Genomic DNA, 71,076 nt, shown 5'->3' on the forward strand with positions numbered 1-71,076 from the left:
AGGAAGATGCACCTGGGATTGAAAAAGGAACACGAACAGGAGCGACAGTGAAAGTAATCCTGACCAGTGGCCGGGTTGCAGTCCCAGAGCTCCAGAGGGATGGGAGTACGAGCAGGGAGCAGCTCTGGGCAGCATTACGAGCTTGAGGTGAGGATGGAGGGAAGTGGGTGGGCTCAGATCCTCCTCCACCGCCTGCCTCTCCCCGAGTGGGTGCGCGCAGGCTGCCTCCTGCTTTGGCTCATGGCGGTGGCACCCCGCGGGCATTACTGAGACCACGACCTCGAAAATGTCTTGCACAGTGCAAGTGAAGGGAAGTGAGTCCCCTCCACATGGAGAAATGCCTCTGTCCTTTCTTTCAGAGGAACTGCAGAAGTAAGAAGAGTTGTTTCTTACAGACATTCAGAACCCAGACACTCCCAGACTGGGTTTCTTCATTTTGAACCATCCTCTTTGAGCACAGAGAAGGAGAGGCAGCTGCAGGTTCCCACAGCATTTCACCTCCCATCCCCTCTCCCACCACTTTCCCCGTTCCTGGTGGAGATGCGGCCAGGCTGGCAGTGTGGAGCAGAGATGGAGAAGGGTAGAGGAATAAAGCAAAATGGGGAGTGAAGAAGGCAGAGGGGACAAAGGCAGGGGACGTGGAAGTGGAAATCGCCTTCCAGCACTCCTCCTGCCTCCTCACCATGGCTAGAGCGCCTGTCCCGACAGCACGATCCAAAACGTTGGACCAAACCTCTCTTTCTCCTGAGGGAAGCCTGGGAGCTGGGCACAGACCTGGGGCCAGGTCCTTCCCGGCAGGAGTAAATTGGAGCATTCCCACTGGTGCTGGGCCAGCCTCCCCCCCACCCCCAGCTCCACCTCGGAGCGAGAGAGATGCGAGAATGAGCTGGACGGCCCCAGAGGCATGAGAAAACCCAGAGATGGTTTTCTGAGGCAGGATTAGACCCAGGAAATCCAGGAGAGGTGACAGCTCTGGGCTCCATCTGTGGTAGCCCAGCTGTGAATAAACAGATTTTGCTCTGTGGGACAGAAAAGCAAGAGAGCAGCCTACAAAGACCAGGGGGATGCAGGCAAATGTGACGGACGACACGAGAGAACAAGGGTTAATTCGCTGGAGGGGGAGAGGCTGGCTGTTGGGAAGGGGGAAGACATTCGCAAAGCCACCGAGCTGTGCCGGGAAAAGTGGCCTTCAGAAGAGCCCTGGATTGGACATGGCAAATGAACAGACGTGGATTTTCAGGGAGCGAGTCGCATCCCATTCACCGGCCCCTTGGGAAGCAGGGAGGTGGTGGGATGGTGTGGGGCAAGCCCTGCCACCAACATGCAGCCACCTCCACCCAGCTCCAAGGAAACCCACCTCCATCATGGCAAACACGCACGTGTGCGGCCGAGAGCGGGGTCCCCTGCGCTGTCTGTGGGGAGCTGCTCCGCTGGAAGCCGGTTCCTCACCTCGGCCATGGGATGGGCAGCACGCCGGGCTTGCCGGCCAGCCTGCTGCTGGTCACTGGGGCTGCTCCAGCAGGAGAAAGGAACAGCAGCAGGCAGGGAACCTCTCCTTATTCTCCTACTTTTCCCTTGGCTGGCATGTAAACTTGGATTTTTCTCAGAGTGAGTAGGCAGCCTGCAAACGCGTTGCTGGGGCCAGCAGCGTGAGGTGCACCCTGTTACTGCTGGCCAGAGACCTGTTCCCTTGCTGGGACCCATCAGCAACGCTGTGCAACCTTAAGGAGTAGGAGCCAGGAAGAAAAGAAGCAGGAGAAAAAGCCTGCTACCAGCAGGGACCTTGTTCTTTGCCCATAGGAACAGTTTTTAAGCTGGGAGCTGAGCTGCGTTGACACCATGCCCAGTCCAGGGCTCAGAGCTGCAGCAGCCAAGGGTCACTTGGCAGCGGGAGATGTCTCTCCCCACTCCTGGGTCCATCTTCCCAGCACACAGCCCGAGGAGCTACGTCCCTCAGAAAGGTGGGTGCAACGCACGGACCATCAACAAGGCTTGGAGGAGCTGCTGAGGTTGCTGCGGACCGTGCGGGTGCTCGGGGGCACAGCCGCTCAGACCTGTCGTGGTAAAAAGCTTCAAGCCGATCCAAGAAAAATGTGAGATTTGCGCTCAGAGCTGCTGGAAGAGGGGTTGCAGGGCTTCCCTGGCGGGTCGCAGCCCATCCTGGCCGTGACCGAATTTCCCAGAGCTCTGGATAACAGCGTTCGGCAGTTCTGGGGGACTTTCGCAGCCCAGCGCACTCGCTACCCCCGGCTAACCTGCCCCGCGCAGAGCATTTGAACCGGCTCCTCGGATCCTTCTCTCATGACAGCATTCCCCTGTGGGCAGCTGCTGCAGACCTAAAAGGGATAATAGCCCGTGAAACCAAAGACCCCGCATCTGCAGGATTAACCAGGCTTCTATTAACAGCGCGATGCCTTGTTTTGTGAGGTGGCTGGGACAGCCACCCCTCGGATTTGGCAGAGCCCCTCGGATTTGGCGGAGTTTCACTGGTGGATACAGGTCCAGGAAGTCTGGTTTTTTCCCCTGCCTGGCAAACTGTTCTTGCTGATTTGGATTTTACGCTGTTAAACACTTTAAAAATACGTTTCTCTCTGAGAAACAACTTATTTCTTTTCCCCTCTTTTCTCTCCCCCAGACTTTCCTCGCGGGATAGCACAGCAGCCCAGTTCCAGATCATGACAGCTCCTGTTTTGGCTGGAAGCCATCCTGCCCATCTGAAAGCTGTGTTGACATGTAATTTTCCACTCCTACTACACACAAACTGGCCGCTATCCCCCCCTTATTGCTCGGAGCCACGGAGACGTGCAACGGCAAAAGATCACAAGTTAAAACCATGCGTAACCTGCCCACGCGGTTACCCAGTTACTTTCTGTGACTGCACTCTACAAAATAGCATCCACGCTCCTTTTTCATTTCCTGCTAATTTTTGCACAGAAATCAAGCTATCTCTCTGCTGTTGACTTTGCTGTGGTTATTTTAGACAGAAATAAGACTGTTGCCCAGGCCAGACTGCTCTTCTCTCCAGCGAGAAGCTCTCATGCTCCCACTCAAACACAGGTAGCAGAGGAAACTGGGACTGCCGGGGTTTGGCATTGATCAGTCATCTGCCGTTGATCTGGCCTGAAACTCCTGACTTACCTGGTCACCTGGTTTGCTACCTGTAGGACAGCAGTAATAAGGATTAAGAGGCATAACTAGTCCTGTGCAGCCTGCTGTAGGTGACCCTGCTTCAGCAGGGGGTTGGACTAGATGACCCACAGAGGTCCCTTCCAACCCCTACCATTCTGTGATTCCGTGTTCCTTAGGGGAAAAAGGCTTTGAAAGAAAAAAGCAGGTTTAGAATTTCAAACGGTGTCTGCATTTCATTTTTTAATGAAGAAGCCCAGCAAAATACGCAAGGGAGGGAATTCTGGTGTTAGTATCAGCCTCACAAATAGTGTAGCTCTTCATTCAGGAATCATTTAACAGCTGGCTACTCTCAGCCCACGGAAGTGTCTGCCATGAGGTATTGGAGCCAACGCTCATTAGGATTAAAAAAATAATAATGTTTATACAGCTAGGCTGAGAACATCCAGAGCTGCTGCGTTGAGGGTGGGGAATGATCCTAGTCTGGCACACACAGAGCCACTTGGCTTTAGCTGGAGGGTGAGGGAGGAGTTGTCCTTCACCCAGGACGGCCTCAGCATCCTCCCCCAGCGCTGCCGAATGAGCTCCGGAGCCGGTTTGGGATGGTGGCTGGCCCGGAGGGACATCGGGCCCTGGTGGTTCCTGCAGATTGATTATGGCAGGCCGTGGGGAACGTGCCTGACAGCCACCGCTGCTGCTCCATCGGCCTCAAGTGAATCCCTTCGTCTCCATCAGAAAGGGAAGCCATCAGAGAGCATCCATGTACCTCTGATATAGCTGCGTCTTCCTAAACTGAGGACAAGACCTTCCCTGGGAAGGAAAAGCTGTGAACGATCGTTGCTCAAAAATGATACCTGGGAACAACAGCAGCCTTTTCATAACCACAACTGCCAAGCTAAAACTGTGCCACTTGGCTCAAAACGATTTGTTGTACAAAATAACATTTTCTAGATGGAAAGTAAACGCTGCGAACCCCAGACCTTGCCCATTTATATGAAATCCATTAACTTCATCTGCTCGTATAGACTGAGCAGAATACTGGGGTAAGAAACTCGAGTCCCGGTTAATCGGGGAGTGACCTGCTCTCCTCTCTCGCCAGCACTGCTAGGGCAGCCTTTGCTGGTGCCGCCTGCAGTTACAGCTATTTTTACACCAATTGTCCCCTGCTATTTTCCAAGAAACACCCTCTGTTAGAGCAGGTGGTGCTGAGGGCACGGCTGGACCGCAGTGGGACCACAGAGGTATCACTAAGGGCAATGGGAGAAGGCAGCGGGGACAACCCACCCAGCTGCCACGGCAGCCCTCAGCGGGGCTAACGAACAAGGGAGGCAGCTCCCAATTGTAAGTCCCAGGACAGCACTGAGAGGGGGAAAACTGCTGCATCTGCCTGGTTTTTCTACCAGCGAAGCATGGGAGCAAAGCTGCTGTACGTCTGCCTTGGACGGGGCACCGTGTACGCCGCAGCACATCGAGAAGGCGAGCTCAGCAGGGGCTCCTCACTGATTTCTGAAGCTGTTGTGTGATGGTGGGCACGTCAGAGGTGCTGTTTCTGTGCCTGTCTTCCCGGTAGGTATGCTGCCCGGGCTCCGCTCCCTTGTAGCTCCGTTGCTGCCTACCCCTGAGAGCGGCGGGCAGAGCCGGAGGGAGCTGGAGAAGCTCTAACTGGTTTTAAAACAGAGCTTAATAGGTTTACGAACACAGATGTACAAGGTGTTTGCCTGCAGCACCAGGCCCTCGACACCAGTGCAATCGGCCTCTCCTGGTTGGATTGTCCTGAATCCCTGGATTTCCCCAACATCCTGCTGTTGTGGGGCATTTGCCGTAACTGCGAAGGTTGGGGGGGCTGTGAAGGCTGGAGGGGAATATCCCAGCACTTCTGCAGAAGTCAGGGAGCATCTGTGCCCCCCCCACTCGCCCCAGGGCACCACTGGCTTGCAAAGACTCAACCAGTCCATGTAAAAACTGAGAGCTGTCATAGAACCACAGAATCATGGAATGGTTTGGGTTGGAAGCGACCTCATATATCATCTCGTTCCACCAGCCCAGGGTGCTCAGAGCTCCATCCAACCTGGCCTTGAGCACTGCCAGGGAGGGGGCAGCCACAGCTTCTCTGGGCAACCTGGGCCAGTGCCTCACCACCCTCATGGGGAAGAATTTCTTCCTAATGTCTAATCTAAATCTGCCCTCTTTCAGTTTCCAGCCATCTCCCCTTGTCCTATCACTACACACCCTTGCAAAAAGCCCCTCTCCATCCTTCCTGTCGGCCCCTCCAGGCACTGGCAGCTGCTCTCAGGTCTCCCCACAGCCTTCTCTTCTCCAGGCTGAACAGCCCCAGCCCTCCCAGCCTTTCCTCCCAGCAGAGGTGCTCCAGCCCTTGCAAAACAGCCCCTCTCCAGCTCTCTTGTGAGAGCTCTCTCTATACACAGCTCGGTCTGAGCATCGGTTAAACCAGACCGGTGTGGTTATGTTAGCTGTGTCGGGGATTGCACCAACCCGACGCACAGGCAGAGGTGCTGTGTGGAACCACCATTCCCTCACATTGAAGCCACCAGCACTTTCGTCACACTGAACAGTCTGGGCTGCTGTTTTCCACCCTGAGTATCTGTATCACCCTGGTTTTTTTCATTTCATAGAATCAGTAAGGTTGGAAGAGACCTCTAAGATCATCAAGTCCAACCGTCACCCCAACACCCCCATGCCTGCTAAACCATGTCCTGAAGTGCCACATTTACACGTTTTTTGAACCCCTCCAGGGATGGGGACTCCACCACTGCTCTGGGCAGCCTGGTCCAGTGCCTGACCACTCTTGCAGTAAAGAACTTTTTCCTAATATCCAATCTGAACCTCCCCTGATGCAACTTGAGGCCATTGCCTCTCATCCTATCGCCGGTTACCTGGGAGAAGAGACCAAGCCCCACCCCACAACAACCTCCTTTCAGGGAGCTGTAGAGAGCGATAACGTCTCCCCTCAGCCTCCTCTTCTCCAGACTGAACAGCCCCAGCTCCCTCAGCCCCTCCTCACCAGACTTGTTCTCCAGACCCCTCCCCAGCCTCGCTGCCCTTCTCCGGACACGCTCCAGCCCCTCAGTGTCCTTCTTGTGGTGAGGGGCCCAGAACTGAACACAGCACTCGAGGTGCGGCCTCACCAGCGCATTCGTGCCAGTTCAGGAAGGCACCAGGCAAGGCAAAATCACTGTTTGCCTCCGTATTTAAAAAAATAAAACAAAAAAAATCCCGAAGTGTTTTCGCGCGGCCGCCTCTGCAAACCCGGCAGTGCCCCCGTGTGTCGGCGCGGCGGCGGAGCCGGTGCGCAGCTCCCTCGCAGCCCGCCGGGCCGGGGCTGGCGGAGGTCTCGCCGCTGGCACCGCCGCCCCCGCGACGGTCGTGAGGGACGGGCGGGACTCGGTGCGGTGCCCCGGAGCGCGGGGAAGGGAGCGCGGGAGGCGCCCAGCGAGGGCTCATGGCGGTGGGGAACGAGGCTGTGCTCCTCGGCCGCCTCAGCGGCGAGCCCGGGCGGCTTCCTCGCCTCAGCCGGTGCCGGGGAAGCGGCACCGGGGCCGCTGCACTCAGGGGCAGCACGTCAACCCCGTGCTGGCGCTGTGCGCTCTCCTCAGAAATGGCGGGGGGGGCGGTGCTATCGGAGCGGGGCGTGGCCGGGCGCCTCTGTTTGGATGGGGAGAAATGGCGGGCGGGGGGGAAGGCGGTGCGGTCGGAGCAGGGCGGGCGGGGGCGGGCCGGGCGCCGCTGTTTGGATTTAAACGTTGCAGCGGGAGGTGTGGGGGGAGGCCGATCCCGATCCGTCCGCCATGGTGGTGCCGGCGCGGCGGGTGAAGACGGAGTACATGAAGCGGTTCAAGGAGCCGCAGTGGGAGTCGTGCGGCGCCTGCTACCTGGAGCTGCTGCGCTACCGCCTCAGCCGCCGCCTCCTGGAGCAGGCGCACCGGCCGTGGCTGTGGGACGGCTGGGAGCAGGGCGGCGGCGGCGGCAGCAGCACGGCCGGGTCACCCTCACCGCCCGCGGCCGCACAGGACGAGGAGGAGGAGGCGGCGGCGGTGAGCGAGGCGGGACGGGCCAGCCCCGGTAGGTAATGGCGGCGGGGGGGGTATCTCCGGTGAGCTCGGGGCCGTGCCGCTCCTCTGAGGGGGCGTCAAAGATGGCCGCCTCCGGGCGGCGTGAGGTGCCGCTCCCCGGCCCGGCGGTGCCGGACGGAGGGCGGGCATGGCGGTTCGGGACTTCCCGCCCGGGACCCTCCAGGCCTGGCGTGCAGGGAGGCTCGGGGGCGGCGAACCCCCCCCCCCACCCCGAAGCGCTCCCTGGGCCCGGCCGCGGGCTCGTCGATGGGATCCCCCGCATCGGAGGCGGCTCTTCGAAGGGCCCCGGCTCCCCGCCTGAGTCACGGCCGCTGATGTAAAGCGTTGCCATGGGAGCGGAGCATCCCTGCCCTTACATAAGCCGGTTCGCTGGGCAGAAGCGGAGAGCCGGGCCGGCGCTTAGCGCGATGGCTTCCCCGGATCCGCGCATGGCAGCGGTCGCTCGGTTCTTCGCGCTGCCTGAGGCTGGGTCTTGGCTTCGCAGCCGAGCATGGATAACGCAGTAGATACACCAGAAGGCTGTGCTGCCATTCAGCACGACCTGGACAGGCTGGAGAGTTGGGCAGAGAGGAACCTGATGAGGTTCAACAAAGGCAAATGCAGGGTCCTGCACCTGGGGAGGAACAACCCCATGCATCAGTACAGGCTGGGGCTGACCTGCTGGAGAGCAGCTCTGTGGAGAGGGACCTGGGAGTGCTGGTGGATGACAAGTTGACTCCACCACTGCCCTGGGCAGTCTGTTCCTATGCCTAATTAATCTGTTTCAGTGTCCCTTGGGGCCTGAGCTTACCAGAATGATGTGTATTCTGATATTCAAGTCTAAACTGCATTTGTTGCCCTTAAGAACACCGCATCATACAAAAGCTGTAGCTGTGCTGTCCTGTCTCTAAGAGGCCCGGTGTTTCAGAGCGTGCTCGTGGAGTGGGGCTTGGCAGGGAGCTGCAGCCTTCCTCATGGCTGGGTGGGCCTGTGGGACCCCACCCCATGTAGGGTGCACACAGCTGCTGGCTGCAAGGATAATGCGCTCTGACACCCCAAAGCTGGGCAGTGATGGAAGCACCCTGGCTAACCAGGGTGCAAAAGTATGAGTGGGTCTGATACTGCTCTCCTCAGAGAAAGTTAGACTGGGGAGTATGTGTGGAAGGAGTCAATACGTAGCATCTCAGTGAGAAGAAGCATGAAGGAACTACAGAAGATGAGGGAATGGTTGCGTGGGATGAGGTGATGTGTCCTGATGGGCAGTCTAAAGCTTGGCTTCTAGTGAGAGAAGGGTGGAAGCTGTTGAAGCTGCGTGTGGAACTTGGCACTTCTACCTTTTCTGATGCAGTTTGAACACGTGCCAGCCTTGGGCAGTCACGGTAGGGACCGGAAAATTTCTTTCTGCTCGCTGAGCCAGTGGGTAGAGCAGGTAGTCTGCTACCACCTAGATGGGACTGGCAGTTGCCAAGGCTAGAGGCTGCTGGCCGAGGCGTGCTGCTCGGTCCCTGGCCTGCTCCCTGCTGCTCTCTCTGACTCCTATCTGGGAGGAGATCTGGCTTATAATGGGAGAAAAGTCTGTCCCTGACATTAATTTCTTTTTGCCAAGTGGCTTAGGATAAACATTTTTGTAAGTTCTGCAAGTATTTAAGAGCTTTGCTAAGTCCTTAGCAAAAGGACTGGAAACAACTCTGCTTAGGCAGCTGGATTTAGTGGAAATTTACTGTATATTAGTGTACAGGCCAATAGATATGCAAGTGACTCATTCAGTATTAGACAATTGTAAGGCTGTATTTTTCTTTTGCTTAGTGGCTGGCTAATTAAAATGTGTGGAGGAGATAACAACATGGGAACTACCACTCCACAAATCTTCCATTATTCAACTGCTTTTTTTCTGGAAGGACTTAATTACACTGAAGTGCTGTGGGGGTAGCTGAGTGTGCTCACGTCGATGATATCTTTTGTCTTCTGAATCTGACATCCACCTACACGCTGTAGCATCCTGGTTATTACCTGGCTACGGCCACTTCCCTCTGTTCTGAGGGGAACCTCATTTCTGGCGGAGTGGTATCGACAGTGCTTGTGGCCGAGTGTTTGGCCAGCACTCGTGTGGTGTCTGAGGGCAAGCCAGTGCATGATGGTGTGCGTGGCCATGGTGGTTTCTTTCCCTTGTTAAAATGAGTCTGTGTGCATTTGTAAAGCAGTTTGTAAATGCTTCTGGTGTGTGCTACTGGAGAGAGTCAGAGGAGGGCTACAAAGATGATGAGGGGACTGGAGCATCTCTCCTACGAGGAAAAGCTGAGGGAGCTGGGCTTGTTCAGCCTGGAGAAGAGAAGGCTGCCAGGGGACCTTAGAAATGTTTATAAATATCTCAAGGGTGGATGTCAAGAGGATGGGGCCAGACTCTTTTCAGTGGTGCCCAGCGACAGGACAAGGGGCAATGGGCACAAACTGAAGCAGAGGAAGTTCCAGCTGAACATGAGGAAGAACTTCACTTTGAGGGTGATGGAGCCCTGGCCCAGGCTGCCCAGAAGGGCTGTGGAGTCTCCTTCTCTGGAGATATTCAAACCCTGCCTGGACAAGGTCCTGTGCAGTCTGCTCTGGGTGACCCTGCTTCGGCAGGGGGTTGGACTGGGTGATCCACAGAGGTCCCTTCCAACCCCTGCCGTGCTGGGGTTCTGTGCAGAGAAAGCTGATGTGTGCAGCTTGCCTTCAGGGTTTAGTAGTGTTGGTCTAAGGTGCTACCAGTGTCAACACCTGAGATGCGCTGACTAAATGCTTTTGTCCTACATGCTATCTCATGCTTAAGCTGTAGCCAGGTGATACTAAGGCGTGCTTGGTGGCCACTTTGGGTTAGTTTCTTCTGGCTCTTCACTTGCAGCAACTGTTTGTGTGACTGTTCTGTAGAACGTGCCCAGGCACAGATGTGCTTTAAACATAATCCAACAAAATCTTGACCTAAATCAGCTGGTCTAGTTGTCACATCCTCAAAACTGTCAACGGCACCCAGTGCGCTGGTAAGTGGAAGACAGGAGCTCTTGGCAGCAGCACTGCTGTCAGACCTGTTGCTTGTGAAATGATGGTGTCGCACACACGTGTGAGATAAAGGCATCTTTCAGTCCTTGTTGCCCTTTCGCCTGCAGCGTTTTTGTGCAGAGGTCTGAAACGGCAGCAGTGACAAGCTGGTAGCAAAGCAGTTGCCACACAGTAGTTGGGAAGTGACTGATCTGGATTAATGCAGCTTGGCAGAAGATCCAATTTCAAACTCGTTCCCTGATCTTGTCTGCCAGGTGCGGGTGTGTTTGCTGGACAAACATGGGGAGGAGAAGCTTGTGGTGCGGGAGGAAGGCAGCAGTGTCAGTTTAGGGGTTTATAGTGCTGTGATTCAAAGCTGCTCCTTGTTTTTTTTTTTTTCTTTTGGATGGAAACAAGCTTTGCTCTCAAGCCAAGCCAGTCATTGCTTTCTGAACTCCGCTGCGGATGAAGCTTGTGCGAGTCTAATTAGCTCTGAGCTGCTGTGTTGCTGGTAGCTCAAATACTGCCTCGTACAAGGTCTGTCTTGAAGCAATGATGTTGCCATCTGCCTCAGCTGTAGTAACTACTTACTACCTGGTCAGTTTATATCCACAGCTGATGTATGCCCCCTCCAAGAGGCCTTGGAGACCTGCCCTGTTTGGAGAGGTGTTTGTACTAAAGCGGGAGGCTCCGAGTTCTGCCCATGGCAGCCTGAAGCACAAAGCGCTTCTCCTGAACCTAAGGTAGTGCTGTAAGGAGCAAACATCTCTGTGTGGAGATAATACTGTTGGCCCCTTGGCCCTGTGGGTCTGATCAGAAGGTTGTTGATGCTTCCAGTACGTCAGCAGAGCATTTGGAATGGGAGCTCAGTCTGTGCCGCAGAGCATGCAGCATGCTCCTCTGGAGCTCCTCCGGCTTGAGCCCTGAAGGGGAGTTGGCAAGCTGGGCAGTGCAGCAGGGTTAGGTGAGCTCTCCTGGGCAGGAGCTTCCAACAGCCATACTGGGTGGGCCTGGCAGCCTTGTTCTGCCTGCTAAGCACTTAATCCCCTCCTGTCCGCGGTGCTCTGCTTAGCATCCATGATGCCGTTTTAAATGTTCCTAGCTTTTTCCCCTCTCCTGTCTAATCCCTGTAATGCTGTTCCCTGGGCAGCTGGGTCTAACTCCTTCCCTGCTATCAGCTGCTGCTTTTCTACCTTCCTGTGAAAAGGGGTGCCTAACAAAATGGCTTGGCCTATTAACTATAGTTTTAAATAAAAGGCACAAATAACCATTAAAGATGTCTGCCTTGTGCCTTCACCAGCTGAGTTCAGTGTAAATGCACTGTAGGAGTGAATTAGTGGAAATACCTGCTCTACTAGCAGGTGCTGATAAGGTGCTGTAGTGTGCTTTGGCATAGAGCAATTACTGTAAGACTGTGCACAGGACTCTGTGTGCCATTTACCCATATGCTTTTATTGCTATTTTGGGACAAGCTGGCTCAATCATTTCTGCACCAGCTGGAGCTATATCCTAGTGAGCAGCATCCCCAGGCATGGCTGTTGCCTTGAAGTAGCATCTTAAAGCTGGAGTATCCAGGCAATTGCAGAGTGCCCACTCCTTTCTGTATTTATACAGTCTCTAAATGCCACCTCTGCGGCGCGTGAACTCAGTGTTGCTCCATTCTCCTTTGTAGAGAAGGAAGATGCCATTTTCCCTTGAACGGAGGATGGAACAGCTTCCTGAAATAAAAGCACTCCTGTGTTCACAATTGTCAGCAATATGTCCCCCTTTGGTTTTTTATTTTTTTCAAAACAGCGCTTCCTTCTGATAATGAGCCTAGCCAGTCCCTGAGGAGTGGGCTCTGTAGAGAGATGTGTGGATCGTGCTTTGTGAGGGGATAGCTGTGTGCTGCCTGTTGTGGCTGTGATGAATGAGCTGCCTTGTTACAGGTGAAGTGGTGTGTCCCGGAGCCCAGGACACTGCTCTTTTACCACGTTAAGGTCACTGCTCCCTGCTTTTTATCCAGCCTTGGCTATCATAACCAAAGCTGTGTGCACCCGATACTCAGATGTGTGAAATTCATCTGGCCATCTTTTGTTCTCACGCTGTCACTCCCTTGGCCTTGACTACTCTTCTTGGTTGTTTTGTGGGGACACTCAACTAAATTCTTAACAAATATGGCTCCAAATGCTTTAACGCTGCTGGCTGCTCTTACCTACATGCTCAGCTGTACTGCAGTCTCACCTGTAGCTGAACACTGCACCTGCACACCCTGGAAGCCTGGCCTGAACAGGGCCCAGCACCAGGGCCTCTGGGCTGGTTGACAGCAAGTAGAAAATGTGCTGGCAAGGCCAGCAGCTAGCAAGAGAGAGCATGAGGCTCATCTTGTGGGAATGCTGGGGCAGTGGCAAGCCTTGGTGTCTTCATCCTGCAAGTGCCAAGTGAGTGCAAGAGTAAACGGGTGCTTAACCAGTGTGCCAGGCAGGTGACTTCCATTTCATCAGAGCTGGATGGATGCAGAAGCGAAATTAAACCAGTGTCAGATTGGAGATGTACTTGCTTGACGAGCTAAATCATAACAAGTAGCAAGGATTATAGATATTTTGTCACAGGATTGGCAAGCTTTTAATTAAGACACTTGAGTAACATTTGTTGCAGTTGGTTGTGGTCAACCTCTCAATATGGAAGCAAGCCTTAAACTAGATGAGCTCCTCCTATGCCAGTGGAGGAATTCCCTCCGTACACACCAGTGTATGCTGGTAGCACTTGGAACAGGGGCAGCTTGCAGCTGGTCCCTACCACAACCAGGAATGGATGGTGTGGCAGAAAACTTGCAAGTTCAGCACATCTATGTCAGCAGAGTGTGAATATATTGTGGTGTGTGTCTGAGCATCTAATGCTCAAAGGTGGGCAGTTGAAGGGAATTGCTTACTAGTGGACAGCTATGCTGTTAGGCTAATAAAAGGCTTTAGTTGTCTTTTACATAAAAGGCATGGTTGGTATAAGTCACAGAGACTTCAGATCACAAGGTCTGCTTGTCCCCCCAGTGCTTAGGGGTCATGTTCAATGTTTAGCCTACACCTCCAACTTGCCCGTGACACTGTTGAAGATTTGCAGGATGGAGAACTAAAACAGGGTTCTGTGTATTTACTTTTTTCCAAAGTCGTATTCCATTAACGTACTGTAAGCAGTGTATTTGATTAGAATCACTACAGAAACATAGAACCATAGGTGGGAAAAGACCTTTAAGATTGAGTCCAACCATTAACATGGCACTGAAGTCCACCACTAAACCATGTCCTGAAGTGCCCCATCCACATGTTTTTTGAACCCCTCCAGGGATGGGGACTCCACCACTGCTCTGGGCAGCCTGGTCCAATGCCTGACCACTCTTGCAGTGAAGAAATTTGTCCTGATATCCAATCTGAACCTCCCCTGATGCAACTTGAGGCCGTTGCCTCTCGTCCTATTGCTGGTTACCTGGGAGAAGAGACCAACACCCGCCTCACCACAACCTCCTTTCAGGGAGCTGTAGAGAGGGATAAGGTCTCCCCTCAGCCAGCCTCCTCTTCTCCAGACTGAACAGCCCCAGCTCCCTCAGCTGCTCCTCACCAGACTTGTTCTCCAGACCCCTCCCCAGCCTCGCTGCCCTTCTCTGGACACCCTCCAGCCCCTCAATGTCCTTCTTGTGGTGAGGGGCCCAGAACTGAACACAGCACTCCAGGTGCGGCCTCACCAGTGCTGAGTACAGGGGCACGATCCCCTCCCTGCTCCTGCTGGCCACACCATTCCTGATCCAAGCCAGGATGCCGTTGGCCTTCTTGGCCACCTGGGCACACTGCTGGCTCCTGTTCAGCCGGCTGTCGACCAGCACCCCCAGGTCCTTCTCCGCCAGGCAGCTTTCCAGCCATTGCTCCCCAAGTCTGCAGCGTTGCGTGGGGTTGTTGTGACCCAGTGGCAGGACCTGGCACTTGGCCTTGTTGAACCTCACACAGTTGACCTCAGCCCATCGATCCAGCCTGTCCAGATCCCTCTGCAGAGTCTTCCTGCCCTTGAGCAGATCAACACTCCCGCCCAGCTTGGTGTCATTTGCAAACTCACTGAGGGTCACCAATAAAGATATTAGTTTAGATTAGTATTAATAGGGTAGTTTAAGACCTCTTGTCACCAGTTGGTAACACCATACAGACCTCAATGTTGGGAAGAACCTTTGGCTGTTCTTTTCCAGTCAATATCCATGGGCACTCGCTTGACTATATTTCATGATGTTGTAAACCAGACTTATTCAAAGCAACTTAGAACCTTATTGTAAGGCATGACTTTCTTATCAGCCTTTCTCTTAGATTCAAGAATTATTGCAGTGCTATGCCAGATACTGGCTTCCTTCATCTGAAGTCTGAGACCCAAACTTTGGTATGTAAGTTATATGCAGAAGATGTCAAGAACTGCTGGCTGTGAGGCACCATGAACAAAGGAAAACTGGTTCCTCCATAGCTCTGTAATGCAAGAAGATTGTATCTGATGAAGCAGTTTGTTTTCGCTGTGTTTTTATTATTTAGTATCTTACATAATGCTGATTCAGCCTTCACTGTTAATCTGCATCTGCAAATTAAAAATGATACAGGCTTTAAATTCTCCCTCGCAAACCCTGCTCTACATAAACAATGCCTGGAGCACAAACGCTGGGCCCTTGTTACGGAAGGTTTAAAAAGCGTGGGGGGGGAAATGAGCCTCAGAGAGTGTTGCCTATAGAGCGTGGTACTTTGAATGTAAAACCTGCTTCACAGAGCAGATAGCAAGGGGGATGTCTATCACCTTGTAACTCTTTGCTTCATACTCCCCTCTCCCCCGTAAACAGAAAACCATAATCAAGACATATCTATAATCAGGGAGCTTGAAAATGAATCACTCTTTTCTTTCAGTGGAAGCTCATAATATGAGGGATTTAATATTGCAGATACTCTTATCAGACTTCATCTCTGACTGGCTGGCAGCATCGACATGGCGTTCAGCAGTCCATCTGTTCGCTGTCTGAAAGATGGGGGGATGAAACAGTGAAGACAGAAGATTACTGGAAACAGTCTTTCAAACGCTGCCTGGAGCTACTGGTTATCTGTAGCCTCGCTAGTGAAAGGCGTGTTTACGTGTGCGAGAGCCAATGTGCAGAGGGATGGGCTTGGAAATACTGTAGTCACTAAGGAAAGAAGGAAGGCATTTAAGCAGGGTATACATCTGTTGCTAAGGAAGTAATGACTTCTATTTCTGAAAAAACTGCAGCTTCAGAGATGTTTGAAGAGAGGCTGTGCAAATCAGACATTAATATGTTGTCATTGGGCGCTCAAAGCATCACTTCGTTGTTGTTTTTTTCTCTTTAGAGAAAGAAAGAGAAGATCAAGAAAAGCAGCAGAAGGAAGAGCAAGAAAAAACTGTAGAACACAATTCTGTAAAGGAAGCAGACAAAACCAGCCGTACAGGACGACGTCCGAGTCGAAGCGCCTTGTCCAGTCGTAATGAGCGGAGATCAGCCAAAAGTCCTCAAAAGACAGATGCACCAAAGGAGAACAAACACCCGTTTGCTCTGTATGGGTGGGGAGAAAGACAGACGGATACTGGAAGCCAGAAAACTCACAATGTCTGTGCTTCTGCTTCAGCAAATGAAGTAAGTAAAAGCTTCTGTTTCATGAAGGGGCAGTGACTACTTAGTGCCTGGATATGTCCAATATCTAGGTAAAACTTCTCGGGGATGCCTTTATTTGAGTGCTTGGAGATTCAGCAATAAATTATATTAAAAAAAAAAAAAAATTCCAGCAATGAACCTGAAGCGGTTTGACACGCCCAGCTCTTAACTGTTCATCGTTTTTGAAACTTCCCATGTTTGACTAATACTTGCAAGTTCTGATTAAAACTTTGCTATCTTGTTTCTGGCTGTTACAGTGCTACCAGCAATACTGGCTGTTAGAAATGTATTTCTGCATTCTGAACCTCACGAAAACAAGAGAAAAGCAGCAGGCAGTTAGCCCCAGGCATCCCACAGCAGGCAGGTATATGAACACTGGGGTAGCGCTGGCGCTGTGAAGGAGTGACTTTTGCTGGGGCACTCCCCAGGGAGAGGAGCCTCGCCGAGGAGCTGTGACTGCTTTGCTGCTAAAATGTCTGTCTAGCAGGCTGCCAGCTGGGAGCTTTTTGCCGACAGCAGAGTGGCCTATGGGATGGCTGATGGATTGCAGAGTTGATGTAAATATTAGCAAAATGGCACAAATAAAATTCCTATGGTCACGGACAGCACCAGGATTCTGCTGTAGTGGGGTCTGTTTCCTGGCTTAGCAAGAACCGCTAAGGTTGGAGTGTTGCAACACACCTGTTTCTTTCTTTTCTGTAGCTTGCCTAGGCTGGTAGAACATAATCATTAACGTATCCCTGCCAGCATCTTGTCTTTATCTTACTGCCAATGTCGAGTCTGAATCTGTGACCCAAGGTGTCTGAGGATTAAGGTGGGTGGTGGTCTTGATGTATAAGCTAGAGCTGACTTCGGAGGGGCTGTTTTGGAAGGGGTTGGAAGCATAGCCTCTTCCTTCCTGGACAGCTCTGAGGGAAATGAGGAACTTGGGCCTTGCAGCTCCTGAAAGAAGCTGCCCTTCCCGATGGTGGATGCTGTTACTGGGTTGATAAGCTTCGGTCAGGGGTGGAAGTAGTCGAGTGGAGCTTTGTGTTGAAGCCCAACTGAGGCTGACGTCTGACTTGAGCAGAGATAGTTGTACTTTCTAAGACTTCTGACGTTTCTTATGCTGGAGAGAGTTACAGAATCCCTAAGATCAGGTCTTGAGTTTGGAGTGAATGGGCAGGCTGCTTCTGAAACCCTTCCGATTACATAGTGCTTTTCCCTAAGTGGGACCTGACTACCTACTGCCTGGCTAGGCTACTGTTCTTCAGTGGTTGAAAGGTGTTACCCTCCCCTAACTGAGAAGGGAGATGGAGTTTTAAATCTGGAGACGCAAGCAAGCATAAAAGTTGGCTCCTAAGATTAAATTTGGGGAAAATATGATAACTTATATAAAAATATATGTAGGTGTGCCTGCAGCATCCTGTCAAAATTAAGTTCTTCAGTCTCTAGGGATTGGTCTTACTCCTGTGGCTTAGGTTTTAAGGGATGCTTGGGCATATTGAGAGATGTTTAAGAATTTAAAATGGTAGAAATAGGAGAATTGAGGTTTTTAGAATATGTCAGAGTAAGACTGAGAAACATTAAAGGTTTCTGGAATCGTTTAATAGTGCAAAAGATCATGCAGAATAGAACTTGAGCCATTTTCAATAAAAAATTTCTGTGCTTCTGTTAGTGGTAGAAATTACAGAAGAAATTATAGTCTTGCTAGTAAACCGTGTTTCTTCAGGAGGGGGACTGGGACAGACACAAAGTGACCCTCGGCTTTCCTGGGAGGTTCCTAAGCTGTTTTCCTGCTGTAATGCTCATTCTGGTCCCTTAGATTCACGAATCTGCTCTGCGAGCGAAGAACAGGAGGCAAGTGGAGAAAAGGAAGCTTTCTCAGAGGCGAGTGCGCTCAGCAGAAGCGGAGAAAGCTTGGCGAATAAAGCCCTCCCCGCCAGATAACCCTTGGATGACAGAGTACATGAGATGCTACTCGGCGAGGGCTCGGTGAATTTGGATTCCCTTGGGCATCTTCAGAAGAAGTGACGCATATCAGGACACTGGTGCAAGGAACCAAACTACTTTATGCAAGGTTTTTATAGGGAGTTTCCAGCTGTTCACAAACATTTGTTACGGTATTTTTATCTTGGCTACCTACCTCACAGTGGGGTGCGTTGCTGGAGCCATAACATTTGAAGAGGCTTTTAGATATAGCTACCCAAACTTTTAAACAGTTCCCCTTTTGGGAATTTTTCTAATACTTCAGTTGACTTGTTTTAGGGGTGGGAGGGGGGAGACTCAGCATACAGGGAGTCAAAGCAAACACTTTTTTGATCTTGGTCGCAAATAATATCGTCCCTTATTTTAGAAGCCCAAGTCATGGGGAGGTGGTGTTGGGGAAAGACTTTAAAGGGGTGATGGAGGTGCCTTTGTATTTATAGTACTATTTGATTTAATACTTTTACCAAAATAAGTATATTAAGACAGGCAACAGGAAAGCCAGTGGGTCTGGCAAACAGCACTAATAAATGTAGATGCTTTAGGCAGGCAAATACCAAGTATTGTCTGTATATAGGAACGTTCAAAAAAACCTTGTTTGATTAGTGAATCTGCTAATGCTAACTTTTATTGCTGTTTCTAAGGTCATTAGAATAAACTACTAATTTTCAGGGCAAGAAACAGCTGCAGGATTGTTTTGCTGTCGCTGTGCCTGCTGTACCAAATAACCGATGTAGACAATCATGACCTGATAGCTGCTGCTCAATAAGCAGTTGCTTGTTCTACCAGTATCGAGCTGTACCGCTGCGTTAAGCTCGTGGTCACACTTTCTCTGTGCTTAATCGTATAAACGCATTTACTGAAGGAGAGGGCTGGCTCCTGTCTGGTGAAGTCTATTTTTAACATGTAAAAATATATTATGCTCAGAGGGGGTCAGAGTGCAATATGCATTCCATGTGGTGATGGTGTACAATACACCCTGAAAGGTTTCAAACTGGAAAATCATGTTGCTAGAACTTGTAGATGAAGCCCTGAGCAGCTTTCTGCCTCTCCAAATTGGTGCAGGACTCCTTGCTGTAGGGGTGCCAGGGCTAGGCGGAGGAGGAGAGGTGTGCCCTGTAGTAAACAAGAACATAGAATGGAGTTGGAACACTCTCACTTTGTAGGTCCTGCTTCTACGCAGTAAGGCTGTGCTTCATTGTTCGTGATATTCTGAGTGCTTTTGTTCCCTCAAGCTGCTGTAAATTCATTTTTTCAGTTTGATAACTAAGCTTTAGGCAGATTATTGCTGTAGTGGTGAGCTTCAAAGCTTTGTTCCATTGTGTTGTGTGTTAGTTACGTACGTTGGTTACCTCGGCTTAACGATTTTGAAGCTTGTGTTTTCCAGACTGGACACCTCCTCCCAGGAAGCACACTTGCACTTCTGCAGCAGAAACCTGCGCTAGTCTTAGCTTCATTCCACAGTCTCAGTGAGTAAGCAGACTCCAGAACTGCAACAGAGTTATGTGCTTAGTGGAAAGTTTAACTGCAGAGGTTATTGAAAGAAAGTAATCATGCAGAGGGACCAAGCCCTGCTGCCTCCTGGTGTAAATCACATTACATCAGTAAAGGCTGCATTACTCTCAGTTTACATCTCACTAAGATGTCCTAGCATCCATGAAATTAGCTGATTTTTTTTTTTACCTGTCTTTTAAGCATACAGCTATAAAGAACCAGACGACTCTTGTTCAGGATACCTACTAGAGATTTTACAGCTTCTACATCTGGGAATGCAAAGTATGATTAAGTATGTTTTATACACAGCAAAATTACGGTATTCCAACTTTGAAGTAAACCGCAGGCTAGAACTTCCTACAACTTTAAAACAGTGCCCAAAAATGAGGCAAACTATTCCAGAGGATGCCTTTATTCCATGTGAGATTCTCTTAATTTCCTTTTATGCTGTGTTTTCCTCCTCAAATAGCTGCTGTAAATAAGCTGAAGTTGCTTCTGATGCTGTTTCAATTCAGAACCACCCTAGCTTTGACCAGCAGCGTCCAAGCCCTAGCTGGGTAGTGTTTAACAGCCTTATTCAGTAGAAACTCGGCCTGCTCCTGTAGCCCAGAACGGTGTGTGCACCTCCAGCTCGTAACTGCAGCAGAGGGGCTGCGCCCTCAGTGCGCTTTGTGGCATTGAACAGTCTCCTGTGGGGCAGGACTCGCCGTGCCGTGCTGAGACAGCCAGCTTCTGCTGCACGCTCTTCCCACTGGGCACGGAGGAGCCAAGGTGACTGGGCGCCTGCCGTAAGGACCCGTTTTTGGCTAAGATGGATCTCCCATTAGATATTGGTCTTTCCAGTAATTACAGAAGGCGTAAACGTCTTCTGCCTCAGATACTGGGTACCAAACATAACCCATCTCATGCTCTGCAGAACACCTGAGCAAGCCTGTTGGAGAATCCTCAACAAAGAGCATCGAGGCTGCTATGTACTGAGGAAATGATCCAGTTCTTACCCTTGTCTGGTCAAGAGCTGTTCCCCACCGAGAGTCTGCTAGAAGATAGCAGTGACACTAACCAGGTCACGAGAGTCACTGTTGGGCTTTTTCAAATGGTCTGTGGCTACAAATAATCCTGGGTGCTATGTTGATACTATCTTGGTGATGTAATGCCTGAAGCGAGGGGCAAATCTGTGCAGATCAGGGGGCCTTCCTGCGTCTGGCCATTGCCTGACTAAAGAAGGCTAGCAGGGTCACTAAGGCGATGTGCAATAGTAGAGTTCTGGTCACGGCATAGAGGCAGAGTACTTGGCATGTGCCAGGCTGAAGTCTGGAAAATGGTTATTCTGGTGTTTCGAAGTTAACAAATGAAAAGCCCAGGGACTTGGAAAGCAGAACTTTTCAGGTGTAAAAGCTTTAACTCTATTCCGTAGATTCTTACAGGAGGTGGCTGGTTTGCATCAAATTGGACTGATTAAAAAAAATGGAAAACCTAGCAAATGTCACCCTGTCAGTTAAGGAAGCTCTGAAGTTTGTCTTGCAGGGACTCTGAATTCAGCCAAGCAACGAACACTTCTCACTCCTGTTTTAGAAGTAAAACTTTGTAAGAACACCGCACATACTTGGTTGTCCAAAGTCTTTGTTAAAGTAACTGTGCATTCCTTTTTGTTTCTGAAAGTACTTAGCTAAGTGAAACGAGACTCTTACAATGTGTAATGCTGCAACTTAACTATAGTGTTGTGAAGGCTGGTGTTTACAGTGTAAAGTGTTACAGTGAAAACTGCTTTAAGAGTGTCTCTGTGAAATACAGTAGCATGCCTGCTCAGTCACATCTCTGCAACTATGAATTACAGACGCTTTCACTGGGAGCCGAGACAGTCGAGGTCGTAGCTAAACTTAGAGCCAATCTGAAGAAAACTGAGGGACAGAGCTGAATTTTTGGGAAGAATTTTATCCAGGTAGCAAATGCACACTTTAATCAGATTTTTAACATGTAGGGAAGTATATCTGTTCTGTTTGGTTTTTGTTAATGGTATAATGCAGTGCCACTGAACTATAAAGGCCTCTGGCTTTATTTTTTTTACTGGGGTAGGGGCCAGAAGCTAGCGATCTGAGGGCCTTACGTGTGGTGACCTGGAGATTCCAGTTCATTGTCCAGCTCAGTTTGTGCACTCAGCAGCAAAGCCATACATGGAGCCTGATTCAACACCTTGACAGTAGCCCCTGCAAAATCAGGGGTACAAGTGAATGGGAAGCTGCCTCAGCTGTTGTTAGCACTGAATTCACTTTAAAAACTATAGGGAAATACCATCTAAGCTTGAAGCAATATGTGTTTTTTAAAGTTTTTAAACAGTGTTTGTTTTTAATGCTTCTCTATTGTCTGTATTTAATAATGTAGTGTCAACTTGTGTATGTGAATAAAATGAGTGACACCAAGTGCCGTGACTGCTTGTACCATGGCTGCTGGCATCTTGGGCTTCCCATTACCGGGAGCTGTTGTCTCTGCATGCGGCCTCGTGGCTGCTGCTTATCCCATGTCCTCCTGCCTGAAGAGGAGTGACAGGTTCCTGCAGTGACTGCCTGGGTAACAGGCTAGGTTACAGGCAGGAGTCCAGCTGAGAGCTGAGCTTGTCCCCTCTCTTCCTTCTTAACCCCTTCCCAGTCTGACTGGCTTTTTCTACCACCAACCAGGGAAAAAAAACCAGCGCTGCAAATATCACAGCTGCCTGAAGCGCTGTGCGTGCTGAAGCTCTTGGGAATCTGATTTTAGAACTTTGGAAGAGGGTAGCAGGAGAAAACAGGAAGCTGTATCACTAAGAACAAGTACAATCTTGCAAAGAGGAAAAGTGAAGCTGCTAAAGGCTGGCTCCACTGAAGCTCTGGCTACTGCTGGTTCTACAGTAAATCAAAGGGACCTGGGGTATGTACTTCCTGGATTTACAATGTATTTGAGATTTTTATAGTGTTAATTCTTTCAGCATATAGAATATAATACAAGTGAGCTGCACAAAGTAATCATGTTTTTTATAATAGCATTCATTTTTTAAGGCCTTACAGGAGCTGTGTACTTTTGGGCTGTGAGGTACCTCCCTGAATACAAAGAATGGGGGAGATGGGTCAAGCGTGAATTCAGTCTGAGTTGCCCAACAGTCTGAAGCAACATCTGCCCCCTTGCTTCAGCTTTTTCAAAGCATTAACTTCTGAAGCCACCTCCTCCAACAGACCCAGGCAGCTCCATCCAGCCCTCGGTGCAGAAGGACAGGTGGAAGGGAAGGGAGGTGGTGTTCCTCTCCAAGGAGCTGGCAGCAGCAGGGTTGCAGGGGGAAAGAGGGCCCCGCTCCCAGAAAACACAGAAGCACTTCAGGTGCTGCTGCTTTCCCAGGCACCTACTGACTACACAATGAATTCAGAAGTGGTTTTTTCAAGACCATCCAAGTTTTGTCATGTTATGGACTTCACTGAGCCAGCAAAACTTGTACAAGTAAAGAGAACTTGCTGTAAGACACCCAGAATATCAAGAAAGATTCTTTATTTGGTGCTAGATACAAGCATTAAATGAAATAGTGTAGGCCAACAGACTCATTAAAAGGCAAGACAGAGGCTTTAATAAGACATCAACATCTTTTAAAGGTCTGACCAGCTAAAGCTCCACATCCAATAAATCCTAGGATCCAGGATTATTTAATGTAAAACTCCAAGCCATCTTGCTTTGGTAAAGTAAGAATTTTACACAAAAAACAAACATAATTTAACCTATTTATCACTTACAGTTTAGTTGAGCTCATTTGGTTTGCTCCATGAACTATAACGCTGAAGCTTGACATCTCCTCCAGGGCTGCTACTGGCATGGTGTTTCTTTCCAGAGCTAAAACACCCTCAGTGGGGAAGCAGCGAGCTACATAGCTGGCACTGGTGAGAGCTCGTGCTTCCGACAGTATTTCCCTCGGGAGTTGCCATTTGAGAAAGTTTCTTTTTTGAAATGTCAGCAAGATAGATAGATATACAGCATAAAAGGTTGCAATACTACAAAACATGCACATTAACCAGGTTAATGTGTATACAGGAAGAGCAGACATTAAAAAAACACAGTAAAAACACACCAAAACTCGTTACGACAACACTATTCTGTCCTCCCAGATAGGAAGGCAGCAGCTTCAGCCAGCTGGTTATAGAAAGACCAGAAGTGTGCTTCCTGCTGCTTATCCACAGACACTGTACCAGAACGACCGCAGACCCAGGTACAGCAGAGACCAGTCTTGCATGCGGAGGGAGAAGGGCAGGAGGCAGCATAAGGAAACCCCTGCCAAGCCCCTGCAGCTCCTGTTCAAAAGCAACAGGACTAACCCAACAGCCCCCTGCTGCCTTCAGCTGCTGCTGCAGTAACGGAAAGCAGTTGTGATCCACAGCCAACACCACCTCAACCACAGTCACCATGACATGAGAGAGACCTTCAGGTTTCCTCAAGCTGTGTCCCAGCTGCTCAGCGTGCACTCCTATCAGTATGCCCAGAAACCCAGTTAGAGTGCGGTAAGGGGGTAACAGGCTCCCCAAGAGTTCACCTTTCCCCAGCGTTCCAGAACGGAGTTTCAGAACCAACACCCTCCCCAGCTCTGGCAGAAATACAACGCATCCCAGTTAATAACGTGCCATTTGGACTGGTGGAGGGGACAACTGCATCCAACACTGACTTCAGAGGACCTGCTTTTCGTAATTACTTCCGTTTCTGAGTATTGGAAGCCAAAATAAATTCAGTGAGGACTAAGACAGGTAAGTTTCTTTGGAGTTCTTTGATGTTCTTGTAAATGCACAGCTAAGCTGCCTCAAAAATACTTTACACTCTTACCAGGAAGAGAACACTCCTTGGGAACAACTGTTCTCAGCTACCTAACAAATCCAATCCCAACTATAAAAAGATACCTAGGAGAGAGAGACAACATCAAGGCCTTTGGACTCCACAGCCTTTTTAAAACTAAACCTAGCCTTTTCAAGTACAAGGCAAACTTAATTCCCTTTAATTCAGAGAGACCCAAGGTGTGTAGTTCTCAGATAAGCCTCCATTTGAACCAAAAATGCCAGGACAAAGGGAATAGTTTTAAAGACAGTTCCAATTCCATGGAATATGGTACACCTCTGTGTAGCATTCCTGGCTTCGCTCTCGTGCTCTAACTGCCCTCTAAATTACAGCATCAGTTTTCTGGTTTAGTTTTTAAACATACATTTGACAATAACCGTTAAATAGAAAAGACTCGCGTATAGAAAATAATAAGGCATGTTTGACCTTGGACTTTCAGTACTGGGCTCTGATGATATTTTGTGTTAGTCTGCACTTCCAAGGAGACTTCCCATTTCCAGTTACACAAGTAACTAAGTAAAAACGTCACTAGTGATTTCTGTCAGGGCAAGTGGAATTGTGCCCCTGAGCTGGATGAATTCAGCTCCCTCCAGAAACACCAGCTTAGCTCTGCAGCTCCTTCTCTGGCAAACCCAAAGGCACAGCGCTCTCGCCTGAGCAGCTGTCACGGCACTGGAAAAGTGATATGCAAGACTGGCGGTTCGGTCCTCCCTCCCGCACCCTCTGCAAGCCTCTTCTGTCTCCAGCTGAGGAATGAGGACAGGATTCCTCATCTCTTTATTGTGGGGAAGAGGGATGGGACAAAAGAGGGCAGGAAAGAAACTCTGAACTGTGTGTTTTAACATAAGGAAAAAAAATAAATCTCAGCACCAAGGCTGAAATTCCCCTTGAGTTTCACAGGAAGAAAGCACTACAGCAGTAGCAGGCTGGGCTCTTTCCTTCCATCACACAAGTCTCCCGGGGGCAATGCGGACAGCATTACATACAGTGCATCACATGAAGTTCAAAAGGTAGAGCCCCAGCAAAACAGACTGTAAGTTCCTACTTTTAAAGTCTAATTTTAAAATTCAAGTTCTTTACTTTATGAATGTTTGAGAAAAAGAAATTAGTATGTTAAGTCTCACACATGCAGGATACTTTGGAACCCGCCATTTGGGTTCGGTTTGTACCTCGCCAGCTACGCTTCCACAGAGACCGTATTTCCGCGGCTGATTGCGCTGTCTGTGGCAAGAGGCTGGGAGAACTCCTGCTGCGAGTATTCTCCGTAAGCCCGTGCCCCACCTTAGAGTTGCAACACCCACAGAAGATGCGCAGTTCTGTTCACATATACGTTCCACCTTCATTGTGCCAGTGCTATACAGTACATCAGGACCAAGAAAAACATCCAAGTCAGTCAACAGCCACTTTTTGAGACTTCAAAGTATTTTTTCTAAACTTTGGAAGTTTGGTAAGAGAGCTTCAGAAGTTACTTAAGAACTGTGGTAAAATAGGATATGTGAACATCAATAAAAATTACTTTTCCAACTTGACCTAAGTATGGGTCCTAACCACACGTTGAGAACCAGTCCCGTGAACAGCTTGTTAGAACATCACAAACCAAGTAGGAAAAAAATAAGACAACCAGCCCTGACAGCGCCAGTGGTTTTATAATTCGTGTCATAAATATAAACTATTGTGCAACAAACAAACATGACAAAGCCTACCTCAGTTAAATTTGTTTATATGATAAAAAAATAAAATATTAAACTGCTTGTAGTGCAACATTCGATCAGCATATGTAAGTATACCGTGCTTTGTAAATTTACCGTTACATTATTTACAGTATATAGCAATGCTTTTAAACAAGAGGTGAAAGGACAAAAACAGCTAAAGGAAAATGTTTACGTACAGGTTTGAGTCTTAATATTGTCCACCGGGTTACCAAGTTTGCTTTGCAGCTTTGTGTGCCGTGTGAACGTTCCTGCCCCACACCACACCCTTCTGTCAGCAGTGGTCTGCTCTGTTTGCAGAGGGCGGGAAGATGTTTTTAAAAACTGCATAGCCTTCACGCTTTGTCTGTTTCTTCAAACACCGTTTGCAAGGACAGCTGTAAAATACACAAGAACTCCATCAATTTTCTACCTCTGATCAATCTCTCAGCTCCTGAGATAAGATCAATAACTACTCACTCCTGCAGAGCCATACCAAAGCTGAGCTCAATTAATGCCCCTTTCCAGCAGCCTCTCAGTTGAAGGATGATTTTATGGGAGGAAAATAAGGGAGGAAAGCAGTTCAAGGATTCCTATCCGTTATTTGAAATTCTAAGCTTTAATTGGGAGCTAAGCTCCCAGAATACGGAACAAAATACGAGAATGCAGACTTGTGTGCTGCCTTACTGAACGTTCTGTAAGGCCTCTGCTGGTCTGCACAGCCCAAGCCGATACAAAATGAACACAGCAAAAATGACGCAGGAACTATGCCTGCAGTACTTGTTTAATTTGGTATCACTGTCCTCCTGTGAGAGAAATAAGGATTAATTATATCAGAATAATTAACCACACAGCAATTCCTTAATGAGCCTCGCTGAGCGAGGGAGAAAGGACTGTCCCGACAGCCACTTAGGTACTGCTAGGAGGGAAGCAGAATCCATGCATACTGAGAGGTGCCTTAAGGACAATGGTTTACAAGAAAGACCAACCACCGAGCTGTTCCCAGGAGCGGGCTGTGCGACTTTTAGGTCGCTTCCCCCTCGAAGGATATTTCTGGAAGACTTGCAGAAGACTGCACACCCGTTCCATAGGCCGCACCAGTCCTGGAAGAGCTGCGTTAGCCAACAACACTGCTTAAGCAGCAAATACTACTGCTCTTACTGACATTTCTGCTCATAGCAGACAGGAATCAGAACCCCTTTGGACCGGTTTTAGGCAGGGGGGGGGGAAAAAAGTCAGTGCAAGTTTGACATCCAGTATTACCTTTAATTTTCAAGTCTCAGTTTTTAAACTTTGTATTTCAGAAAAGCCTGTATAATAGCTTTGGGCAAGATACTGCACTACACGTTTTGTGCGTTCTCATTTCTAGTAACAGTTGTCCATGAGACAACAGAAATGATTCACCTTCTTTACAGCGCATTAGGTAACTATTAGGGCTATAATGTGTTTCAAGAACACAGAATTTTAAAATGTTTTCCACAGCATTACTCTGAGTAAGCAAAGATCTATAAATACTTCAGTAAGAGCACTAGTCTTGCTTTAGTGGGCAGACGTTAGAAGAAAAATCAAAAGTATATTAAAAAAACCCATTCAATTTTGCATTATTTCACTACACTCTATACTACTTTACAGGCTAACTGCGAAAAAGCCAAGCACTCGATACAGCACATTTACAAAATACGGTAATTTACCCCACACCCTGAGACTTTTCTAACCTTACCTTCCGTATCTGAAGTGAGTATTTGGGATTTTGTGTTTTGTTTCTTTAACACCCACATTCTTGAGCACTTTGTGCTTGTGCTCTACGTGGTGACCTCAGCTGTCTCAAGGCAGCATCTCCATACTGAATACCTGAGCCCATTCTTTCTGGATCCAGTTCTCCTGATGAGAAACAAAATGGTCACAAGAAGATGGATCAGTTGCAAATAATACATTCCAATTTAACTGACGACACTAGATAAAAATGCATAATGATATTCTGCTCTAGTTATGGAGAGATCTATTGCAATTCTGTTTACTTTTAGGCAATTCCAAACCTGTATCATCTTATCCTGTAATTCCAACCGTGTCCTTAGTCATCATGACAAAGCAGTTTGTCTCCAAGTCGGGCTGCCACGAGAAATGTACTGGCACTAGCTACTTCTAACAAAGGAAGCGTCCAAAACATTTTCTGCAAACACTTTTAAAAACCACCTGCTTTCAGAGACTGATATTCAGAGAAAGCACAGCAGACACCAAGCCAAGCAAAAATGGATCAATCTGACAGTAGGATTCCCTAAAGCACTGCCCCCAGGGGAAATGATCTCAAGCTTTCCTACTTCTGGGATCCGTTTCTGCCTGCTCCGTGCCCTGTGCCTTCAGAAGTGTTCTTAAGGCTGCATGGTGAACTGGCCAAGATTAGAAACATTTAGTTTAAAAAAAAAAAAAAAAAGAGAATCTCCCTGAATAATTCAGATCACTTATTCAGGTTCCTCACACACATGAGCCCATCGTAAGTTAGCAGGTGACACCACGTTGAGGGCACCAGCTGCTAGCTTGAGGGTAGGGCTGCCATTCGGAAGAGACCTTGGCTGAACTAGAGGAACAGGCCAGCAGAAACCTCATGACATTCAGCAACTACACGCTCCGAGCCGTGCACCTGTGGTGGTGCAAGCCCACGCACTGGTACAGGCTGAGGACTAACTAGGTAGACAGCAGCAATTGGTTTGCACTGGGACACCCTGCCCAGAGCAGATGCGGACTCTCTATTCCTGGAGCATCTCAAAATGTGCCTCAACAATCCCCGGGCAATTTGTTCTCACTTTGAACCTCAACTTGCTTTAAACAGGCGGCTGGGCTCTATAGGTTCATTCCACTCTCAGTTTTTCCCTGATTCACTGCATATGTGCTGGCACAAAGAAAACAGAAGCAGCTCACAGAAAACAAGGCTTAGTTCTGTTGTGGTAATGCCTCTAAATCAGTCATGGAACTACAGCATCATGAGAAACTAGATATACTTTGGGGCTGGGTTTTATTTTGTTTGCTTAAAATGAAAGCTGCTGTTTGGCATTGATTTGACGTAGTAATCAGGAAATTCCTATGAAAATACCTATGAAACATTCTTTTCATAAAATTGTGTTTGGCATTCAAAATGTGTAATTAGAGTCTGAGACAGACTTTTCTCTATGGCCAACACCTACAACTTTGAAGATGTCAAACTAGAAGAAAAGACAGAAAAACCGGAATGCAAATTAGCTGTAATGACACCTAACACTTTGGAGCCTGCCTCTGATAGAAACCCGCCTGCTTGCACTGAGAAGCTTCTCGTGTATTTCTAGTCTACAAAAGCAAATACGGTTTCAACCAAAAGGCAGGAAGGCTACTTCAGAGAAACACAGTTGCTAGGAAACACCCCTGAAATTTTCAGTATTACTGTTCAAATTATCTTGACCATATTTCCTGCTACATACAAGAAGCAGAATTAAAAGTTATGTCTGCCCTGATACCAGGTTTTTAGTCTGCATTGCTAAAAACATCTCAGGTCAGGCTTGATGTTTGTAGGGATACAGCAAGGCACAGACTGCACAGCCTACACTCAGAGCTGACTATTAATGTAAACACTGTGCAAACCCATCCATAAATCACAGCACCACCCCTTCTGGATACACAGATCTGACCGAGATATCCATTCTTATCAACGGATATAGGAAGCAGCTGTAAACCACATGGGTTATTTTACCACAATGAGATTTTGGTTTATTGGGTTAATTCGACTACAGAACTTTGAATGGCGATATTTCCATGTGTACTTTCATTTTTCAGGGGGGAAAAAAACAAAACCCCAAACAAACCCAAACCATTAAGAGAATATAAAACTTGATTTACCTGATTCAATTTTATTGAGTATTTTTCTTGCACACTGTACAAAGGCCTCTTCAACATTTTCCCCTGTTAGTGCACTTGTTTCCAAGAACATCAGCTCTGCATTGGACACCCAAAAAACAATCTCAAAACAAGTCTGGAATATCCAATACAGTAATTCAAAGCATGAAAACTTGGAAGAATAAAAACTTTCTTAAACTTAAGGAGAAATAGTATGGTCCAGAAAAGTTAGTTTTTGACAGCAAAACTCCTAAAACCAGAAAAAACATCCTCTGAAATTTATATATTAACCCTATAAAGCTGGAATCCAAAGATAATAACCTCGGCTGTATGTGCAAAATAGTGCATGAAACAAAAGAACTTCATATAGTTTCCCACTAATAGAAAGTTGTATGCAAAAAGACAGCCATGGGCCACAGCTGACAGAAAAGGCTATTTGTAATTGATTTATAAAAGCAAAACAGGATTTCACTGATGGCAGGACTGCAGCACAGAAGCTCAGACTGAGACTGGCTTTAGCTGCCACAGAAACGTGTCCTCAAGGACTGGAAATTATGAATACTACAGACCAGGTAACAGTCCTTTGGATCCACACCATGCACTGAACTCTTTCTCCCATGAGTAAAACTCCTTGCTTCCAACTGCAGCACACCCCATCCAACCTTGTCAATAACCTATAGAATCTATAAGGTGCTGAAAACTAGGAAATGGTGCTCTCCATTTTCTCCTCTGCCCTTTGGAGGCAAGGTAATACCTGAAGTTGTATTACATTCCCTAGGGAATGTATCTCCACATTGAAGATATTCTTTAAATAGGAGCTGTGACTGGAAGCATCACTGGTAATGAGACTTCAATAGTACATCTAGTTCTCGCTGCAGGCACTGTCCTCTCTTTATGCCTCATGTACTGACAGAACCCTCTTTTCTGTAGATATTTGACAAGGTACAGCGGGCAAAGTACTCCCTAACTGCATACACACACAAAAATTTAAAGTATTAAGCATCTTTGAATGCTACATGAAGATTCTGTACTACTTACCATTTTCTTGTGCAAACCTGGATGCTTCTAAAAACGTCACTTCACGATCTGCATCAAGATCTTTTTTGTTTCCACACAGTATTATCACAATATTTTGACTTGCTAACATTCTTGCATCCGTCAGCCAATTAGTAAGTGCATTGTAGGTTTCCCGGCTATGTAGAAAATGACATGCTTTATTAAAACTCGCTCATTTCTAGTGAACAAATCACTGAACTAAAACTCAGAAGGCAAATCTACATTTATGGCAAACCACAAACTGGTGCTAGTCAGACAAGCCACCTACACATCTCAATATGCCAGCTATGAACTGGGAAGAGTGTCAAGTCCCTTCACGAAAGTATTTACAGGCTTAAAGTTTTTCAAAAGCAAAATTAAATCAACCGCAACATATAAATAAATATACACAATTATAAAATACCCTGTTCATGTGAAAAGCTAAAATTTTAAGCACTAATCAAGTTTCAGCCTTTTGCACATGAAATTCTGGGATAACAGAATGAGCTTAAGGTGGAGTTCAAGTGATAGATAAATTTCAGGTGGGACTACAGGAATTTACTCCACCTGTGGCGAATTGTGTGCCTGAACTTCCACATTTGTGTTCAGAGCTGTAATACTGCCGGCAGTTACTCTGCACACACCATTAGTCATAGCAGTGGTGGTGAGAGATAAAGCCTTCGAAGCACCAAGACTGGGTGAGTCCAGCCGAGCTTAAGCACAAAACACAGATTTCAAAGACAGCTCAGAAGAGAACAGTCCACTCGCAGGACAGAAAGCAACAGAAGTAGCGAATCATCATTAACCAACCCACAACTTCTCCGACAAGTATCAGTCAATGGCGGCCAAGAAAAAATGTGGAAATGGGTAATGGGAAGGTATTCTATTGGCTGCCTGTAAATATTAAAATATTAAAAGATGCAGAGATGAACAGCATTTTGGGCTACGGTTAAGGAATGTGTCGGTACAACCAGCTTCTTGAGAGGATGACCTGCTACTACACCAGCATACTAATAAGTAGTTTCCACAAATAGGGGTGTACTACCTTGGTTAAAAGTGGGTAAAGTCTGCTCTGAATTTCTGTTGCAAGGCTTCCCTAGCCAGTGATTGCACGTAGACCACCACAATTAGCACAACTACCGATGGGCCAATTCCCATGTATTTGTCTAATCATTTGAGACCATTTACATTTATGACATTCACAATATCTCATGTAAGCAAGTTCTAGAACTTAGATATGCACTAAAACAGAAGCACTTTTTATGCTTTTTTTTTTTCCTGCCCGCTCTCCTTCAGAGAATTAGCTACTTGGGGGGGGAGTGGTTAGGCATTAATTGCATCTGGTAGTCTGTAAGCAAAAGACTTGCTAGCCTTCTTACCTGGTTATATCATAGACAAGCAAAGCACCTGCAGCTCCTCTATAGTAACTCCTTGTTACAGACCTGAAATAGAATTACAGATGCACATTTCTGTAATACCTTCGTCGTTTCAAATCTGGGTTAATATAATGCGATCTATATTACGAAACAATTCTCATTTATGTATTTAAAATAAAATGTGGGGTTTAGACAACATTACCAGCTGTGCAGCAGCCGACTATTTACAGCTAGACTTTTGATGAAGCACTTTCACTAAACGTAGCTGTACAGGGATTCTCAAAGTCCACTATGGCCTGTGGGCTGCTGAAGCTACACATATCTTCATACTATATGGCCTGATATAGAACTGGGAGCTGATGGTGATTATCTGTGGCACGAAAACAGCATAATTAACTTATGTTTGAACTCTCAGCAGTGAGGAGAGAATGACCAAAGTAGCTGTAACTGAACAATTTAAGACTCCTTAAGTCGCAGAAGGAGGAGGCAAGGCAAGCAAAGCAAAGCATCCTTCACAAGGGAGAGGAAGAAGAAAAAAAACCCCTAAGTATGCAGAGGCGTGATCAGCCTTAAAAACAAAAGAATTAGATAAACTATAAAAAGCAACAGGAGAAAAAGCACCTGCAAGTCTGTGAACACTTTGACCTTGAACAAGCAGAATTTGTACAAGCCCCTGGAAGTTCAGAGCCTCCAAGCTCCTCAGAATACTTGGCCAACACATTGAAGAGATCTCATTAATGGAGACTCCTACATAGTGCTGCTCAGTTTTACCTAGTCACGGGTGTATCCAAAGAACTGCTTTATTAGAGGACATTTACCTGGTTTGCTGCCCATTACTCAGACTTCTACCACTGTACTCACCTTTATTAACCACTAGCCCCACGCCCCACCCAAACCAAAGAAACCTCCCACATCCCCCCAAAATCTAAAAAACTGATGTCCTATTTGATGGTGAATGTACTCAGGAATACATTAGATCTTTACTGAGTCTGATCTACGCCTCAGATGTACAATACTACTTCTTTGCATTAAAAGTACATTGATGGTTCTAAGCTGACACATACACTGCTTTTTCTTTAACAAAGTCTGAGATGTCTTAAGTTTTTAGAAGTGTATTTAACCAACTGAACTTGACAACTGACTTTTTTTCCCCCTAATAAAATAATTTTAAACTAGGAAATTGTTCTCATGCAGATATTGAACAGCTTACAACTTCCTGGCATTTATTCCTTCCAACCAATAGAAGGTCTTCTAGACACAGAGTTTAAGTACACACAGCTAGTTAAAAAACTATTCTGAGTTTGTTTGGTGAACAAACTTTTAGTCACATATTCTACTCACGTACCTTAATTATCACAGGAAATACCCAATGAAAGAAAGGGCAGAACCTCGGGTCCTGCCAGACAGCATTGCTTAACTGACATCAGCGGATCTACGTCGCTGTGTTCAAGTTGGAGGATCTGGCCTAGTTTACATGAACGCAAACAACTCCACTGACCAAGAAACTATGCCTATTTGTAAGCAGGGATAAATAACACCCAACACTCACAGCAACAATTTAATAACAAACACTTAATAATGTGATTGAAAAGGGTACCTGAATCTCTCTTGTCCTGCTGTATCCCATATCTGCAATTTTACATATTTACCACCAACATTTATGATCTTTGAACCAAATTCCACTCCTATAGTATGATTTGAGTCATCTTTGACTACAAAAAACAAAACAAAAACAAAACAGACTTATTTGGAGCATATTTAGAGTGAATAGTTAGTTTTTGCATAATCCAATTCAGGTATAATCAAAGCTCCTCAGCGTTCAAATTAGAAACTACTTCCTGAACCATCAAATTCAGAGCCATTCACAAGGCTACTGCCACCACGCAGAAATAAACATTTTTACAATTTTTTAATACCTTATTCAATTCAAAATGACTACTAGAAAGGCCTGTCTTAATGAAATCATTCCCAGTTCACATTAATAAACAGCAAGATAACTTGTGTACACTTTTTTCCCCAATTATGTTTTCTAATACTTTAATGTGATTTAAAATTAATATTCATGGACAAGCAGAACACAAAAAGACACAGTCTTGCCCATGAATAAGCAAGAGCTACTTCTTTAAAGCACGAAGTTAAGATACCTGCTCTATGTACACTGTTGATATCACAGATTCTCAGCAATATACAACTGCCCTTTCCTGCAGCAAGGTCACGGTTCAAGTTCAATCACAGAATCATGCCATGCTCCTTAATGATTACACATTATTATCCTAGAGCTATTCCTCAGGAGATAAGGTGAATTACCATTTGGTTGAGAAAGGTAACAGCCACCTTAGATTTACAAAAGTTTCTAGATGCGTATTGTTTAATCATGATGCTAAATGCACTACTCAACAGAAATTTTCTACCATCTATTTATCTCTAAATAACATTTACAATGGAGTTTCTACCAGTATTTACCATAGAACACAAGGGTGTGTAGTGACAGGACAAGGGGGAATGGCTGTAAACTAAAAGAGGGCAGATTTAGATTAGATATTAGGAAGAAATTCTTCACCATGAGGGTGGTGAAACACTGGCCCAGGTTGCCCAGAGAAGCTGTGGCTGCCCCCTCCCTGGCAGGGTTCAAGGCCAGGTTGGATGGAGCTCTGAGCAACCTGGTCTGGTGGAAGATGTCCCTGCTCACGGCAGGGGGGGTGGAACCAGATGATCTTTAAGGTCCCTTCCAACCCAAACCATTCTATGATTCTATGATAACACAGTCCTTAAAGAACATGGAATTTATTTAGAAAAGAGACTAGATGTTGGGAGATTCGAGTTCTGTCCAACAGGCTTTCTAAATCTACTCAAGCAATTCAACTTCTTTTTCACCTGCTCAGTATTTTTTCTACCAGAGTCAAGTCTCTAGGGAAGCTTATAGCTGCAAGATGTAATTCTTACGAAAAGTCTGTATTTTCATCAATATCCTGTTGTACTTATTTGAGAGTAATAGACAATACTGCTCAATATCAGGCTTTTGATTAGAGGCAAATAGTAAGCAATAAAGATTTTACAGCATGGTTCTGAACATAATTCCCAGTTAAAATCCTCATCTACACAAATAAGACAATTATGGGAACTTCAGTACAAAGAATATATATTCCTGCAGGCACAGCCTTCATCTGTGGTACAAAGCAATGGAGAACTCTGACTGTGCTCACACTACTTACATTTCTTTTCAATAAATTGGTGTAGTAAACAGGATTTTCCAGTCCCAGCATTTCCTATGACCAAGAACTTAAACAGGAAATCTGAAGATTGAAAGACAAAAAAAAAATTGCTACATTTTAGTACGCATTCACATTCTTGTCATGAGACCAAGTACAAAGCCAGCTACTCCCCAGCAGCTGTTATTTCAAAGAAAAGGGAATAGATGACAAAATTAGCAAAATAACAATAAATCTGAAGAATAACCCGGTGTATTCAATAGTGATGTTATAAAGTAAGAGCTAAGAACACTATTTGTTTATGGAGATACAAGAATGACATGAAGAGATGCAAACGGCTCAATCTGAACTCAGTTAAGGTAGGCTGAACTACAGGTATACAGCTGGCTCGTACTTCAGTAACCTGTTTTAAGGGTAAGCAAGCTATTAGCTATAGTCAGTACAAATGCCCTATAGAATGATGCCATTCCTTAAAATATGTTTTTGTACTTTTAAAGAATGTCTATATTCAATTTTATTCGCTTTAATTTGAACTTCTCCATATTAACTGCTTAATACTCATACTTCATTTTAATACTTGTAAAGCTAGAACAACGACAGTAATTTTCCTACAGAATTTACAGGCAAGCAGTAATTTATATATTGGGATGCCTGCTTTCACATTTCCTTCACGCAGCAAATTAACATACAGGTACTTACGTCACTTTACCTATTTATGAGCCATTTACATCAGTCAGTGTTTGTTACTAATGTATGTATTCAAGATTCATGGTCCATTCATATCATTTTGACAGTTACAAATAATGCTTTAGTGCTACCTCCCTAGAAAAACAGAAGGCTACGAGCCACGGGAATGTCCACCATCCTTTGCCTTCACCCATCTTCCAAATTTCATTCATATTTAAAACAAGGTGGTGTTTTACCAAGGATTGTTGCTTTATTACATTTTACCTTTGCATGATTTTTCCTGTTTCAAATGTTGTAACAGGCTCAGTATTGATTCTGTATTCTACCCTTCTCAGGGAGAGATGACTGTTTCTTGCTCACAAATATGACCACTTACACACTCCAGACATTCTGTTCCAAACTCTTCTCATTCTTCACGCCCCCACCCAGCTGCTCATGCTTTCTGGACAATAAAAATAGTTACAAAAAAGATTTTGCTTCAGGTTGTGAAAATTCTGTGTGTTATCTCCTGACACGAAGGGCCCTTCATGTCAACTGCAAAACACACTGAAGCTGAGAATGCTTCATTCTATCCCATCTTCACTGTTAGTATGAAATGTAGATATAATAAATAGCCCCAAAGTGTGAGGTTAAGAAAAAAATCCACCTCTGAAAGAAAGCCAAGGTTCTCTTTTTGTGGACCAAATATCACTAGTTAGCTGCCTTGTGCACCTTTTTGTATATTTAAACTACTGTGGGTGTGTGTAATCTCACTGGTTTTCCCACTTTCAGAGAGTTCTCAAAATGCGAGATGTTCTGAGACATCCTCACAATTACAATAATCTGTTTCTCCTCTCTGCAGTTTTTCCAAAAATAAATGTGAAATCCAGTTAAAACTGGTTCTCCTGTGTATCTGGTGAATGTTTTTTGCCAGATCTTCATGTTGAAAACAACTACAAAATTCATGTCTACCTCCCTTTTTTCCATGGAAGACTCATCTTATGGACAGTAGTATAACAGCTACTGTCAAACTAAACCAGGAAAAGAATAAAACCCAAACTCTATTCCTACACTAATTTGCCCTGCAATTGCAAGCACTGGTTGTTAAATGTGGTTCACAAAGCCATACTTGTGCAACCCACAAAACCATGCTGAACAGCAAATGTGGAATTCTCCGCAGACAGGCTGTAGGGCAGTGAGAAACTCCAACAACGGTGTCGCTGTCGGGGGCTGATCTGGAACAGCCTCATAACAGCAGTGTATTTTTCCTCAGGTGTTTTAAGCTGAGGTGCTTTCTATTCCGCTCTGAAAGCAAGAGTGATATTTGGAGATTTTGTATTCATGGCTTTAAATCGATAACATATTCCAGCAGCACTTTACAATAGACTCCCAATTCCTATTGAGATTCTATTGTCGCAGACAACCTTAAAAGGAAATCTTTCCTACAAACGAAGCGCTTAAATGCCGATTCAATCCCTGCTTACTTAGTAGACAAAAAATGTGTTTCCCTCTGGCAAAACAGCAAAAAGGTTTTTTAAGGTGAAACTCGGAACTGCAGTTACAATTCACTTGTTTACAGTATGGAAGTAAGAGACATTGTTTTATTCTACCACAGAATGGAAATATCAAAATCTCACCGTAAAAAAAAAATCAAAATCTTTCTGCACCACAGAGGGCAGCAATGTTTCCAAACACATGGACTCGTAGAGTCTTTTAAGTTACATTCACAAAGGTAACTGTGCTTCTGTCAGTTGAAACTCCCATTTTATGCAAATTGTTCAAAATAGCAAAAGACTTTTAGACTTAACAGTTTACCCACAAGCACTGGAAAAAACATTTCAGAAAATATGGAATACTTTGCACATTTAACCAACCCCAAGGAAGCACAAGAGAAGGGATTTACCAATACCAAAAGTCAAAAACTTATTAAATATGAATATTTGTAAGTTCACAGCCTAGCATATCAATATAAGGGAATATTATATATTCCTGGTAAGGGAATACCAGGTAAGAACAGGGAGAACATTTCTGATTTTGTTATTCTGGAACTTCTGTCTTACAATGTCATTCTGTATAATAACAGGTACCACAGCAATAACATTTTTATAACTTTTTTTATTGCTTGATTTAAGACATGAAATATCTTCTTTTTGAACTGTACAGATGTATCTAAAAATTTTGCACAGTTCAGCAACACAGAAACTGAATGAGATTGGACAGAGCTTCTTCTAGCCCAACTGTAACAACACTGTGTACACTTGGGAAAAACTTTTATACTTTATTTCTTTGTAATTTCACCAAATGCAACTCACATTCTAGTGCTTGTGCTACTGCTTAACTGCTCTAGTTTTCCTCTTCGGTCTCCTCTTCCCATGAGTTAAGCCACTTCATGTCATACCCTCCTCCTCCCCCCCCTATTTACAAAGCAGCTCTGAGCTCCAACATTCCAGTTAGCTGCCAAGGCCGTCACCCTAGAGAAGTTTTTCTTTTGAATTCTGTTGTTCCTCTTTCATGGAAAAGATGAAAAGCAGCATCATTCAGACATCGCAAATGCTTGCTACCATGCTGGCTACTGAAAAGGTCTAGAAAAGTTGAAGTACTTTGCCTGTAAACAAGACCATAATTATACAGAAAGATTTAGGAAGAAAACCGAACCCTGTGCCAAGAGGGAGAAGAGTTACAGGACACGCACTAGAAAAAACAGATGAAAGATGGCATAGTATGGCTGTTTAAGGAAGTAAGGCAACACAAAGAATCAGCTTACTCCGCTCGGTGAGCTACGTTCATCACCTGATCCCAGACTGGGTAGGGGGTACAGGGAACAAAACTTATTTTCTAACACAGATGAAAAGGACTAAAAGCGTGGCTCCACCTCAAAGATGCACCAGCAGCTAAACTACGTGTTGGGGATGGGGATGAGGGGGAGCTGAGGGAAAAGGAGAAGGGAGACAACTGTGGGCTGTGACTCAAGTACCAGTAAAAACAGATGGTTGATGTGGTAACCACCCCCAGACATCCAGCCTCCTCTTTTGACTGAAGTTTACTCCAGCAGAAGGAATAATTCAACTGCTTCTGAGCTACTGCAGCTCAGCCTTTAAAATGTAATGAAAATTAAATTGTTTCTTATATGCTTGCTAATACAGAAGGCGAAAAAACCCAAAAACGACTAAATTACATCCTCCATTTCAATTCGGGCTTCTTCCAAATCCTTGATAAAGAGTAGAACTTATCTTCAATAACACTGACCCTTTGGAAACTCTCCCACTCACGCCATGAAAATAAGAGTCTTCCACTAGTTAGACATCTTCTATTTTGCAGAAATCTGCATAAGGAAAGAGTGCTCTGAAGTACTCCTACGGGCATATGCTGCCTCTAAATGAGAGAAAAGAGGAGCTATTCTCCCTGCTTACTCCTTTCACTAGCAGTAGGAGTTAACACGATAAACAGGTAGAACAGATAAACCTGGCTCTACTCCAGTCTGCATAATGAATGCTTGAAAGAGGGAGGATCTGGTTCCTTACAAGCAAAAGAGCTATGCCCTCTAAGCAACAAAACCAGATTTGAAACAAACTCAAGGCCAGGATGATAAATGCAGAGACCATCAGACAAGGGGGGGCGGGGGGTGAGATGGGGAGAAAAGGATGAATCGAATTGCCCAGAGCAAAAAGAGGTATTTTTAAATGGACAGAAAGACTACACATTCTCTGACAATGACAGAGATTGATAAACTCCTGTGACCAGACTGGGAACAGCAGATACTGATGGAGAAAACACAAGGAAGTAGGGAAGTACAGCAGTCTGTATTTACCATAACACAAAGCCGCATACATTTCACACTGGGAAGCGGGAGTAAGCATGCATGTGTTGTCACACGCTAACTATCTACTGAGATGCAACGGCCTCTCTGAAAACTTGAGTTAAAATAATTTTCCTCTGGATAAGAGATTTTTTTCCAATGTTACAAGATAAAATTTTTAAAGAACGATCCTCCTCTCCCAAAAGCACCAGCACAATGTTCTTTCTAAACTTAGTCTCAAAATTCATGGGAGTTTTTGTCAATTCATGATTGGTTTGTTTTTGGCACTTTGTAAGGAAATTAAATTGATCACATAGGAGAAAGATAAATGGATTATAAAGCTAAGAACAGAAGACACATGACTGATGAAACAGATCTACAGGAGAGAAAATATGGATTGCAAAGAAAGAATTTACAGCCGAGACTGTGAGAGGCTACATATCTTGGTTTGAAACGAGGGAAGAGACACTAATCACAGTAAGGGACATAAACAGTCGGGCAGACTGGGTGAACAGAAAAGGTTCAAAGCAGACAGAATCCAACACAAACAACTCAGGGAGGGGAAAAAAACAGGAAGAAACATGTAAATTAACTGAGGTGGATAATGAAGTATGATAGGCAGAAAGGACAGACCAGAGGAAAGAAACACAGCACGGTAGGGGTCGGAAGGGCCCTCCGGGGATCACCAACCCCCTGCCAAAGCAGGGTCACCCAGAGCAGGCTGCATAGGACCGCAGCCAGGCAGGGCTTGAATATCTCCAGAGAAGGAGACTCCACAATGTCCCTGGGCAGCCTGGGCCAGGGCTCCGTCACCCTCAGAGGGAAAAAGTTCTTCCTCATGTTCAGCTGGAACTTCCTCTGCTTCAGTTTGTGCCCATTGCCCCTTGTCCTGTCGCTGGGCACCACTGAAAAGAGTCTGGCCCTGTCCTCCTGACACTCATCCTTCAGATATTTACAGGCATTTATTGCCGATAAAGGCTCTTTTATTTCTCATAGATTGAGAAAAAATATGGAAAAAACCCACACACACCTCCAAAAGGGAAGAGAAGTTGAAACCTCACAGCAAAACTAAAATCTTATAAAAGTCAGACAGCAAAATGAAAATTAAAAAAAAAAAAAAATCAAACAAAAAACCCCAACCACTTTCCTGAGCCTATCTGTATGGGATGAAAAGCTTGAGGTTACATAATTAGAATGGGTCATAATGAAGCTGATAAGAAAAATCCAGTTCACGAACAAGCATCTACAAAGGGCAGTAGCTACAGGGACTGCTGCACCGAGGTGACACAGTGACTACTGATCTCAGTGACCAGGGGGAAACTGCCCTAGTACTTCTGTCATCCTTGATGATCACTGTAAAAGCTGGTCAGAAACAAACCACCCTTTGTTAGGACACCAAGCACATTAAATCACAGAGAGTTCATCATGCACAGAAGAGCCACGATTTTATCACACCATACTGTTTACTTTGAAATGTGAATTGAGCTGCTACATACGTGGGCAGGACGCTGCAAATTAGACATTGGTTACTGTTATGGTCAGAGGTGGTATAGCCATTGTTAAATTTTATGTTGTAACTTAGTTTTTATTCTTCTATCTACTCTGTACCTTGACACTCCCAAGTACTCTAGCTCAGAATTTTTGTAGCTTGTGTATGAACAGAACAAACACTGAACCTCAAAAAAGAAATACACCAAACAATAATTAAACAAATAAAAGGAGCAGACCACAACAACCACAAACCTTCAATTTTAAGGGCTTGTCTTCTAAGGCATCAAAGCAATCGTAAAGTATCAACAGCTACAGCAGGCTTACAACTACTATTCTGCATCACCGGAACAATGCAAAAAATGTTGAAATGTACTTATTTAAGATACAACCACCTATTTAGCTTGCTTACTCTTACAGCATCAAAAGATGATCACTGCTGAAGTTCTGTCCATCATCTCTGATTGTCTACTCACTCATTTGCTTGGAGACCACCAACACCACAAGCACAGCCAGACTGATCCCAGTTCTTGATCACAAGAGTTAGGAGCGTGAACAATTAGTTCAAACTCACATCTAAATCAACAGAGCACACCCCTCTGGTTTCTACACGTAAGTTCTACATGTTTCAAGAAAGCATGGAAAAAATAAGCAGGGTCTTGATACCCTAACATTTGCACTTCAAGGGCTGTCCCACGCTCTTGCCTCATTTTGCCCCCTAGTTCTGTGCGTTTCCTGTACACTGAAGCACTGACCAGTAGGACAAAACATCTGAAGCACTGGTGACCAGAATATTGAAAATAAACTAACTTACATAGCAGAAATAACCAGGTCAGTTAGGCTACTAGTAAGAACTCCTGATGGCCATGCCACTCTCCCTCGCAGTCAGCAGAGCGGTCATGTCCAATTTTGCTGTAATTATTCAAACTATTCCTTATTTTCAAGACTCTGCTCTAAAAGCAAGAGGATGCAAGTCCAGCTCTAAAGTCTGAGCAGCTGCTGAACAAGCTGCAACAGACAAGGCTAGAAAATGACAAGTGAAAGGGTTTGTCACAGTGTTCAATTCTGATCTTACTCTCCAGCATCCTACCACATGGACTTTGAAAATGTTAACATGTATGATGGCATTTTCATACTGAAAAGTTATTACAGAAGGATATGTTATGGAAAGGGAAGAAAAAGCAAATTGATTCAAACAGAATTGTTTCCAGCAAAGGTATAAAGAAGAGAAGTTAATACTATTCAGTCACTCTCCACCTCCTGCCAGGAGCCAGTGGCTCTGCTTACCCTGCCGACTCCTCACTTCTCCGCTTTGAGGCACCCACACGCCCTGCCAGTGCCCATACTCCAACCCGCTACTTGGGATGGTTTTCCACCAGTAGTAATTAGCCAACGCAGGGGTGTACGAACACACTCACTGCTCTTTTCCCCTCACTCGCTCACGTAGTCGGTGCTGATCTTTAGCATCCAGGACAACAGCACTTAAACCCTAACGTGACCTGCAAAAGAGCATTAACCTCACCGCAGCTCCCCTTCCCAATTCACTGAGGCGCAGCTGGCAAGCGGTGCCTAGCTGAGCTCCCTCCCGTTTCCAGTCAATGCTTCCACGCCATGAAAAACAACTCTGCGCGCCCACTGCCCTGTCAGACCGGGCTCCGGCCTGAGGGGAGCCGGGGGGCGCGGGGGAGCAGGGCTCCGGCCTGAGGGGAAGGAGGGGGGGGGGGGGGGGGGGGCAAGCAGGGCTTCGGCCTGAGGGGAGCCGGGGGGGTTGGAAGAGGCCTGAGGGGAAGGGGAGGACGCCGCCTACCTACCGTAGGTCTCGGACATGGCAGTCTGCGACATTCCGGGAGCGGCGCGATGCCCCGCGTCCTCGTCGTCGTCCTCCTCCTCCTGCCCTGCCCTGCCCGGCGCTGACCGGCAGAGGCTCGCGGCCCGGGCCGGGCGGAAGCGCGCAACCCACCGGCGCCCCGCCCCGGCTCGGCCCCGCCAGCGGCCCCTGCGCATGCGCGCCCCGCCCGCCCCGCCCTCCGCCGGGGGCGGAGCCTGCTGCTGCCGGTCTCTGAGGGGAATGGTGTGAGGCGGGTGGCAGTTGCTTTTCTTGCCTCCAGGCGAGGCAGATTGCTGAATAAACTTCCCGAGAGCAACAGCGCTTGGTTTATATTGTTCTTTCTTCGATGTTTTACGGACTCCCCCTGGTTAGTCTGGCAGCAAGGGGCCCTGAGACTGCGCCGCAACAGCCTGTCCATCTTCTCCCTCCCCAAGCCATACTTCCTCCATGTTCTCCCCTCCGCCAGTCCCTTTAAAAATTTCTCTTATTTCAGGCTTTTAAATCTTGTTGTTCGCATCTTCCCATTCTTTCAGCTTTGCCATCGTCTTCCCAAGCTGTAGGAGAAACTGCCTCTGCCCATCCCAGCCACCCCCTGCAGCTGTGAAGTTCCAGTCTCTCACTGGTGAAGCAATAATCTGACACCATCTGGAGTCCTGTGTCCAGTGCTGGGCTCCCCAGTTCAAGAAAGTTGAGGAGCTACTGGAGAGAGTCCAGCGGAGGGCTACGAGGATGATGAGGGGACTGGAGCATCTCTCCTGTGAGGAAAGGCTGAGGGAGCTGGGCTTGTTCAGCCTGGAGAAGAGAAGGCTGAGAGGGGACCTTAGAAATGCCTGTAAATATCTTAAGGGTGGGGGTCAGGAGGACGGGGCCAGACTCTTTTCAGTGGTGCCCAGCGACAGGACAAGGGGCAATGGGCACAAAATGAAGCAGAGGAAGTTCCGTCTGAACACGAGGAAGAACTTCTTCCCTCTGAGGGTGACGGAGCCCTGGACCAGGCTGCCCAGAGAGGTCGTGGAGTCTCCTTCTCTGGAGATATTCAAGCCCTGCCTGGCTGCGGTCCTGTGCAGCCTGCTCTGGGTGACCCTGCTTCGGTTGTTGGCTTTTCGGGGGCTTGGACTAGACGACCCCCAGAAGTCCCTTCCAACCCCAAACATTCTGTGATTCTGTGATACACGTCAGGCCAGCACCAAGAACCCCTCAGAATCCCCTGATGATTCTTGATGTTGTGGATACATACAGAAAAAGAAACTTGCTACGGTTTTCAGAGAACCAACTACCTCACAGTAATTAGAGGTTGTTTACACAGGTTCCCAAAGTTATCCTTAGGTTGCTGGTTTGGGCTTGATGGTCTTAGAGGTCTTTTCCAACCTTAATCATAGAATCATAGAATCTTAGGTTGGAGAAGACCTCTAACATCATCAAGTCCAGCGATCCACCCAACACCACCATGCCTACTAAACCATGTCCCAAAGTGCCACATCCACACAATTTTTGAACCCCTCCAGGGATGGGGACTCCACCACTGCCCTGGGCAGCCTGTTCCAGTGCCTGACCACTCTTGAAATAAAGACATTTTTCCTATTATCCAATCTAAACCTCCCCTGACACATCTTGAGGCCATTGCCTCTCGTCCTATCGCTAGTTACTTGGGAGAAGAGACCAACACCTGCCTCACTACACCCTCCTTTCAGGGAGCTGTAGAGAGCGGTAAGGTCCCCCAATGATTCTATGATCACAGACCCGATGCACAGAGGATATCGAGGTCTAAAATGTCGCACATGACCATATCCCCGGGGTACCTGCTCTCCAGAACACTGGGTGAAGCTGGAGTGCCTTCACGCGAGCTGTGTCCTCGTGTGTCATGGACCAGAACGTTGGGGCTGAAAGCTGCCCCCCGAAAAGGTACATTTTGAGGCTGAGGTTGGGCCTTAGAGACGTTTGGCCTAATGTCACTGAATCTCTGATAGATGTTGGTTATTTTTGTTCAAAAAAAACCCCACAAAAAAAACCCCACCCAAAAGTTTTAACAGAAAAATCCCCAAAGATTGGTGAACACGGAAGTAGACAAATTTTACCAGATTATTAAAAATATGGCATGTTATGTAAATATGAGAACAGATTTAGACATCTTGCACTGTATAAACAGTACGTTAGGCTAAGAGACAAATCAGTCTTTTCAGATCTTTTTACTATGGGCATCTTGCAGGATGGGCTTGCCTGGATGGAGGTTATATTTGATAAATATGTCTGTGCTAATACCACACTGCTCTGCCTCCAACCACTCACAATTAATTTACATGCACATGCCAATAAAATACATTAAAACTGTAAAGCTTTCTATAAAAGCTATTAGTAGTACTGGAGAGGAAGGTGGAGGTTGGAAGAGTGGTAAAGCAAGGAGAGGAGAACATGAGAGATTAATTGGGTTGGATGTTTCAGTATTTTTGCTTTATCAAGGAAATTAGGACAAAGGGTAAAATTCAGAAATAATGAAGAAAGATTGCACTAGGTTAGAAAGTACATAGCCAATGCCTCAGTAATTTGAAAATATAGGGTACTGTACGTTAGTAAGATCATTCGTTCTGAGTAATCGAAAAATAAATAGTTAGAACTGACCTCTTTGCTGTCCACCTTGAGTATGAGGGTGAAGAAAACCAAAAACCAAATGTTTAATTCATCTTCTGATTTATGGCTTCTGTTGTTTACACCTGTTGAAACTTCTGGGTCATGTAAAAAGAGATATATTATGTCAAAATCTATCCACAGATCAGGCATTTGAATACTATCATTTGTTCCCCGCATTAGTTTCACCACAATTATTGTGCCTATAATTGGTCGTGGTTATGAAATTGCTGCCCAGACAGTCATTTTAAGGTCGCTCTAAAAATGCTAATCTAATTTTTTACTAGCTTTTACTAACCAGTGTACCGTAATGTTAGTGTCTGACACCATGGGAATGGAAGAGGAGCCACCAGATCTCCTCAGAGCCAGACTCCAGACGGGGCATTCTGTGAGAGCTTTCTTCCAGAATGAGATAACTTGACTGCTAGGAGTTTGCAGGTTTGGACACGGCTTTTAATGACCTAGCAAGTGGCCAGATCCTTCTCTTTCCCTTTGCCATGTTGTAGGAGAACAAGTTCCAGCCTGGACCTGAAGCTGGGACGTGTTCTGGATCGCCTTTGCTGTGGGCTCCCGGCTGGATGGGTGGTCATTGGAGTGGGTACTGGGACATGTCGTGCTTTGCTCTGAAGGTGGCACTGCGAACCCACCTCTGAAGGGCACTCCACCAGCCTGGCACCGCATGTGTGCTTCTCCACCAGTTATGGCTGGGTGGCATGCCATCCTGTCCCAGAGGCTTGGGCAAAATGGGGAAGAATGTGTTCTGCAGCTCTTCCCTGTTCCTTGGGTGCTGAATACAGAAAGCAGCCCAGTGTCTACGGAAGCTGCGGGCTTCAGCTCGATTTGGAGCAGCAATGAATTTGGCTCCAACAACCCAAATGAAATCTGAAGATACGTGATTGATGCTCTGATGGTCTGAGATGTCTGTGACCTCCCTTGTAGACAGGATCGTCGGCCAGCTGACTTAATCTGAAAACAACCAACATCATCTGAACGCTCTCATCTTCAGCCTCCACAGAAGCTGGCGTCAACCTATGAACATGGTTGTCACTTAATGTCATTGCAGTTATGCATGGAAATTTATGGGTTGGATGCTTCCAAAATCACGGGCTCATCCCTCAGCTGCAAGCCTAGAGTGACAGGAGCTGGTGAAGAAGGTGACTGCAAAGGTACATTGGTGCTGTAATTGAACTGCTTTGTCTTTCCCCATGGTGAGCTTTTCCAGGAATAAATGTGAAGCCCACAAGCTATGCTACTGCACTGGCAGCTGGTGATGGCTGGAGTCCAACATGCTGTATGCTAGCTGTCTGCTTTTTAGTTTTTTCATGCTCTCTTCACCAGTAGTAGCAAGAAGGCAACCACACTGTGCAACCTGGTATTCCTAAAGAATCACCAGAAGCTGGGATAAGCTCATTTTAGGATAGCTATAATGCAGAAGTACAAATCTGCCCTGATGTGGGATGGAGTACCATCTCTTTTTGTGCTGCAGAGTCCTGTGTAGTATTTTTAGGCATTTTGTCCAGGGAAACATATTCATGCACTTTTACTGGCATAAAGGTATATAGAAGCCCTATATTTAAAAAAGAAATACACAAAATAGAAAAAAAAATTATTAAAGGAAATCCAACTATAGGCCATAGCTTTTGAAAACAGTGCTTGAATTTTGCAAGAATTATGTAAATGGAGTGAAGGGGCCTAAATAATTATTTCAGCATGGCAAGAGAGGCACGGGAAAATGGAGACGACAGAAATTTGGGACGTTATAAAAGTACATTACCCATTGCCAGTGTCTAGAACACAGGCAGGTTTGTGTGAGACCTGTGTTTTGTGAAGTTAGCCTCTTGGTGTCACCCATCAGCTGCTCTGTTGGGGAAGCAGTGATAGTGGGATGTAATTGGCTGCGTTTGTTCACTTTTTACAATAGGGAATGGCTGAGGAATTTGATATTTTTAATACCACGTACTAGAACTAGAAGATTTCTTAATAGATTACTCAGGGTTGCTTGAGGCCACGTGAGTTTTCCCCCTTTCAAGCTCAGAGCGGTTCTCCCTGCTCAGGAGACCTCACATATAATGAAAAGGTTGCTCGTTTGGGTCCTGTTGCTCAAGCGAATACCCCTGAAGATGCGGTATGGCAGTCTTGATTCAGTTCTGCCTCTTTAGTTGCTTTGAATGTGGCACCAGGAAGCAATCAAGGCTGGCTTTGGACACGGGTGTGAACCTGTGTGGTTCACCTCGATGGCTCAGCAAGTGGTGCCACTGCCCAGGTCAGCGTGTGAGCTGCATGCTTGAGGAGGAATTTGTCTTGTCACGTCCCGCGTTACGGATAACCAGATGGTGGATGCATGATCTCATGCTCCCAAGGTCCTTGTCTCCCAGCTGGCAGAAGCAGGGACCTGTCCAGAACATACCGTGATGCCCGTGCCTTGCAGTGGTGGGGTTTCGAGTGGCAGTGCAGCTGGCCCTGGCCCATGGAAGTACTCCTATGTCCCTTGTTCAGGTGTAGCCTAAACACACACTGGTTCTCTGGGCATCGTCCCTGTCCGTGCAGAATGAGAGGCACCTCCGCAGAGGGCTTCAGCCCAGGGATCATTGTTGTCCGTCTGAGGAAAGAATGGATCACCTTCTCTCCACTGGCTCAGTCACAGAGGGAGCCCAACGCAGACTTCGAAAAAATAACTTTCAGATACCTAAAATTAGGACCCTGGGGGGTCCGGCTTCATCTTCCTTTCTCCAAGCCTTGTTTGTGCAGATGGAGAAGGGACAGGGGTGAGGCACCAGGCTGGTGGGGAAAACCACTGAGTCTCCTGTGCTCTTTGGCCATCCCCTGCCTTCCTGCCTCCCCCGCGAGCCACCGCTGCAGCTGCCAGCGTACTGACAGCAGGCTCTGCTTGCAGCTGCCTTTGGAACCAGCCAGGAGGTGTGTGTGGTCGGCTGGTGGTACATAATTTTGCAGCTTCTAGGCCTGTTACTGGCAGGAATTATAATGGGCAACCTTTTGTTCAGGTTTGGCAAGTAAAGTCAAATTTTAACATGCTTGTCTTCTGCTCTGAACTGTTACGTACCTTCAAACATGCAGCCTGTCGTGACATCCTTGCCTTTGGAAGCTGCTTTCATGAAGTAACCAAAATAGGCTGTGAAGCTCCTGGAATATGTTTGTTTTGTTGGGTGCACAGATGCCATTAAAGGGAGACCTGGTGGGACTCATGCTGGCAGTGCTAAGGTGTGCTGAGCGGAGAGAGGTCCCTGACCGGCACAAGAGTCCTCTGGTCATGAGGTGCCGTGGTTTTCAGCCCCAGCGCTGGTAAAATAAGCTGCCACTGCGTGTAACACTTTCCCAGTATTGCTCTCCCTCCTGAACGTGGTGATATTCTGCAGCCATGAAAGCTGGGACAGGCCAGCTTTCGTATAAAGAGGCCAAAGAAGGGCACGCTGCACATCTGTCACAGCTGGAAGGAGAGCTCAGCACCTGGGAGAGGCCTGGGAGAAGAGAAGGCAGCCATGCGTGAGGGGGTGTCCCTAGGGCTGAAATCTTGCTGTGGCTTTGCATGAGCCTGGAGATGTGACCTGTGCCAAGATGGTTTGAGAAGGCTGCTCTGCAGTGCAGTGTTAAGCCTTTCACTGCTAAACAGGTGCTGAATTGTTCTGCAGCCACAGAATATTTCTGTCTTAAAAGCTGCAAGATTAGCATTTTTCAACTTGCAATCATATACTCGTGAAGCATTCCACAAAAGAAAATTTCTTAGTAACTGATCACCTATTAAAGGATCAGACTTTGGATTATTTTTTTTTTTTAGACACACATAAAATTCAGAACATCTAATGTCCAAAGCCGCTTTTTTATACACAGTATTTTTGGTAAAAAAGCCAAAGAATTCACCTTGCATTTGCTGGGACAGAGGTGACAGAGCTGCCCATGTGGATGAGTTGTGCAAGCTCCCTTGTGCTGCAAAGAGCAACGCTAGACATGTTCAGGGGTGTCTGAAGGAAGAGCCTGTGCCTAAATATTGCAATATCTGTGTAGTGAGTGAATCTCAGCTCCCAAAATGCAATTCCATTTCTGGCCACGCACATCACTTTTCACGGCTGTGTTTCTGCCTGGTTCGCCTTCACTTGTAGATAACCTAGCCTTGTAGCTATTCTTTTCCATAGTATTTTTTGGAAAAGAAAAGTTTGAGAATACTTGTGGTCTATGAAGAAGCTTCCTTCCTTTCTTCTTTTTTCTTTAAATTAGATCATCAAACTGACACGCTGATTGAAATGAATGAGCACGGATTTCTATCCAGCCTACGGTGCTAACGACTGAATATTATTATCGGCGGCTTATATACAATGTGTTTGATGATCTTATCCAGCTTCCTAGCTGTTGCCGTCACACAAAGCCCACACAGATCTGTTACCACCAGTTAGAGGAGGGGTTGAAGACAAACGAGGCCGTTCTGTTCTTCGGCAGACGTTACAGCGTTTTGAAGTCCGTCAGAAGACTCGACCCTCACTGTTTCTCTTTCAAACCAGCCGAATGTTTTTGTCTCTTTTAGTCTTTCGGGTGCGTTGTGCCTACAGCAATGCCTACAACGGGGTACGTCAGAGGCACCGGCTCTGCTCTTGCTGCCCGTTACAAGTGCCCCAGAAGGGCAAATTCCCTTCCTTGGCCGTGAGGGCAGGTACACTCGGCAGCACCTCCTTCAGGTTAGAAGCACGTGTTTAAGCCCGATTCTCATGTGTTAAGGTCCCTTTGGATCCCTCTGGCAATGTAAATGACCTTGAAGCAGGTAGGGATGAGGGACTCGGAGTCCGGATTTCAGCTTGTAGCTTTTCTACAGCTGCGTACTGACCGGGAGCGGGGACGGTGCCTCCCTTCGGTCACGGGCACGGAAATTCAGAGCAGATGCCCATTGAGGCATCCCAAAACAGGTACCCTGCCTACATCTGCTTGGATGCTTGCACTCATGCCCATCTGTCAGGATGGCACGGGGCCCGGGCTGGTCAAGTCCTCTTCTTATGCACTGGTGCTATGCCAGGCATGGTGTTTGGTACCTGACCTCCGTAACCTGGCAAGAGACCTCCTGACGGCATCGTGGCCTCCTCAGACAGCGAGAACATACGTACTCAACAATGTTCTTTCACTCGTGGCCACGCTTGTTGACGTCCGCTTCAGCAAAGGCGGAAGGAGGGCTCCAGGGCCGTTTGCCAGACGCACGGGTTGTCTTGCAGTAGGCAGCTTGGAAGCTCTCACACCTCTTCTCCTTTTAAGGGACGGGGAGCGTGTGCCAGCAAAGTTCTTGGGCCGTTCCGTGGAAGGTCGTGCCAATGTCAGTCCATGGCAATAGGAAGAAAATGATTTTTAAAAAAAATGAGAAAATCCTGCTGAGCTCAAAGCATAAATTGAGCACTTGCTATGTGGAGTGGATGAAGTGTTGCCTGAGAATACAGAATGCCCTTCTGTATGAACAAAAGAACAGAAGAGGTTTTCTGTGCTGGAAAGTAAAGTGAGAAAGAAATGGAACCAAGCAAAATCCTAGTCACAGCTGGAAGTATCAGATGCAATTGATTCTCTGCAGGAACAACTCATGTCACGTAAAGCTACACAAATACATATTTGCAGGCTTTTGTCAATTAAGCCATGAAAGCTCTGCTCGTGTGTTGATTTCAACACTGTCTGGATGGAGAAAGTAAATTAAAGCAATTCCATGCAACAGAAGCAGTGTAGGTCAGCTTCTTCTGGGAGACTGGAGTTATTTTCTGACACCACTTAGCTAATGGGGTGATGCCCGTGTCCCACAGATCACTGACTGTGCTCAAAGTTTTGGCTCAGGATTACGTTTTGTTACAGCTGAGACACACAATCCCTCTCTAAGTTCCAGAAATCAGATTTAGGTCTGCGTAAGGTCCTTAAATATAAAGCCAATGTAATCAGCACAGGACTTAATGGAAATCCTATAAAAGTATAAATCCAGTGGATTTACTTCCTGAAGGAAGAGTTGTGCAGAAGCCATGATTGATCCAGCGTGCCTCACCCTGTATTTTGTAAGACGTCTTCTACAGCAGTGTTTGAACACCTTGTAGATCAAGGGGATTCATGCTGATTAAGACAGAAAAAGACTGTTTTCACTCCCTCCTTTGAGGGCTCAGGCAAGGTTGTTTTGGATGATCTTCTAGGTGGTTTCTGCTGCATACATTCAAAAAGATAGCCTGCGTCGCGTTCTGAGGGTGCCTCGGGCAAGCCTGCTCTTGTTGCTCATGGGACAAAACTCCACCACCCAGGATCCTTTACACCGTCTCTTTCTTCCAGCTTCTGCACCTTGCGCATGTTTGGGTACGTTTCTTCTGCACGAGGGCTCAGAGTGGTTTTGCTAGTAGTAACAAAAATGTCACTCCATCCGATATAGTAAAAGGAGATTTCTGGAAATTTTCCTACAGCCTGTCGTCACTTGCTTGTGACAAGATGTAAGCTCTTGGACCTGGGCTTCCAGTTGCGATCTTCTTCTAATGGGGTAACTCAAATGATGCTCATGGTCCAAGCTGCTGGGAGAAGGCCCTGGGTCTGAATAAACAGTTTGTAGATATTTTAAAAATTCCAGACACAAATCACTCAGAAGTCCAGAGGCAGGAGGCTGAAGCTTTCTCTTTTGGAGACATTAGCATAGATAGCACTGGATTATCCTCAGATTAAACAGGGGCAAATTAACACCTGATACCTTTGCCAGCTTCATTTCTGACCTATCCTGTAAAAACTATTGGTGAAACCTCAGGAATTCATTAGAACTGAAATATAGAGGTAATTTTCTTTATTGCTGTCAGCAAAGCAGTGGTTTAGCTGGGCTACCCCAGCACAGCCAGGCAGCAGTGTTGTGGTGGGCAGTCTAGAAGTGTCACCATCCTTGGGAGGGTTTAAAAGAGCCCTCCTCCTGAATATGCTGTTCAGGCCCTGCTTTCTCTGTTTGACATTCTGCCTTTCTAATGAACTTCTAGTCAAGGCAATGAAGATCTTGTTGCTCTACAAGTGGCTTCCAAGAAATACAGAATGTCACTGTATGTTCTTATTATCTGGGCTTCATGACTAACCAAAAGGAATTCTAGTAAACTTCTAAACACAGCACATTTCCATTTTCCTTCCAAACCAGGAAAAAGGTTAACCTTTCTTGGTAACATACTTACATGCCTACAGGTAAATTGACTGACATTAGGTGAACATCACACCTCTAAATATTCCTAACCTGTGTTTCTACAAAATTTGAGTACTCCCTCAGGGTTGGGAGAGACCCTCCTGGCTGGGCTGGTGACAATGTTACACCCTGAGAAGCAACCTTTCTTTGGAAGGAAATTTTAATACATCTTCAATATTTAATCTTGTTGGCAACAACTTTGGTCCTGGAATAATAATCAGATTTTGCTGGCGTCATGTCACTGTTAACTTCTGTTACTAGAAAGATTTCTATTCAATCAGTTGTTAATACTGCAAATTAAATCATTAGGGGACCTAATATATGCTTACAAATATCTCAAGGGTGGGTGTCAGGAGGATGGGGCCAGACTCTTTCCAGTGGTGCCCAGCGACAGGACAAGGGGCAATGGGCACAAACTGAAGCAGAGAAAGTTCCAGCTGAACAGGAGGAAGAACTTCTTCCCTCTGAGGGTGATGGAGCCCTGGCCCAGGCTGCCCAGGGAGGTTGTGGAGTCTCCTTCTCTGGAGATATTCAAGCCCCGCCTGGACAAGGTCCTGTGCAGTCTGCTGTGGGTGACCCTGCTTCGGCAGGGGGGTTGGACTGGGTGACCCACAGAGGTCCCTTCCAACCCCGACCATTCTGTGATTCTGTGATCATGACAGCTACAATACACTTAGGGTTGGATAAATTTTAAATGAAAGCTTACAGCAGTTGCTGAACCTTTCTGTTGGTCATTGTTGTGTTTTAAACAATAAACACCACGTGCTAATTATACCTTTGCTCGGGTGTTTTTCTTTGCCAGTTTTTTGGGGTACATCACACACAGCTGACCAGAAGTCTTCTAATTAATTTTTCTGATGATTGGTTTTCTCAGAGCTTGCACTGCTTACCTTTTAGCTGTCACTCGAAACCCAGCACGCTTATGGACAGAGTGCAGCTGATAGCCATGTTTGTATCTCCCTGCTGTACCCTTAAAGGGAGGCATCGAGTTCATCCTCAGTCTTATAGACACTGGTTTCAAAATGATCAGAAATGGCCGGTTGTTCATAAATATCGGTGTCTCTTCAGTCACACACGTACAGGTAAAAACTCCAGAATGACACAGACAGGGTCGTCTTGTGCCGACAGCAAGAGCCGTGTCTGGATAAAGTGTGAGGGTTGCCAAAATGCAAATAGTTCCTAAATTACGCGCTGCAGCACCATGACAGGTAATAAAACTGTGTGAGTATAATTATTTTAAGATTATTTAAATAAGTAAAAAAAATTAGAAACTGATCTTTTGTTCTTAGGTTTGACAACTTCAGCATGTTATCCTAGCTATTATCAGCTGAGCAAATGATTTATGTCCCTATCCATTTATATTCGGCTGCATAATTATTGTAATCCCCTTTCATTAGTCAGGTGACGTATTACAAACTGAATCCGTTACGAGTCTGTCTTTTGTGGCTGATGCATTTTACACATAAAACTCTGCCTAACAGTTTTCATCTGCATGTTCAGGAAAGGTTCTTCCTAACCATAAATGTATATAACAGGTTCTGCTATCTAAAAATCTTCAAAAATAAGCAAATCTTACAGCTCAAAACTGTAATTGTGAGTAAAATTCTCATTTGATTCCCAGAGTGCCCACTGGATGTGTTGGTGGCTTTGCCTCAAACCTTTTGTAGGGTTAAAAGGAAACTCGCCCCTCACCATGCCACCCTGTAATGAGCATCTTTTCCTATTTCAGGCTTTTTCAAGTATTTCCCAATTTATAGACTCTCAATACATGTTCTTGGTATTTAGCAAAAAATAGGAACTCCCTCCGGCCCCAGCTCATGCTGAAAAAGTACATTCCAGATTTGTGAACCTTTCTTTTTTTTCCTGGGGGACTTTTTTCTTCATGGTCACCGCTGAAATCAATAAACTTAGAGAGGCTTCCTCCTGCTTGCTTCAAGTAACCATCACAGAAATCCTTTGGGCTTCAACTTGCAAATCCTTACAATGTTCTAAACCAACATCGTTATTAAAAGAAAAATATTTCTTTATTTCATTCCTAACAAATTGTATGGAATTATAGCCTAATTTCACTGCTAAAGAATAAGCTTGCGGCAGCAATTCAGTCTTTAAAATTTCCACACCACCAGGCCAAGTGGTTATAAATCATAGCTGGTAGGGGCTGGTTGAGGCAGCTTCTGGGGAGGCATTCTCTGACTGATACTACTTCAATTAATTAACACTGGAAACATTATCCACAACATTCTTGCTTTTAATAGCCCTAACTGGGTACACCTAAGTCTCATCTATTAACAGCTCAGTGAAATTCAATCATTTGCGGACAATTCAGACTTAGAACTACATGAACTAGTAATGTTACGATATCCTTAGCTTTCCAAGCATTCTCCCACAAAAATGTGTCAAAATAAATATTGCTTTGGCTTCCCTGCTTTAGCAGGTGTGCCCAAGTCAGTTTATGGCAACTGCAATTAATTATCTAATTCTCCCTGGGCCAATGCCCTCTGCTTGCAGACATCAGTTTCCTCGCTGTTGTTTTAATAATATGATTAATTTGATCCATCCTTCCAAATAATAAGGTTCATAGAAAACAGGTAATTTAAACTGGGCTTCCAGTAGTTTCAGACATCTGGCCACTATGGTCGGAACCAGGAATCGTCAGCATGACCCCTAAAGGAAAGTTCTTCAAATGCTTCTACAAATGCTCCCAAACTTTGGTTCCAACAATGCTCAGGCTGGGGCCAGAAGCTGTTTTTAAAGGGAAGGCTTGCCTCGTCTATCTATAAAACATACGCTTCTCCCCATCTGGATGCACATACATCTTTTCTAACCAACACTTCATTTTTTAAAGCTGATTGTCAAATACAGAAATCATAAATATATCATCATTCAGATAAACTCTCATTAGTATCCTGGTAATGAGAAAAACCTCTAATAAAATTACATTGATTAAAGACAAAAATGCTGCTGCCTCTATCTCTTATTAAACATAAATGCCTTAAACTGAACGTCACAGAATCACAGAATGGTTGGAGTTGGAAGGGACCTCTGTGGGTCACCCAGTCCAACCCCCTGCCAAAGCAGGGTCACCCACAGCAGGCTGCACAGGACCGCGGCCAGGCGGGTCTTGAGTATCTCCAGAGAAGGAGACTCCACAACCTCTCTGGGCAGCCTGGTCCAGGGCTCTGTCACCCTCAGAGGGAAGAAGTTCTTCCTCATGTTCAGATGGAACGTCCTATGCTTGCTAGCTCTTGCTCTCTGAAAGGTCTATAGAAAGTTAGCAAGTTTAAAGATATTTTTGATCAAACCAAATAAATTGTATCTCCCTGTGCAAAGAAAGAAAAAGCTTGAAAAGAAATCTAAATCTTGTTTCATGCAATTTTACTGATTAAGAGAAAGTTGTAAAATTCCCGGGAGCCAATTTTTCTAGCCTTTGTGGAAGCACATGCAGCGTATATGCCTGTCAAATTCATGAAGTGTTTGTGTTTAGCCAACGTTAGTAATTCCTCAGCAGCGAGGCTGTGGGACAGCGTGTGCAACCAGCTCCTCCAGCATCCCCTCGCTCCCCGGCAGAAAGCACATTCGGAAAAAGCAAAGGAGTAGCAGCTGCTAGAGGAGAAAAAAAAACCCACAAATAACTCAGCAATTGCCTTGCAGCAGCTAAATCAGGAAGTGTTAATTGGTGAAACAAAAGGCTGTGATTTTCTACTGGGTTATTTTCTGCACTGCTGTGTGAGGGACCTGCTTCTCCTCTCCTCTGCTCTGCCCTGCCCTGGTGAGGCCCCATCTGAAGTACTGTGTCCAGTTCTGGGCTCCCCAGTTCAAGAAAGATGAGGAGCTACTGGAGAGAGTCCAGCGGAGGGCTACGAGGATGGTGAGGCGACTGGAGCATCTCTCCTGTGAGGAGAGGCTGAGGGAGCTGGGCTTGTTCAGCCTGGAGAAGAGAAGGCTGCGAGGGGACCTTATAAATGCCTATAAATATCTTCAGGGTGGGTGTCAGGAGGATGGGGCCAGACTCTTTTCAGTGGTGCCCAGTGACAGGACAAGGGGCAATGGGCACAAACTGAAGCAGAGGAAGTTCCATCTGAACATGAGGAAGAACGTCTTCACTCTGAGGGTGACAGAGCCCTGGCCCAGGCTGCCCAGAGGGGCTGTGGAGTCTCCTTCTCTGGAGATATTCAAACTCTGCCTGGACGTGGTCCTGTTCAGCCTGCTGTAGGTGACCCTGCTTTGGCAAGGGGGTTGGACTGGGTGATCCCCAGAGGTCCCTTCCAACCCCGAACATTCTGTGATTCTGTGATTCTTATGGAGCCCGGGGCATGGCCCCCCACATCGGGGACCGAGCGATGCCTTGCTGTCATGTGTGCCTGCGAGAGGTGTCCCTGGGGATAGCTTGGAGATGTTGGTCACTCTTGGGCTTGTGGCTTGAGTAACATGGGCGGGTGATCGGGGCAGAGGGTGGGTCATTTACACTGAAGCTGAGGAAGAAGCAGTGTGACTTTCAACAAATAACTGTTTCAAAGCCCGGGTTTGGGCCAGACAGGCAGCAAGGGAAAGCTCTCCATTTTGGAAAGCTGTTTTCTGGTAGACGTAGTATTTTCTTAACAACAGCATATGCAGAGCATCCTACCCGCTGGAAAAGCCCATCCTCTGATGCCATCTCCTGACATCTGCAGATCTTGCTGGCATCAGGCCATCAGCACCTCGCTGAAATGTGGGTATTTCTGTAGCAGGACCTTTTACAAAAGAAAGCAACAAGTGATGTCTCATCTTCTGTCTCAGGGGAGAAGATGTTGATCCTTAGAAGATGTTTTTGTAAGGGTTCTGGTGTGCCTTTCACAAATTTTGGTTCTTTGAACAGCTACATCTCTTCAGGTGGCACCGTGTAACTTCTCTATCATTTTTCACCCCAGCTGAAATTACTGGTCTGTGATAACTTGCTGCTGTGGATACACAATCACTTTTAATGAAGTCTTTTCCAGTTCCTACTCCATCCCATCTGACTTTTCTGTTGTTGTATGTATTCTTATTTCTCATGCAAAGAAACAGGAACAGGTGTTCAAAAAACATGTAAAAACGTGTGGATGTGGCACTTGGGGACATGGTTTAGCAGGCATGGTGGTGTTGGGGTGACGGTTGGGCTTGATGATTTAGAGGTCTTTTCCAACCTTAATGATTCTGTGATTCTATGATCATAATAGCTTGCAGGAAAAGTCATTTGTCTGAGTAACTGTGTACACACTCGGGGAGGAGATGGATACGTTAGGAATGCCATAAATTGTCTGTTTCTTCTATCTTGACCCAGCATCTCCTGGGAGGTTTCAGTTATATCAGAGCATAAATTCTTGAGGGGCTCGAGCCCTCATTCATGGTAATGAGAGTCAAGATCCTTTCCGGCATCATCTTTGATTCACTGCACCGGCCTTGTGCCTGAACTGTATGGCTGAGCATCTGGATTTCCAGGGCTTGCAGTTCCTGCCTCTAGAAGATGAGTGGAGGAGGCTAGGAAAACATTACTGTCCCAAATGTCTTGCCAACGTACAAAGATAGGACAAGCCTTGTATTATCCCACCGTCTCATGATGCAATACAGGGCACCAAGCCAGCTGCAGGAGGAATTTTTCTGGGTGAAGTCAGAGAGGCACGAAGCAGCTATGTTTCTTTTTTTGCTGCGGGCCCGAGAAGTCAGAGATGTTGAACAGAGACGTGGCAAAGTGAGCAGATGGTTTCACGGGCACGTCTCCTGGAGCAGAGCTGGTGCTGGAGTCCTGAGCCCACCCGAAGGCTCTCACTTTGAGTGGGGGGAGTGTAGGGCTGCAGAACATCCCTTGGAAGCAACTCCTCCTCGGGGGCAGAGAGCACTGCCGAAAACCGGGGAGGGTTTTTGCCCTTTGCAGCGTGATACCATGCTCAGCAGAGCTCCATCCACAGCTGGGGCCTCAGGGCACTGTAGCAGTTGTCAAATAAAGAGTAACAATCATCAATGGTGCAGCTGACATGCGAGAAGAACAGGATGGCATTCAGAGGGACCTGGACCATCTTGAGAAGTGGGCCTGTGTGAACCTCATGAGGTTCAACAAGGCCAAGTGCAGGGTCCTGCACGTGGGTCGGGGCAACCCTGTCAGCACAGGCTGGGGGGGGTGAAGGGATGGAGAGCAGCCCTGACGAGAAAGACTTGGGGGTGCTGGTTGACAAGAAGCTGGCCATGACCCGGCAGTGTGCGCTGGCAGCCCAGCAGGCCAACCGTGCCCTGGGCTGCATCCCCAGCAGTGTGGGCACAGGGCGAGGGAGGGGATTCTGCCCCTCTGCCCCGCTCTGCCGAGACCCCCCCCGGGAGTCCTGTGTCCAGCTCTGGAGCCCTCAGCACAGGACAGAGCTGGAGCTGTGGGAGCGGGGCCAGAGGAAGCCCCAGCGATGATCCGAGGGCTGGAACCCCTCTGCTGGGAGGAAAGGCTGGGAGAGCTGGGGCTGCTCAGCCTGGGGAAGAGAAGGCTGCGGGGAGACCTTAGAGCAGCTGCCAGTGCCTGGAGGGGCTGCGAGAGAGCTGGAGAGGGGCTTTTTAGCAGGGCCTGTTATGACAGGACACAGGGCAATGGTTTTAAACAGAGGGAGGGTAGATTTGGACTGGATAGAGGGAAGACATTTTTTACTCTGAGGGTGGTGAAACACTGGAATGGGTTGCCCAGAGAGGTAGTGGAGGCCCCATCACTGGGAGCATTCATGGTTGGGTTGGACGGGGCTTTGAGCAACCTCCTCTCATTGAAGATGTCCTTGCTCATTGAAGGGGGTTTGGGCTAGATGACCTCTAAAGGTCCCTTCCAGCTCAAACCATTCTATGATTCTGTGATTCTATGATTTCCACATCCTGTTCTATGCAGTGATCCTCCAAGAACACTTTGCTGTGATGTGAGGAAGAGAAAACCCAGTGTGTTGTAGGAGCCCAGGAGGACTCTCTCAGAGCAGTGTGAGTGATGCACTGGCATTTGTGTCCGGCCACGTTCATCCCAGCTGGTACAAAGCCCATGGACCATATCTGCACTCAGGTTCACTAGTGCACACCCTGCGTTTAGATTTCATGTCCAAGGAAACAGGGTTTGACCTCTAACTGCTCAAAAGGGATTTCCTCACATTCTCCCATGGCTCTTACTCATGTTTCTCATATTTAGTACGGCCGTACACAGAAAAAAAGCTCTTTCAGTCACGTAAAACCCCTCCCTCCCCACTCCCTCTCTCCTCCCGGGCTATGCTGGGCCACATATTTGGGTAAACTATGTGGAGGGGTTTTCTGTGTTTGCTTTCTGACATTCTCTGACTACAAAATCACGGATTCATAAAACGGACTTTCTGAATACGAACACGTGCTGCTGACACGGTTGTTTTGACCAGCAGCCCTTTTCCCATGACAACGTTAAGCAGCTCTCTCTCTGGGAGGTGCCTCCTGAACTTTGTTTGCTACCCTTTACATGTCAAAAGCAGGAATGTTCAGTTCTGGGATGACGGGAAGGAGCGCTCCTAAAACACACAGGGTAGCTGTGCTGAGCTACAGTCTTCACGATGACACACTCTTGTGCAATTTAGGGGTAGGACAAATGCTTCATTGACCTTTACGCTGATATCTGCTTATTTATCTGCATTAGATAAACAGCCAATGGCTATATCTCAGCCTCAGCAAACAGTACGTTCTGTCAGCACTGCAAATACCATTTGTTGCTTTATTTTATGGGAAGGAAGGAAGATTACCTTTTTATTACTGCTTTCAGGGATGCCTCATTGCGTGGTTTGCTTTTCTCTGCCCTGGATGTTTGGATCTTTTATACCCTTGGCCAGATTTTGCCCTCTGGTAAAACCCTGCCCTGGACAAGTTCTCAAGCATGTTGGACATTTGACAAGACTGACAGCGGTCAGCTTTAGGCTTTAAGACAGAAATAGCAGATCCTTATCTGAACTTCTATGAACAGAGTCCGGGAGAAAGCAGCTAGGTCATGGATGGAGCTTCCAACAAGTTCCAGCTCGCTTTCTGTAAGGCTGTTGTAGTCCTGGTATAAGAAGAGAGAGAGAGACCTGGTATAAGAAGAGAGAAAGAGACCTCCTTCGACTAGACCTTTGCAAATTATGCCACTGTTATTATCTAAATGCTAGTATAGCTGGGCCGTTACTTTATTAGTTGCAGAGTATAAAGCAAGCTTGTTTTACGCAAGCAGCTTCTCATCCCATCAGCACCAGCCTGGCATGGGAAGGGTGTCTCCTTTTGATTTTCTTGGCTCAGTTAATGTGGTTTATTTCACAGTCGGAGGAGCTAGATGCTAAAACTTAGCAGGGGAGAAATTTAATTTCAAGCTTGAACACAAAGTATGGGATCTGGTTCAGATTTCCGGTTTGCTGTAGCTTGTGCTCAGCACCAGTTACTAAATAACTGGAAGGAGCCCTTCTCTCAGTACCCCCCTTATTTATGCTGAAGATGAATATGAGACAGAATCCCAAGCCCAAATGTCTCCCAAATTTTGAGGTAATTTGGACCTGGCTCCAAAATTTTCAGAGCCTTTTTCTCTAGGAATAAAAAAACTTCCCTTCAACCTATATTTGAGAAATTCATGCCCAGTTTAGCTTGATCTCTGAAACTCACCTATCAGCCTGCCCTGACAGGGTTTCATTTCTCTGCTGAGCTCAGCACAGTCCTTTTTCTGGTCCGCACTTTGTGCGCATTTTGTACCTGAGCCAAAGACCACAAAACCCTTACAAGGATGTCTTTGTGGACTTCAGGGACAGCTACATTAAGCTATGACATATGTTTCCATGTGCCTTCAATCATGGATTTTGGCAAAGTTATGAAGACATTTAATCCTGTCTTACTGAAAACAAGAAATCCTGGATTTGATTTGAGTCACTCTTTGCTTCCTCCTTCCTGTGCTGAAATGTTCAGTAACTTATGGACGTCTTCCCAAGCAGTGTTAACATTTGATGCTGAAACCTTTGGTGACCCGCTGATTGATATACACCCACAGGCTAAAGCCCCCCACTTTTCCTGGACTCACTCCAGTAGCTTTGATCTAGAAACTGAAGAAATTTGCAAATGTTTTGTAGTAGGAAAGAGAAAGAGATTTTCCAGGATGTTGGGGAGGTGTCGTCCAAAATGAACTGTTACACGCGAAGGTGGAGATGACTTATGAAATAGTAAATACACAGCAAGGCTGAATTATTCATGGAGAAAGGAAATTTGCTGCTTACCTTTGGGAATGGAAATCTGAATGAACTTAAGGTTTTAAAATGAAATAAGTTGGATGGTTTCAGCCCTCTCCCTGCGGTGTGATAATGTCAGCATCACGTCTTGATCTCTTTTGGAAATGCCCTTTCTCTCTCTCCTTTTCCTTCTCCCACAGCATATTGTTGCAGTATTATTGCTGTCAGCTTGTCATTCTGATGGTGTTTGCTGCTTCTCCCAAACTCCAGGTGAGCAGAATTGCAATTGGGCAAGCATCTATGGAGCGCTCCTGCTTGGTATTCAGCGGCAAGGACAGATGGCTGCCAAGAGGCTGGTGGGTACAGATTTGCAGTACTAGATTTTCAATGTGCAGGCTGCACAGATTTATTTTCACAGCCTAGTCTGTAATCCTTAGGTTTCTTGAGGTGCTAAATGCAGTTCTGAACATTTTCCTATCATGCTGTGTGCATGTGTGTGCTAGTTGTTTGCTTGTGTGTGCATGTGTGCGTGTGTGCATGCAATGCATGTGTATATGCATGTGCTGGGGAGCCTCCGGGGTGCCAGGACTCATCTTGCCTTGAAGGGGGGATTGTCACTCTTCTCCTGTCTTCAGATAACAAGATGGCACTGTGAGGAGTTGATAGAGAAGTCCTGGCCTGATGTGAGCTTTTTCAATCTCAAAACTGGTACGCAGATTCAAAGAGTACTTGAACTCATCTATATTTATTGTTCTTTCCTCTTTGTCATGGCTTCTATTTTCTCTTCTTCCTGACAACCCAAGCAACCAAGGTTTCACTCCCTCCAGCTTACACAGTAACATCTCTCTGGACCTAATTGCTAGCTTTGCTTCCTTCCTCTCCTTGTCTCCTTCCTCTCCTCCCAGCTCAATTTCTGGCTTATTTAATCCACCTACTGCCAGATGTTTCCACTGTGCAAAAGGAACTTCCAGATACCTGCATGGCAGGCTTGTCTCACTGCAGCAGGGAAACCGGTTTGTTCAGGCAAAGAGATTAACTACACCCACATATGCAGCCATACGATTTCAAGCATGGATATCTGCAAACCACCATTCTGGAAGTTAGGTCTTCATTTTGGTTCTGCTTACTCTGACCATCTACTGCCAAAAAGACAGCAGAGAATGACCACCTCGGACAAGTTTATTTCTTGCAGAAATCCCTGAAAGCTGTACAGAGGGCACAAACAACCCAGCACGGAGGGATGGGAAAGGCAGTTGCATCGATTCCACCTGGAAATTCCAAATTGAGCAGGATAATCCAGATTTCTGGGGACTGGAGATGAACAGAATGTCCCAAAACAGCTACAACATGCCAGGATCTGTCCCATAATAGAGGCTGAATGTCAAGAAGGGTGAAGCATCTAGGTAGATGATGAAAACTGTTACATTTGGTAGGTAATGGGAAGTATAAATCACTGCTACATGACCTAAGGCAGCTACTAACAGATTAGAGTTTGGAAAGGACTTTCGCCATGGGCAGATGAGCAGATTATTCTTCAGTTTTCCATGGCAGAAATTCTCATCTTTAGCTCTGAAACGTTTGCTACTGGAGGATGTGGTTCCCTGACGTTTTGAACTGGTGTGAGACCGGGCTGCAACGGGCTCCCACCTTCAAGCCTACCTACTTTTCCATGCAGGAGCCTCCATCAAACTAAGAACGAGGGACTTTCATCCGTGGGGACCCTCTGAAGGGTGAGCGGCAGCTGGAAAACGCAACCTCCCAGGTGCCGAGGCTGTCCCTGGCACCCGTTCTGGGAAGCATGTAAGCATCTCCGTAATCTAAGGCGGCTTCTAAACACCTCTCTATTCAGCATGGAGATGCTGCTTCGCCCTTAATCCACACTTCCAGACTGTTGACAAAGCTTTCAAGCCTGTTCACATACGCTTTGAGCCTGGGCTTGTTGCCTGGTCTGGGCCAGAGCCTGGGTTTTGTGTTAATTAGATCCCCAATCTGCCTGCTCTGCTGTGCAGTTCCCCAGTGCCATCTCATGGCTCCTCAAGGTTTTATTTACTGACACTTGTCCCATTCCCCTCTTGTGTCCTACAAGCCCCTCACTGCTTACCTACAGCCGGCCGGCGACCGGAGTCCTCCCGGCCAAGTGCTCACCGGAGCCGGGGAGCACTTCAGGGCTCGGTGTGCTCCTTGTGCAACGCGTTTGCAGGGTCTGGGGGTGCCGGGCTGTCTGGGAGACGTGGAAGAAGGGATCGAGCTTAAGGTGGAGAGAGATTTATGCCTCCTAAGCTGAGCATAAACTAATATTATGCCTGGTGTTAAGAGCATGAAGTTAAACACACGCTTAGGTGTTTTCTTGAACTGAGCACCTTACCGTAGCCAAATGGGGACGGATTCTGCAATGCCTATCTGTGTGAGTAACACACTTACACACGTGTATACGTTGAGCGGGCGTAGATCGACTAGCGGGGAGGCAGGAGAGGATGCTGGGGGAGCTCTGGCCCACCTAATTCAGCCTGGCATGCACCCTCAAACACTGGGGCAGGTAGTGTGGGACTATGTAGCCTTCTCTGTCCTCAGGGCAGGTCCAGCCAGCACTGGCAGACTTTCCTTGTGCAGAGGAACCACTTCGGTGTCTCACTCTCACTTTTTTGGATGCCATGGCATACCAAATCTAAGTGCTGGCACTTCCATTTCATCTGTATTAAAACAGGACAAAACTGGTACAAACAAGCACAAAAACTCAGAGAGTTTATTGCACCACCCAGAGAAGATAATGGAGAAAATGTTCCTTTCTGTCCCTGGCTTATACCTTTCCTTCCCTCTCCGATCACCTTGAGCTGGCACTAGGATGGTTGTGTTCCAAACTGGCTCTGAAAGCTAAACTGTCCGAAAAATAAGGGATTTGCTTTCAGTCAGGATAACGTACGAAGAGAGCACCTCAGCCCAGTCCCAAGGTCTTCCTGGGAGGGGAACCTCAGCTCCGACTTTGCTGGGAGGGCTGGTGCTCCTGGTGCTTCAGTCTGGACAGACCCAGCTTGCATCTGGATGCAGACCCCCAAGCTCTGCTCTTCCTAAGGAGTTTGGCTGCTTTGTGCTGAAGTTTTAGCCAGTATCAGGGACTCAAAAAGTCTCAGTCCTGCTCTTTAGCCTGTAATGTAAACACTGCTCAACGTGGGTCAGGTACAGAAATTAGTCCTTTTGCAGAAGAGTCAGATAACCGAAGTATTACGTACAGAAGCATTCCCATTGACCACAAAAACACAGCATCCATTTTAGCTGTCTGCTATATATTAAAACCAGTAACCATGCCAGAAGTCGCTTGCTGGTTGTCTCCCTGATACGGAAGAGAGATACCTCAGTTCTTGCTCAGAAATAGCGCAAAATAAAGCAATAAAGCAAGCCCAGCTGCAGGATGTGAAAACGGAGCGAGGTGCGGGGGGCAGCTCTTCTTTGGCGCTGTGGCCTCGGCACCCCGGGAGTGTCCGTCCATGCCCAGCTCTCCCCTGAAGCCTTTCTGCAGAGTCAGAAAGGAGGAGGAATGACCCTCCGGTGCCTCACACCTTCTCAAGAGATGCCAGTGTATCCAACGCAACACAGATACCAATGTGAAATAGCAAATACCAGTATCTGGCTTTATAGCTCCTGACTTCGGGATGCCTGACCTGCAGAGGGAGAGCATGCGATGGCTCTGCCTTTGTAAAGCGGCATGGGTATGATTAATAATTTTCAATTAAAAAATAACAACAATAATGTGGACAACAGTGCCTCTGGGAGCAAGGCTGCTGTGCCATATGCTGCCAGGCAAACACCAGAGGAAGCTTTACCGAGGGCACTGGGAGGCTGGTCTGGATGGTGCCTCCTTGCTAAGCTGACGTGAGATGGCAGTATTTCAAAATTCAAAAGCAGCACTAGCACTGCTTAAGCTTTCCACTGACATCCTCCTACAGACTAAAGATCATCAGTAATACTCTTCCGTAAAGGGTCATCTGCCTCCTGTTTGTTCTTAGGGTTTATTTCATAAATCACTTCATGGAAACGGTCTCCAGGATTTAGAGGAGCTGATTTTGAGTCTCTCTTTTGAAATGCTACGGTCTTGTTTGGGAGTAAGATACTGGCATATAAATACGTTTGCTGTAATTTCAGGTGTGAGTTTATAGCAGTTCAGTAATATAAGCTATTTTAATATGAGAAGGCCTGTGCTGTTTTATCTTATGTCAAATTTGGAGGCACTTAATCTAAGCTAAATAAAGCCACTCCTATGCTCGGTTGGAAGGCTCTAGTACTATACAGCATTGATATAATGGACAACTTGTCTTTTGATGACAGTTTTCTCATATCTGTACACAACCACAATCATAGAGAGATGCTGTAACACATTTGTCTTGAGCATCACCTTACGTGCGCTGTGAGATCGCCCTGTACTGGGCGTCACAGTGGGGGACACACCAGGCGTCTCTGGTGCAAAGGGCCGTGGCTCTTGGTGGCCCTTAAGGAGTGGTGATTTGTGGGACAGCCCTTGCGATCACAAGGCAGCACCTCTGTCCCTCTCCCCCTGTGTCACTGCTCAGGAGGTAGATCAGGGGTCAGCAGATCACCTCAGCACAGCCTGACATGCAAAGCCCCTCAGCAGGAGACGGGCTGTGTCGCAGGGACTGTGAATGCAAGAGCCATGTCCCAAGCCCCAGGGAGGTGCGAGGGCATGGGCTTCAACTGCTGGAACTCACCTCTGTACTCAGGGTCCACGATCAGTCGTAATGTGTTGCAGAAGCATGCTAGAGCCCTGCATATGGCGTAGCACGAAATGAGCAGGAGCCTTAGGTGCTGCAGAGCTGCCCCCCACCTGCATGTGATCCTTCACTTTAAAGACTCCAGCATCAGGGAGATTTTCCCAAGCAACTTTAAAAGTAGAAATTGCTTGGTGAGAAGGTCAGATTTGCTGAGTTTAGGGAAATTCTTTGCCAGATAACCTTAGAAGACGGAGTTACATAAAGTCAGGGTACTTCAAGATGTCTTCTGCAAAAGTCTAGGGTTGCAAATTTGATTCAAGTCTTGCTGTCTGAGAAGGCTGCTTGGCTTGTAAATCCATCTCTGTTTACAGCTGCTGGAGACAGATCCCACGCTAGTAAAGATGATGTCATTTCATAGTGGAGTATCTGGTTTTCCCATAGTAAAGATGGATCTGCCACCCCAGATCAGACTCTTGGCTCGTCACATCTTGTTTTCTGCCTCCAGGGATGGACAGTGGATGGTGCTGTAAAAAACAGCAGTTCTCTTCACTCACTCCTTTCAAATTCATGTACCCATTGAAATGATGCTACCTGTTCGTCTCACCACCTGCGCATGCTCAGCTAATGCCCTCATGCATCAGACTTGACTACACTTTTAGTGTCTTGCATCACGTCAGATCTTGCTGACAGTACAAAACTTGCTGAATTGGAGTTTATTCCCCCAGAGCTGCACCGCTGAAGATTGAAGTGCCTGATTCCCTGTCGTTCTCCCATGCATATGCAGGGCTCCCCGGGATACTGCAGGTAGGAGTTTTTATTAGAAGCCTGATCAGCAAGAGTTTTCTAATAAGCATGTTTGAGAATGGGTAAAAGAAAGAATAGCCACAACTGATTTAGTTAATTGTTAATGAAAGCATATTTCATTCACTGAATGAAAGCATGCTATTTATGTGCACACACTGCTTATCTATCTATCTATCTGTCTGTCTGTCTGTCTGTCTATCAATCTATCTATCTGTCTATCTATCTATCAGAAAATAGAACCAGGCACACATGAATAAAATAAACATACGTATTCCGTCTGTCACACTGCAGCCCTGCCCCTGTGCTGTGAGCCCACCAGCCCTTCCCAGCCGAGCAGCCCGAGGCTGGAGGTTTGGGCCGGGTCCCACGGCGTGCCAGCAGCACGCACCCCACACCTCCACGCCTGCCTTCCCCCCGCTGCTGGGAAGGGCGATGCGTGGACACCGGTGAGTTCCCAAAATCCTCGAGCGCTGCTAGATGTTGGGCCGAGAAGCTATGTTTTTTTTTTGCCTAGTTTGTGAAGTGCCTTGACTGATATTGTGAGGTGTCCAGGAAGAAGAGTCGCAGTGGGTCATAACCGTAACTTCAGAGTCATGCCAGACACATTGGAGTTGGGAGCTGATCCCTCAGTGAAGGATTTCCAGAGTTCTAGCAATGAAAATGGTCCTTAAATATATCTGCAGCCACTGCAAGGTTCCACTGCCAGACTGGTACAAAGAAGGTTTTATATAAATAAGCATTTGGCCCCTGGGAGTTCTGTCTGGGTAAAATAATTTGGATTTGGCTGTGTATCACTATAAATCTAGCCTGTCTGTTGTTCCTCCCTGCATTGAAAACTGATGTTCTAGCTGGTTCTAGCCCTACCCCGGTCACTTGCACCTCATGCTGCACATAAGAGACACACAGAATACCTTAGAGAACTTTGAAAGAAAGCCCTTTGCCCCAGCAAAGGAGCTGGGTGTTGGTATTTGCAGCAGAGAAAGCCCAGACCGCAAGAAATTGGAAAACAATATGCAAACAGAAGAATAAGCAAATTGGAAAAAGAGAAATGGAAGTGGCACTCCAAGGCAAAAATCCTTTCAACAAGATAGGTGAAATGAACGCTCAGTGCCTTCTGGATGTAGCCAGCTGATAAAAATATTAGCTGCTGAGAAATACCATTACTCTGAAAGAGAAATAAAGATTAATACTCAGAAATGAGGAAAAGGCTGGAAGTAACCGGTGGCTGAAAGATGAAAAACAGCGTCGTTCAGGCTTTGCTGCTTGTTGTTGCTAACTCTCCAGGGAGACTGGGGCTGTGTGCTTTGTAAGCTTTATTGGAACTGCGCTGGCATTAATCATGTGCCTGAAGGCAGCGTGGCATGTTGTTTGGCAAACGATGCTGTGTGATAAAGTGGGAGGGAAACACTGTTTTTTTTTTCTTTTAATAATGGTCACTGCACATAGACTTGATTCTGATCTCACACTGGTTTTATATAGTGATTTCACTGCCTTATGCTGGCATGTAAAGGAAAGCAAGGCCAAGAGGTTAGGGGGGATACGTGTCCAATCAGTTGTTGTCCATCTGAAAGCGTTCTGTGAATTGCGTTTGGATAATACATGATTTTACTAACTGCAAAACTGAAAAATGGAGAAGAAAACAAAACGGAAAAAAAAAAATCTTTTTTCTAGATGCCTAGAGAAGAGAAACTCGGTTGTGCCACGGGAACACAAGGCTTTGTTCATCGTTTCCTGTTTTCATACTTTATCATGTTGGTTTACACCATTATGAAAGGAGATTTAGGTTCAAGAGGCCGGTTAGAAAAAAGGAGGCATAAACCAAGTGGTTATGTGAATCGTTGGCTTAGAGTCAGGGATCTGCCCAAGGTAGGACTTAGGATATGGATGTCCCGGGTCATTCCCAACAGACAGTTTGGAGGCAGCCATCCCATTTTCCTGGAAGGGAGAGTTTAGCCAGGCAGATGTGGCCTGCGTGGGGCCACTTGTCCTCCGTGCCAGGGAACAGCCCTTGATCTATTTGTTTACTGATCTGGATACAGCCCCGGTGACCGTAGCTTAGGGAAACAGTGCTATCTAAATGGGAGTCACTGCGTTTCTTCTGGTGCCGCACTGGGCAGCCCAGGGACAGCGCAGGACAAGGCTGTGTTTCGGTGCTGCAGAGGCAGGGTGCTGTGGTACAAGCCCAAAGATGGGGGCAGCCTAATTATCCCGAAAATTTACATTATTTAAGGCTCGTTAACACTAACTGAGCAGTTCACTGGTGTAATTTTGTTCTGGATGACAGTCATTGGCATTGGCCAGCAGTACAACAGGTAGCGGCTAAAGGGTATTATATGTACAAAAATTTATATATTATATGTTTAAAGGATATTACTACAACTCCTGCTCCCAAACTGTAGAGTCCAACGGCTGGAGTTGGACCCCGCTGCTTTTTGCCGTTGCTGTCTGTCTGCCAGCAGCAGGGGATGTGCCCTGGCAAACCTAACTGCGGGGAGGAGGCCAAGCCTTCTGCGGCTGCATTATGTGCAGGCTCCTGAATTTCACAGGTATCCCTGAATTGTTTCCTTGGTCCTTGGTAGTGGATGTATTTCTAACTCCCAAGGCAAAGTTCTGCCGATGCTGGGAAGGGAGAGAGCACAGTGCTCTGCCGTAAGGATGTCTAACTGCCTTGATCCATTGGAAACAATCTTCTTCTGAGCAGTGAGGTATGCTGCATCATGCTGCTGAGGAAAGAAAATTAAAGGTTCTGCATGATTAGCAAGGGAAGCTGTCACCGAGCCCTGCCCAGAGCACCTGGAAACAGGGCTGGGCCCATTCTCATTGTCCCTGAGGATAACATAATCCTCTTGACGTGAAAGGTGGAGAGCAAGTTTTGTGCTGGCATGGTGCAGACCAGTATGTCAGCATCCCCTTTTTTTAGCATACTCAAACTTTGAGTGCACCATGAGGCATGGTTGCACTGACCCTGCTTCCAGCATACAAAAACATCTTTACATTTCATGCAGCAGTGCTGTTGTGCTTCCTTCCAGCGCCTGTCTTCTACACAAAGTTAAAGCTGCATGTGGACAACAGGTTGACCATGAGCCAGCAGTGTGCCCTGGCTGCCAAGAAGGCCAACGGGATCCTGGGATGCTTTAGGAGGAGTGCGGCCAGCAGGTCGAGGGAGGTTCTCCTCCCCCTCTACTCTGCCCTAGTGAGGCCCCATCTGCAGTACTGTGTCCAGTTCTGGGCTCCCCAGGTCAAGAAAGATGAAGAGCTACTGGAGAGAGTCCAGCAGAGGGCTATGAGGATGGTGAGGGGACTGGAGCATCTCTCCTACGAGGAAAGGCTGAGGGAGCTGGGCTTGTTCAGCCTGGAGAAGAGAAGGCTGAGAGGGGACCTAATATATACTTACAAATATCTGCAGGGTGGGTGTCAGGAGGACGGGGCCAGACTCTTTTCAGTGGTACCCAGTGACAGGACAAGGGGCAATGGGCACAAACTGAAGCAGAGGA

At 46.7% G+C, this 71,076-nt stretch overlaps 2 protein-coding genes across 2 annotated transcripts; one reads left to right on the forward strand and one right to left on the reverse strand.

Annotated features, from left to right (window-relative positions):
• The first annotated feature begins 6,880 nt into the window (after positions 1-6,880).
• On the forward strand, positions 6,881-21,738 carry CCSAP (centriole, cilia and spindle associated protein). Its single transcript, XM_075412148.1, has 3 exons — positions 6,881-7,206; positions 15,563-15,846; positions 17,669-21,738. The coding sequence occupies exons 1-3, from the start codon at positions 6,933-6,935 to the stop codon at positions 17,840-17,842; spliced, it is 732 nt and encodes a 243-aa protein (XP_075268263.1). The 5' UTR covers positions 6,881-6,932; the 3' UTR covers positions 17,843-21,738.
• Positions 21,739-22,816: 1,078 nt separating this feature from the next.
• RAB4A (RAB4A, member RAS oncogene family) lies at positions 22,817-43,254 on the reverse strand. Its single transcript, XM_075412149.1, has 8 exons — positions 43,087-43,254; positions 35,329-35,409; positions 33,714-33,828; positions 32,120-32,182; positions 30,744-30,898; positions 29,709-29,804; positions 27,565-27,725; positions 22,817-26,242 (listed from the first exon to the last, which is right to left on the reverse strand). The coding sequence occupies exons 1-7, from the start codon at positions 43,115-43,117 to the stop codon at positions 27,610-27,612; spliced, it is 657 nt and encodes a 218-aa protein (XP_075268264.1). The 5' UTR covers positions 43,118-43,254; the 3' UTR covers positions 22,817-26,242; positions 27,565-27,609.
• Positions 43,255-71,076: the final 27,822 nt, after the last annotated feature.

Source organism: Opisthocomus hoazin, chromosome 2 (assembly GCF_030867145.1).
Source record: "Opisthocomus hoazin isolate bOpiHoa1 chromosome 2, bOpiHoa1.hap1, whole genome shotgun sequence".
NCBI lineage: Eukaryota > Metazoa > Chordata > Aves > Opisthocomiformes > Opisthocomidae > Opisthocomus > Opisthocomus hoazin.

Coding starts and splice junctions, on each gene's coding strand:
- RAB4A (XM_075412149.1), bottom strand. CDS start 43,117: ATGTCGCAGACTGCCATGTCCGAGACCTACG. Junction 32,183..33,713: donor GCAGGACAAGAGAGATTCAG/GTACCCTTTTCA, acceptor ATTCTATTTCAG/GTCTGTAACAAGGAGTTACT. Junction 27,726..29,708: donor ACTCAATAAAATTGAATCAG/GTAAATCAAGTT, acceptor GTTTCTCATCAG/GAGAACTGGATCCAGAAAGA.
- CCSAP (XM_075412148.1), top strand. CDS start 6,933: ATGGTGGTGCCGGCGCGGCGGGTGAAGACGGAGTACATGAAGCGGTTC. Junction 7,207..15,562: donor GGCGGGACGGGCCAGCCCCG/GTAGGTAATGGC, acceptor TTTTCTCTTTAG/AGAAAGAAAGAGAAGATCAA. Junction 15,847..17,668: donor CTTCTGCTTCAGCAAATGAA/GTAAGTAAAAGC, acceptor CTGGTCCCTTAG/ATTCACGAATCTGCTCTGCG.